At 52.8% G+C, this 67472-nt stretch overlaps 3 protein-coding genes across 6 annotated transcripts; all 3 read right to left on the reverse strand.

The window, feature by feature from the left end:
- Positions 1-8207: 8207 nt before the first annotated feature.
- DHX34 (DExH-box helicase 34) lies at positions 8208-26769 on the reverse strand. Of its 3 annotated transcripts, none has more exons than XM_081921924.1 (17): positions 26721-26769; positions 24731-25373; positions 22958-23269; positions 21445-21702; positions 21217-21319; positions 19311-19528; positions 17704-17878; positions 16978-17177; positions 16121-16222; positions 14901-15119; positions 13235-13408; positions 12982-13099; positions 11719-11825; positions 11250-11519; positions 10389-10568; positions 10043-10196; positions 8208-8747 (listed from the first exon to the last, which is right to left on the reverse strand). In XM_081921924.1, the coding sequence occupies exons 2-17, from the start codon at positions 25334-25336 to the stop codon at positions 8614-8616; spliced, it is 3330 nt and encodes a 1109-aa protein (XP_081778050.1). In that variant the 5' UTR covers positions 25337-25373; positions 26721-26769; the 3' UTR covers positions 8208-8613. The 3 variants fall into 3 exon arrangements, with proteins under 3 accessions (XP_081778050.1, XP_081778049.1, XP_081778048.1); XM_081921923.1 differs by lacking the exon at positions 26721-26769 and adding an exon at positions 26301-26321; XM_081921922.1 differs by lacking the exon at positions 26721-26769 and adding an exon at positions 26252-26290.
- Positions 26770-32400: 5631 nt separating this feature from the next.
- Positions 32401-36751, reverse strand: C5AR1 (complement C5a receptor 1). Its single transcript, XM_081921227.1, has 2 exons — positions 36542-36751; positions 32401-33634 (listed from the first exon to the last, which is right to left on the reverse strand). The coding sequence occupies exon 2, from the start codon at positions 33614-33616 to the stop codon at positions 32531-32533; it is 1086 nt and encodes a 361-aa protein (XP_081777353.1). The 5' UTR covers positions 33617-33634; positions 36542-36751; the 3' UTR covers positions 32401-32530.
- A 4734-nt stretch (positions 36752-41485) lies between these two features.
- On the reverse strand, positions 41486-58011 carry CCDC9 (coiled-coil domain containing 9). 2 transcript variants are annotated; one of them, XM_081922112.1, is made up of 14 exons: positions 57848-58011; positions 57577-57681; positions 55647-55805; positions 55284-55541; positions 55121-55204; positions 54833-55009; positions 53438-53637; positions 52908-52954; positions 50478-50619; positions 50268-50367; positions 48138-48504; positions 46923-47096; positions 46760-46824; positions 41486-42077 (listed from the first exon to the last, which is right to left on the reverse strand). In XM_081922112.1, the coding sequence occupies exons 1-14, from the start codon at positions 57848-57850 to the stop codon at positions 42057-42059; spliced, it is 1902 nt and encodes a 633-aa protein (XP_081778238.1). In that variant the 5' UTR covers positions 57851-58011; the 3' UTR covers positions 41486-42056. The 2 variants fall into 2 exon arrangements, with proteins under 2 accessions (XP_081778238.1, XP_081778237.1); XM_081922111.1 differs by having other exon boundaries at positions 54833-55012.
- Positions 58012-67472: the final 9461 nt, after the last annotated feature.

Consider the following 67472-nt stretch of genomic DNA (forward strand, 5'->3'; position numbering starts at 1 on the left):
ATTCACCAGCCTAACCTCCGGGGGCGAATTATCCTTTCTGATACTGAGCACCCCCTAATCTGTGCTGAGAGACCCACTTCTTTTATCCCCAGAGGTCCAGTGGTGCTTTCCTGCCTGGGTCCAATTTGCAGCCGTTGATCCCAGCCCCACCCCCACCCCACTGCTCCCCCCTTGGGAAGGCCAAAGAGCTCCCAAGGTGCCCCCTGGCCTGGCGGGCCCCTGGCGGGCCCTGGACGAGGAGGGGCTCTGTCTGGGGGACGATGCCTCCCCCCCACCATCGCAGGAAGCAGCGGCGCCTCCATTGGGAGAGCTGCGTCGCCCCCCCCCCCCGCTGCCTCCTCTAATGTCCCCCTAGGCAGCACTCGGGATAATTATCCTCCCCTACAAATAAGTTGTAAATGAGATGAACAGAGTAGCTTTTAATTATGTCAATTAAAATGCAGCCCATTACGGTGCCTGAAACGCAAGCTAGGATGACTTCGCACGGCTGCCGTCAGGAAGGGGGCGCCTCAGGAGGGGGCGCCCCTCTCTGCCCACCAGAGGGGCCCCCGGAGCCCAGCAGGCTGACTCTAAGGGCCCTTGGGGGCTGGGGGAAGGGGAGCCCCCTTGCTTGCAGCGGGACTTATTCCCAAGGAAGTGCAGGAATGGCCCCAACCCTCTCCTCCTCCTCCTCCTCCTCCTCCTCCTCCAGGGCCTCAGTATCCCTGGTGTGGAGATGTCAGCCTGAGGGTCCCCTGTATCTCCTTTAGCCATGGTTCCCACATGGAAGATGGCGCAAGCTGGTTTTCTCTTGCTCCAGAGGGCAGGACTCGAACCCATGGCCTCAAGTTACAAGAAAGCAGATTGGGACTACAGGAAGGACTTTCTGAGGGTAAGAGGCTGTTCAAAAGTGGTGGCAGAGTCTCCTTCCTTGGAGGTTTTTAAGCACAGATGGCCATCTGTCATGGACCCTTTAGCTGAGATTCCTGCATTGCAAGAGCGGGTTGGACTAGATGACCCTGGGGACCCCTTCCAATTCTAGTTCTCTGATTCTATTTTTGACAGACTGCGACACTTTGGGCTCCAGCCTTCTCACCCCAACCCCAACCCCATCACCTGCCAGGAGATTTTTGCCCTCCCAAGAATTTATTAATATAAAATCAATTGCTCTGAATTATTCACCAGGCATCCATTAAAGATGCATGAGTGTTACCTGAGTGTAAACTGCCATCCCATCGCTGCAGCGCATGAGGAACGTGACAAAGCCACTCTCAGGTCATGGGGAGGGAGCTGGGCTGGCCGGGGGGCTGAGAGGGGGACAGCCCCAGGATGAGGAGGGTCCTTGCAGGTGTGTTTTTTTGAGGGAGATGACAGGGTAGGGTGGGTCTCCGTCATCTTGCCCTCTGGCGAGGCTTGGGAAGAGGGTCTCTGGAGCTCCTTCCCCACAAAATGGGGGGAGCCAAAGAAAAACACACAAACACACACCCTGCAGCTGCCAAGGTGCAGAGGCCAAGTTGAAAAGTCTCAGTGACTTGATCGACAGGAATTTGGACGCTCAGGGACAAAAGGACCTTTAGCCAAGACACATGTGCCGTGTATTTCATTGGAAAATGTCGATCACTTCTCCTACCTGGGCAGTTGTCTTTCCACAAGGGCCGACGCTGATGCCAAAATCCAGCATCACCTGAGCTCTGCAAGTGCAGCTTTCTCCCGACTGAAGTGCAGAGTGTTTGAGGACTGGGACATTCACAGGGAAACCGAAATGCTCGTTTAAAAAGCTATTGCACTACCAACCTTGCTGTATGCTTGTGAAACATAGACCACTTATAAATGCCATCTCCAACTCCTCAAAAGATTCCATCAACGGTGTCTCCAAAATATTTTACACATCACTTGGGAAGACAGGAGAACTAATACCAGTATACTGGAAGAAGCAAAGATCACGAGTGTCAAAGCAATAATTCTTCAACAGCAACTTCGTTAGACTGGTCATGTTGTGCAGATGCCTGATGATCGTCTTCCAAAGCAACTACTCTATTCTGAACTTAAAAATGGAAAGCATAAAGCTGGTGGTCAACAAAAGAGGTTTAAAGATTCTCTCAAGGCAAATCTAAGAAAAAAATTACGGTAGTTTAAACAACGACAAGTGGGAAACACTGGCCTGTGAGCACTCCTGTTGGAGAACAGCCTTGACCAAAGGTGTCCTGGACTTTGAAGACACTCGAACTCAGGACACAAGGGAGAAATGTGCTAGGAGGAAGGCACGCTTGCCAAATCCACACCGTGATCAACTCCTGCCCAGAAACCACTGTGGAAGGATGTGTGGGTCCAGAACTGGCCTCTACAGTCAATTATGGACTCACTGTTAAGGCCGTGTTCATGGAAGACAATCTTGCTCAGCTACGAGGGATTGCCCAAGAAGAAGGATTTCATGGAGGGAAGCAGATGAGGCTGAAGGGGGCGCTGGGTGAAGCAGTGATTGAGCCACACTTTCCCAGGAGAGAGGCCTCTGAGAAGCACCAAAGGATTTTGCAGCACTTGTGGGCTCCCAACGAAGCAGAACCTTGGAAGGGCCAGGGTGGAAAGAAGAAGGGACTTCTCCCTGCTGTGCAGAGTTAACCTGTGGAACTGCCTCCCACAGGAGGCAGAAATGGCCACCAGCGGAAATGGCTTTAGGGGAGGATTTCAGAAATCCAGGCTGCAGCAAAAGCGCAACGCAGCTCTACTTTCGGTTTGGCCACAAGGCTTCCGGCTGATCCCTTTCTTTGGCTCTGACTTGCAGCTCCACGCAGCAGCGAGATTTAAGTATTTGCATCATCATCCGGGTCCCAGGAGAGTCTCTGCTGCACAGCCCCCCTGCTCCTGCAGCCTCCTCTGCCCCCTCCCCTGGGTTGGCATTGCTGCGGCAGGTTGCCCAAGACTCTCCTGAAGGAGAAGAGGGCGAGGAAACCCCCCACCCCCACCCCAGTGTTTCCACAGCTCTCCACTCACTCCGCTGGGCCAGGGTGAAGGAGATAATAATATCTCCTTCTCCTTTCTCCTTCTCCTCCTCCCTGGGGTGTCCTTCCTTTGCCACCCGGCCTTGGCACCCGGCCCAGCCCTCCCTCCCTCCCATCCCAGAGGTCTCAAGCATGCAGAGCGCCAGCTTGGCCCATAAACAGCACCAGCCGGGGAAGGTGCATTATGCCACATTTATGGGCCGGCCATAAAGCGTGAGCACTCCCTTCTTATGAGGTGAGCCTTTTGCCTCCACTCTTAATGGCAGGTGAGCTGAGGGGCTTTGACTGCTGTGATTAAGTCTCATGGGGGGGGAGTGGAGGGGGGGCTCCTTCTGTGGCTCTGATGGCTTCTCTCAAGAGCACCAGCCGAGCAGAGGGGAAGCAAAAGGGCAAGAAGCAAGGCGGACTTGAGTGGCCACGCTTGGCTCCTTGGGGTGCAGATTCATTGGGGCTACAAAGGGGTCTGGGTTCGGTGATCTGCAAGTCCTCCTGTATTTTTATCTTGTGAGCTGCCCTGAGACCCTTGGATGAAGGGCAGCACATAAAATTATTATTATTATTATTATTATTATTATTATTATTATTATTATTATTATTACCCCACCCATCTATGTTTAAAATTTAATAAGTAAACTTTGAAGCATAACCTCAGACAGCATGGCCCACACTGCAGGGTTGTTGGGAGGGAGAAAAAGGCGAGAGGAGCCTGCTGTTTGGGGCCAAAGGGGGCCTGTCCAGTTTGGGGCCCTGTTCTCCCAGTGGCCACCCAGAGGCTCCGCTGGGACTCTTCGCAGCAGTGATTCCCCAAAACTGGACGCCAGAGGCAGGCTGCGGAGACCACGGGGACTGGCAACCATTGGCAGAAGGATGGAGGAGAAGGCTTTGGGGAACAGGAACGCAAGAGCCTAAGGAGAGCCCTGCTCCTGGATCAGGCCAGGAAAGCATCTAGTCTAGCCTCCCGTCCTCGCGGGGGACAACCAGTTGCCTCTTTTCCGGAACCTGGGAGCAGAATTCGCACCCAAGAGCAGCCCTGTCCCTTTCTGTGGCTTCTAGCAACTGGCATTCCGAAGCATGGCTACTAGCCATCGATAGTCCTCTTCTCCTTGGTGGCCTCCTGTGGCAGGGAGTTCCACGGTTTAAGCCAATGGCAGCCCTCACTCCAGCCCCAGAGAGAATCCAGGCACCCTGGCACCCATGCCCACCCCATGGCACCTCCCCCCCCCACATGCCCCCTGGCTCCTCTCTTGGCTGCAGAACCAGGGACCTGTCCCAGCCTCCTTCCTGCCCCATTGATTCCTCTGCTGTGGCAGAGCTCTCCCTGCCAAAGATTTAACCCGGCTCATGTTTAAACCCGTCAGCCGCGGCACGGCTGGGCCCTGAGTTATGCGCCTGCCCTTAATCTCGGCCGCAATCCATTATGTTTTATGGGTCCTCCTGGCGCAGAGGGAGGGAGGGAGGGAGCCTCCCCAGGAACAAGCAGCTTCCTTGGGGGGGGTGAGGGAGCTGCCTTGATCAGGTCCAAAGCGACCCTCTAGTCCAGCCTCCTGTTCTCACATTATGGGAAAACCACAAGCAGGATCCGACCGCAAGAGCAACACTCTCTCCTCCTGAGACTCCCAGCCACTGGGGTTCAGAAGCACTGACTGCCTCGGCGGCCAGGAGCCATGAAAGCTCTCTACTCCTCCATAATTTGCCCAATTGTCTGTCAAATCCATCAGAGAGGACAGCCATCACTTCCACCATTCATCAGACACAGTAAAGGAGCCTGATTGGCAGCCAGGCCCTTCGTGTGGATTCCTATGGAAAGACACCAGTGGAAAATGGAAGGACAATGGTCTGGAGTCATAATGCTCTCGCTCCCTCCTCTCTCCTAGGCTTTTCCTTTCTTGCTTTGATTCACAGGTTGGAGTCATGGATACTTGAGCCGAGATTCCTGCACTGCAGGGGGTTGGACTAAATGACCCTCAGGGCCCCTGAATCCTCCTCCTTTGATGATCCCTCCTAGCCGAGTAAGATTGTCTTCCATGATCAGGGTCTTAAAAGTGAGTTCATAAGTGACTGTGGAGGCCAGTTCTGGATCCACACGTCCTTCCACCGTGGGGACATTGGTTTCCAGATGGGAGTTGACCCTATTGAGGGTTTGCCAAGCGTGCCTTCCTCTTAGCACGTTTCTCCCTTGTGTCCTGAGTTCAAGTGTCTTCAAAGCCCAGGACACCTTTGGTCAAGGCTGTTCTCCAACTGGAGCGCTCACAGGCCACTGTTTCCCAATTGTTGGTGTTTATACTACATTCTTTTAGATTTGCCTTGAGAGTCTTTAAACCTCTTTTGTTGACCACCAGCATTACGCTTTCCATTTTTAAGTTCGGAATAGAGTACAGTGGACGATCGGGTTGCGACTGTGATCCGTGCAGGAGGCACATTTGCAACCATCAGCGTTCGCAACCCGCAGTGCCGTGTCTGTGCATGCGCGAGTTGCAATTTAGCACTTCTGTGCATGCGCAAAGCGCAATTTAGTGTCTTTCCGCATGCACGAGCGCCGAAACCTGGAATTAACCCATTCCGGGTTCGGTGCGGTGCGAAAATGTGCAACCTGAAGTGTCTGTAAGCCGAGGTATGACTGTAGTTGCTTTGGAAGACGATCATCAGGCATCGCAAGACATGACCAGTCCAACAAAGTTGATGTTGAAGAATCATTGCTTCAACACTGGTGATCTTTGCTTCTTCCCGTACACTGGTATTAGTTTGCCCGTCTTCCCAAGTGATGTGTAGAATATTTTTGGAGACACCTCCCTGAATCCACAGCGCTCCTCCAGGGCCAATTTCGTAGCTCACCTTTGAGCCCGTGATGCTCAAAGTTTGGAGAGACATTGGGGGGGGAGGGTTAGTTTGCTTTAGCAGTGCAGCAGCAGCGCCACCTCCAGGACCAAAGTGGATTTGCAGTGCATGTCGGCAATGGAGAAATTCAGCAAAAGTTGCCAGCCACCGAAAATATTTCCCGGTGGGGCTCTGGAAGAAACGCTGAAACGGACGCAGTTTCTTTCTGCTGAACGGGTCAGTGGGGGCGGGGGGAGCGCATTGCAATCTGGCAAATGGAGAGACGCTCAAGGGGGGGCGCCTTCCCTGCACGCAAGATCACATTCTGACATGCTCTGCTCCCACCAACATCCCACCCTCCCTTGAGGAACGGCTTCAGTTGTGGCTGCAGGAGAGGCAAGGGCCCCAGAGAAACTCAAAGAAAGGGCAGTTCAAAAGGTGTGGAACTCCCTCCCACTAGAGGCAGTGTTGCAGGAATTTATGTATAGGTTTTTTGGGGGGTTGCCCCTCCAGCAGATATCCTGCACATGCAGCCCACTACAAAAACAGCACAATCACTTTTGTGACTTTTGTGCTTTGTCCCCACAAAACACTTCATCACATTTTCTTCCTATCTATTCAAAGGGCCTCTGCTGCACGATACCAAGTGTAAGAATTCAGTGATAAATGTATCTACAGGGAAAACTTCAGAAATACATCTAGACCTGTGAGCTCAGCTCCTCAGCAGCCCCTCTGCTTGAGGGATAATTCCTGGCCTCCTGATACCTGAGTGCCAGACAGGTAGCCATTCCAGAAATAACAAACCCAGATAAGGCCAAAAGGATGGGATGATCTTGGCTGGGAAACAGGGAAATGTAAAGATCTCTTTTCTTATACTTGATGGGTGGAGGGCAAGGGGAACCATGGGGCAGGGTCCAGGATGCTCAGATTCTGGCCACCAGAACTCCCCTTTCATGATATAACCATGATGTATGAGTGATGTAGTTTGTGGGGTGTAACATAGGGATTAGCAGCTAATAAAAGTTTGGGTTCTCTCTTTTTCGGGGCTTCCATCTTGTTCCACCTGGTGGCAGGTGGGAGTCCTGTGGCGACAGTCTTCAATCAAGACCAAGCCGACTGGCTGCTGTTTTGCTCTGGTATTCCTGGCTGGGGTCCTTGTTTCTTGTCCAAGGGAGCGCTCAGATTTCTCACTTAACAGCAGGGACGGCCCCAAACCTGGGTGGCTTTAGAAGAGGCCTGGAGAAATCCATGCAGGAGGGAAGTCCTGTGCTATGGGGGGCTACCGGCCACGATGGCTGGGCTCTGCACTCCACAGGGGAGACGCAGCAATGCTTCTGAATGCCAGGAGGGGAGAGTGTATCTCTTGCTGGTTTCTCACAGGCAACTGTTCAGCCGCTGTGAGAACAGGATGCCAGGCTAGATGGTGTTACGGAATTTATGTAGACATCACACACACCAAACTCAACACAATCACTCCTGCAAATGTTCCCACAAAACACTTCATCACACAATTTTCTCCTATCTCTATTCAAAGGGCCTCTGCTGCACATTAACAAATGCAACAATTCACTAGGAACTCAGCAGTGCCAGACTGGCAGCCACCCTACAGACAATAGCAGACCCTCCAGGATGGATTAGGTCCTCGGTCAGGACAAAGGAGTGTGGTTACCTTGACCAGGAAAAACAGGAACTTGTACAAATTTCTTCTGCATCTCTTGATGGGTGTCTGGGGGTGGGCAAGGGAGAGTTGGGGGCAAACCTGCCTGAAAACCCCTCCCTGTTTGTGACCTGTGTGTGATGTGTCTGTGATGCATGCATGATGCTTCACCAAAGGTGTTCACAATGGGCCGCAGGCCAGATCCAGGAGGCTACTCTTAAGAAAGACCCAACTGTCGGGGGGGGGGGTGAAATCCCCAAAAAGGATGTTACTTTTTTCTGTATGCCACAACAGCTGCAAGAAAATTACTAGCGAAGAATTGGAAGAAACAAGATTTAGCAACTATTGAAGAATGGCAGATGAAAATGATGGACTATATGGAACTTGCCGAACTGACCGGGAGACTCCGAGACCAGAAAGAAGAGGCGGTGGAAGAAGATTGGAAGAAGTTTAAAGAATATTCGGGGAAAAAATGTTAATATTTAAATCTTAGAATAGCTTTGGAAGTGGATACAGGCTGTAGGGTTAGAAGTAGAAGCTAGTGTATTTTAAAACAGTATTATTTATAAAGGATAAAATGTGAAGATTATTATGGTAAAAGTAAGGGTGATTAAAAAAATGGTTTAAAATATGATATATTTAAACTGCTAAAGATGAGGTAAAATGAAAATCAGATAGAGGGGTACTTGGGGAAGCTCACCTAACAATGTTTAGGAAAAATAAGGACAAGACAAGAATTTGTCTGTTTTTCTGTTTGTGTTGTTTATTTGTGTTATAAAATGAATAAAAAAATTTGGAAAAAAATAGTAAGAAAGACCCAAGCGTCTCTCCACTGGTGAAGAGTATTGCTCTTCAGAATTGCTCCTGAACCCAGACGGACTCTTGGATTTGGGGGAATCGAGGGGCCCTTTGCTCCAGGGTGGCCCCCCCACTAGACGCCACAAGGCAGAGCCCAGCTCTTTAATCAAAGCCACACCTTGTTATTTACAGTCTTCCAGGTGTAAAGAGACCCCCCCAAAGTCCAGGCTCAGAGCAGCTCAAGTAGGAAGGAGAGGGGCAGGGGGTCAGTCCGTGAGGCTGAGGGAAAGCACCAGGGGGAGGAGGAAGGCGACCCCCATGCCAGGCTCCCCCGACCTCGAGAGGCCCCCGCCAGGGCCGCACTTCTCAGGGGGGCGCCTGGTGCTGCTTCCGGTGGCGCAGGATCTCGGTGGGCGTGAGGAGGAGGCTCTGCTGGCAGGTGGGGCAGTGGTACGGGCGCTGCAGGGCAGAGGTGCCCGATGGGGTCTCCGTTTCCTCTTCTGGGGAGGAGCAAGAAACTTGTAAATACTCACACAAAACACAGCGCCCCAAAAATGTGCAGCCTGGGGCTCCCCTTGCTCCTGGTCTGGAGGCCGCAGCTGGTACAGAATGCTGCAGCGCGATTGCTGACAGGAGAGAGGCCTTGCCAGCACTTCAGGGATCTGTGCTGGTTGCCCCTTTGCCACCCGGCCCAGGTTCAAGGTGTCGCTGTTGGCATATAAAGCCCTTCACAACCCGGGACCAGTTTATCTGCGAGGTCGCCTCCCCCCAGATATTTATCCCCCCTCCACCGCTTCGATCCGCGGAATTGGCCCAGCGACTGGTGCCTCACGATCCCTGCTCTGCATTTGTAAAAGCGCCATCATTGAGCGTGGCAGCGTCTGCACCGCGGAACTCTCTGCCACTTGAAATCAGGAAAGGCATTTCGCAGCACTGCCCCAAACCTCCTTTCTTAGACGAGGCTCCGCAGGCGTGTCAAGTGTGGCTGCGCATCCTGATCTGTTTTCGGTTTATTTTTTATTTTGAATGTTTCCAAGAGTCGTCTCTGGCAGTCCTTTCACCCTCTCTGCAAACCGCACTGTGAAAAATCTCGCGGGACGAAGAACCGGGGCTCTTCCCTCGCAGAGAACCTGATCTTTTATTTCCCTTTCCTTCCCTCACCCGCTCTGAGAGCCCACATCTAATTCTCCCCTGGCCTCCTCGCTGGCCCAAGCAGGACCAATGCAGCCAGCTAGCCCTGGGAATTATCTAAGGATTATTTCCCCTAAACTGATTTTTGAATTTTGAATTTTATTGTTATTCATGTTTTTATACTGTATTTTATGCTGCTTTCATAATCACCATATTTTTTCTCCCTATGAGACGCACCAGACCACAAGACGCACCTAGTTTTTGGAGGAGGAAAACGAGGAAAAAAATATTCTGAATCTCAGAAGCCAGAACAGCAAGAGGAATTGCTACGCAGTGAAAGCAGCAATCCCTCTTGCTGTTCTGGCTTCTGGGAGAGCTGTGCAGCCTGCATTCACCCCATAAGACACACGCACATTTCCCCATACTTTTTAGGAGGGAAAAAGTGAGTCTTATAGAGCAAAAAATACAGTAAGTGTTTTAAATTTGTTGTTAGCCGCCCTGAGCCTGGTTTATGAACTGGGAAGGGCGGGGTATAAATAAAAATTATTATTATTATTATTATTATTGAACAAAGTCCCTCCCAGCCCCCCTGCAAGCCCCCAAACTGCAAAGCCTTTGGGAGAATGCCCCAGCGCCCGCCCCCTGCTCTCCCCGCGGGGCTCACCTTCCTGGCTGGGCTGCTCCCCCTCTTGGCCCGGGGCCTGGCAGGTCTCCTCGTGAGCCAGGCGCTCCATGGGGGTGAAGGGCATGTAGAGGCCGCAGCGAGGGCAGGTCCAGAAGCTGCGCAGACAGTCGCTGTACAGGTCGCCCTCTGTGCCCTGCGGGAGACGGAGGGACCCAGAGGGGTTGGCACCCACCCCCAGGCAAGGGAGAGGCAGGCTCCGTGCCCCACAACCAGCCTCCAGCCTGCCCCCTCGCCTGCCCCCCTCCCCCTCAGAGGACAAAGAGCGCTCCTGAGCCACAGAGGACGGGGCTACAGGGCCTCTGGGTGCCCACTCCCCTGAACTCACCGCCAGGCAGTTGAATGTCAAGAAGCTGCCCACTCTGCAGCCGCCCTTCTCCTCGTCGGGGGTCACCTCCACCCCCTGGAAGAGGCCGGGGGGCATCTCCCCTCCCGCAGAAGCCGCCTGAGGACCCACGTAGAGGTTCTGCTGCTCCAGGGGCATCAGGCGCCGCAGGCCGTAGGGCACCTGCAGGGGGGGGGCAGCAGAGGAATCATCATCATCATCATTATTAGTTAGTTAGTTAGTTAGTTAGTTAGTTATTTCCCACCCATCCGGCTGGGTTTCCCTAGCCACTCTGGGCAACTCCCAACAAAATAATAAAAATACAATAAAGCATCAAACGATGGCAGGGTTAAACTTCCAGTGCTGTCTCCTCCAAAGGAGACCAAATCCACGTTCCATTGCCCTGCCCCTGGAACTTCTCGCTGGCCAGGGAATCAGAGAACGGGGGACATCGTCATCATCATCCGCATCATTTCATTATTTATACCCCGCCCATTGGGCTACACAATATTAAAAACACAACAAAGCATCAAACCTTAAAAACTTCCCTAAACAGGGCTACCTTCAGATGTCTTCTAAAAGTCAGATTTATTTCCTTGGCATCTGGTGGGAGGCTGTTCCACAGGGCGGGGGCCACCACCGAGAAGGCCCTCCCCTTCTGGATATGGAGGCTCAGTAAGAACAGCCCAGCTGCTGCACCTGGTGTCTCTAGGGAGATGCCCGGAAGCAGGATCCGACCTCCCCATCTGCGTTCTCCAGCCTCTTGGGGCCTCCTGCATGGAAGCCAGGAGCCACAGACCCCCCCAACCTGGCCCAGCCGCCCCCCACCCTCTTCTGCCTGCCCCGCAGGGCTGGGAAACACACCTCGGCCTTCAGGAAGTCCAGCAGCTCCTGGGTGAGTTGGCGCACCTGCCGGGCGCTGGGCCGCCCCTCCTCAGCCTCCTCCCCCCGAGCCCCTCGGCTCTCCAGCTGCTGGTCCAGGACCTTCTCCCAGGAAGCCCGGAGGCGGAGGGCCGCACGCAGCAGGCGGAGGGCCGCTTCCGGGGAGGGAACCCGCAGCTCCAGCCAGGAGTCGGCCACGAGGCGGGTGCAGTCGCCGTTCGTGTCCAGGGAGCGGGCCAAGAGCAGCAGCGCCTGTGAGGCAGGGGGAGAGAGACAGGATTGCAGGGGACACCCAGGGGTCATCCAGCCCCACCCCCTGCGAGGCAGGAGTCACAGCTGTGGCATCCTCAGCAGACAGCCACCAGAGCTCTGCCAAAGAGGTGCCCGGGTGTTTGAGGGGAGGGGAGAGGGCCAGGACGCCTGGGTCCCCTCACTCAGGGGGGACGTTCACCTGAAGAGCTGGCAGGCGGAGGCAGTTGACCAGGTAGGGCTTGTTTGTCTCCAGCAGCGAGACGAAGGCCAGGATCTGGTGGTGGCTGCTCAGGCCCTCCTTGGCATCTGGAAAGAGGGAAGGAGAGGTTCACAGGCTGCCCCACACTCTGCCCCAGAAAGCTCCTTTCACGTTCTCATGGAGCTTCCATGTCCAGAGGAAGTCTGTCTCACTTCCTAGGTTCGTGTGGGTACTTGACCACAAGGTGAGAACAGGGTGCTGGACTAGATGGGCTGTAAGACCCCATAACAGGGCTGGTCATGCAGCCACCTTCCCTTCTTCTTCACTTTATTCCACCTAGATGTCTCTCAGCCAGCCGCACATGGCTCCGTCCCCATATGGGATGAACTCTCTTCTGTAACTACAAGCTAAAGTCTTCCTCCAGGGAACCAACTGTGAACTGAATGTGAGTAAACTTCTTATCATTACTATTAAAGAAGATTGTTGTGTGTTTATTCTTGTTAGGAGGGATAAAAAGGAAATTTACCAGGAACAAAACCCAATCTGGACAAAGCCAGACTAGAATGCTTAACTCCAGGCATAGGCAAACTCATCCCTCCAGCTGTTTTGGGACTACACCTCCCATCATCCCTGACCACTGGTCCTGTTAGCTAGGGATGATGGGAGTTGTAGTCCCAAAACAGCTGGAGGGCTGAGTTTGCCTATGCCTGGCATAACTCAAGAGATTCCAACGAATCTACCACCTAGTTTCCTGCTATATACTGGGGGGTGTACTCTGCTACTGACTCACCAGCCTGAGTGAAGGATAATATTTCATCAATATATCCTCTCCTCCTATCCACAACATTCCCCCAGACTGGAGGCTGAGCTAGATGGGTCCGACAGAGCAGGCGCTCAGAACAGCATCGCCGTGGGGCTGGAAGGGACCCCAAGGGGGCAGCCAGCTCAACCCCCTGTTTTGCATCCATGGCAGGTGGGCCCCCTGCCTCTGCTTAAAAACTGCAGAGCTGGAAGGGACACAGACCTCCTTAAAAACCTCCAGGAATCGGCCACCCACTTCAATTCCCGCTTCAATCAAACTCGCACTCGCAGTCCTGGCTCCAACTTTTCCCCACGGCTGAGTTTGCTCATTCCCACCCAGTACAGGATCATGCCCCGCCCCACTCTGCCCTCCAAGTGTCTCCCCTGGCCCAGGGTGCAGGAGCCCAAGACGCTGAGAGCCCCCTGATGCCTGGATGGGGGCGGCAGGGGGATCCCTCTTACCTCTCTGCCCCCCACGTTCCAGACCCCTTTCCTGTGCTGGTTGCAGCAGCTCTGGGGAGGCAGAAAAGACGCTGGTGGGGTGGAGAACGACCCCCACCTTCTCCCTGGTGTGGAAGATCTGGGGAGCAAAAAGGAGGGGGGCTCAGCGTGGGGGCGGGGGGCGCAGACAGAGGGTGGGGGGCTGCTTCCTGAGGCCCCTCCTGGCCCAGCACCCTCCCAGCTCCCCCCACCCACTGGGGGCCCTGGCACTTGCCTGGTCAGAGTCCTTGCGGGTCTGGTTGAAGGGGTCGGGCACGGCCAGCTGCGGGTAGAGGCCGCGCCCCAAGACCAGCTGCAGGAGGGCCAGCCGGCCGGGCGACAGGGCCTGCCCCACAGAAGAGGCCGCACGCAGCTCAGCCACGTCGTGGCGCAGCTGGAACTTGACGTCCTGTTGGGGGGGGGAACACAAGGATCAGGGGGGCCGAGGTGCGAGAAGAGATCCCCACGGACCAAGGTAGGCTGCCTCTGGACTGGGATGTAGTGATCAGATGGGATTACTATGAGGAATTATACCGTATTTTTCGCTCCATAAGACACACTCTTTTCTTCCTAGAAAGTAAGGGGAAATGTCTGTGCATCTTACGGAGCAAGTGTGTGGTCCCTGGAGCCAAATTGCCCAGGGGCAAAAAGCAGATCATGCTTTTTATTTTTAAAGAGGGAAGTGGGTGTTGAAACAAAGCCGCTGATCGTTTGCCGATCGGGAGAGAGATAAGGGACGCTAGAGATAAAGGAGGCTGCCTGGGAGGGGGGAGGTAAAGACAGCAAACTTGCAAAGGGGGGAAACAGGAAGACTAAAGCAATAAGGAGAGAAGTTGGAAGAAAAGGAGGAGCAAAAAACTGCTCCAGTTAAGGAAAAGACACTAAGGCAAACAAGAGGGAAGGGAGTGTTGAAAGGAAGCAGCTGATCGGTAATGGATCGGGAAGGAGATCAGGGACACTAGACATAAAGGAGGCTGCCTGGGAGGGGGGGAGGTAAAAGCCCATGGATCCTCAGGATTTTTGCATTGGGCTACCCCAAACCCACCGTCAAATCACATGTCTGTGGCCACAGCATGAACCACAAAAATCATACATCCACTGTTTCTTTCAGAATATTTTTTTTCCTTGTTTTCCTCCTCTAAAAACTAGGTGCGTCTTATGGAGCGAAAAATAAAATACGGTGAGCTATGCCTCAAGCCGTTGTTTCGGCGATGAAAGCCTGGCATTGACTGGGTTTGATTCATTGGCAATAATTTCTGATCAAACCCCACAAGCCTCTCCATCTCTGCCATTTTCCTCTGCTGGCCATTTCTCTGTTTCTGACAAGCACATATAAGCATTCTAGGACACAGACCGGTTGCCGGTTGCTGCCCCAGGCCTCCCAGGCCATAACGTGAATAGGTTACTTTGATGTAGTTTGTTAATCTTTAGATAGATCTTAGGGCCAGGAAGAGAGTTCACAAAGAGAAGGTAAATTCTACCCATCCTCCCTCTCTTGTTTATTGCTGTTTATGACCTCTGGGTTTGCTGAATGCATCCCTCTAGTCCTGTTTTATTCTCTCTCAGCTATGGCTGCACGCTCAGAGTAGTCTTTGTAGTTAACAGGATTTCTCCTGATCTGACTTTGTCCCATGTGAGGTTTTTGCAATGCTCATAGGATATCGGATTGGTTCTTACGAACAGTGTGTCAAAAGTTCTTTTGTGAGTAAAACGACCTGGGTTGAGGGGTGGAGAGGAATTATTATTATTGACACTCCTCCCAGAATCTTGCTGGTCAAGCCTGGTGTGTATTCTGTTAATCAGAGTCCAATCCTTCCTTGCTTTGGGAGGCTTCATGGGAACAGAGGAAGAGCCCGGCAGCCGGGCCCCCGAGGGAAAGGGCCCCCTCCGAACCCCCTCACCTGGATGTCAACGCCACGCTGGGGGTCCCCTTCCCCTCCCGAGGAAGAGCTGCCCCCCTCCTCCTCCAGACGCAGCACCTTCCTCCGCCGACCCTCCCCCCGATCGTGCTCCCTCTTGATCCGCTGCAGCTCCCGGCGCTTGCGGTGGCGGCTCTGGCGGGCGTGGGTGTCGCTGGGCCGGGAGGGGGGCTCCAGCAGCTGGTGGTCCCGCAGCAGCTCCTGGCAGAGAATAACAAAAATTATTATTATTATTACTATTACTATTATTATTATTTAGTAAAGGTAAAGGGACCCCTGACTGTTAGGTCCAGTCGTGGCCAACTCTGGGGTTGCGGCGCTCATCTTTCGCTTTACTGGCCGAGGGAGCCAGCATACAGCTTCCGGGTCATGTGACCAGCATGACTAAGCCACTTCTGGCGAACCAGAGCAGCGCACGGAAACGCCATTTACCTTCCCGCCGGAGTGGTACCTATTGATCTACTTGCACTTTGATATGCTTTCAAACTGCTAGGTTGGCAGGAGCTAGGACCGAGCAACGGGAGCTCACCCCGTCACGGGGATTCGAACCGCCGACCTTCTGATCGGCAAGCCCTAGGCTCTGTGGTTTAACCCACAGCGCCACCCACGTTGTTTATTATTTAGGGGCTTCTAAAGTCATATTTATTTCCTTGACATCTGGTGGGAGGGCGTTCCACACGGCGGGTGCCACTACCGAGAAGGCCCTCTGCCTGGTTCCCTGTAACTTGGCTTCTCGCAGGGAGGGAACCGCCAGAAGGTCCTCGGAGCTGGACCTCAGTGTCCGAGCAGAACATTGGGGGTGGAGACGCTCCTTCAGGTATACTGCACTAAGGCCATTTAGTGCCATGGACCCCTGCCACCTGCTCGGTCGCAGAGCGGGGACCGCCTTCCATGACACTGGCCGGCGCACGCCTCCTCTGCACCAGAAATAGCATTTGCGCATGCATGTGCACACTCCAGCCCACCGCAGCATCTGTGGGACTGTGAATCGGCCCAAGCCACAAAAACTTTGCTGACTCCTGGTGCAGAGCATGCACCACTCTGGCGAGACAGTCTGCGGGCAGGGAGGGTCTTATCCTGCGCACCAGATGAAGCTGGCAGGCAGCTGCCCTGGACACAGAGGGATTGTGCGCTCAGAAGGGGCACCCCAGGGGCCATCTAGACCAACCCCTTGTCCTCCCCTCCCCCAGATTCACACCCACCTGGAACTGGCGCCGCAAGTTGGCCGCTTCGTAGAGCCGGTGCTCCTCCAGGCCCCGTCGGCGGCACCAACGGCGGGATCCGCTCCGATTCTCCGATTTCTCCTAATGGACAACAAGGAGATTCGACTCCGTCAGGCCGGACCGAGACAGACGAACGCAGGGACAAAGGCCAGAAGGCAGAAACTCAGGAAGAGTCCTGGTCCTTTTCATTGGGGAGAATTCAGACTGAAATTCCCAGGTGTCAAAAAAGGTTATTTATGTATGCCGCTACTGCGGTCCATGTTTCGTTAGCCGAAAAAATGGAAAACAAGCGAGGTCCCGACTAAAGAGGATTGGTAACTTAAGTGGACAGAATATGCAGAACTTTCAGATTTGACATATAGAATAAGAGAGCAAGAAGAAGATAAGTTTAAAGAAGACTGGAAAATGTTTGTTGACTATATGGGGGGGAATTATGTATGTTTGCAAACATGGACGGCATTAAGATAAATTCAACAGCATAAATAAGTTTTGATGCATGTAATAATGGAATACTGAATGGTTTTAGTTTACGTAAAATACGCAGGGATTTAGGAATGAACCGTGAAAAGTGAAGAAGGGAAGTTATTGATATTTTATGGTTGTTTAAATGAATATTCTGAAAAGCAAAACAGAAAATTTAGTAAAAATTATACAACCCAGGAAGAGACCCTCTGGATCAGGCCCAAGGGGCCCATCCAGTCCAGAATCCTCTTCTCCCCTTGGCCAAATGCCCCCCCCAAACCCAGGACTCCAGATAGACTGCCCCTGGAGCTGGAGGCTCCACCAGAAGAAAAGGTCTTCCCAGATCAGGCGGAGACAGAGCGTTCCTCACCCACCTGCACCCAGGCGTCAAAGACGTTGAGCAGCGTCAGGGGGTCTCCCAGGGGGCTCTCCAGGGGCCGGCGGGCCGTGGCGCAGTCCGGGTCGCTGCGCCCGCTGCTGCTGCGCAGGAAGGGGGAGGGGACGCTGAGCGCAGCCGCGACCGAGAGGGTGGGAGCCGCCAGGCCAAAGAGGGTCCCCAGAACCAGCATCTTCCCTGCAGACAAATGGGGAGGGGGGCAGCCTCAGCCAGAGAGCAAGAGCCCCTTCGCCCCCCCAGGCAGCGCCTCCTCCAACACACATTGCGAAGAGTGGGAAGTCAAATGTGTAAGGTGTGTCTACGTTAGGTGTGTATTAGTGTAATGTATATAATGTATGTTTTCTATAGATTGTATTGTTTAAGCGTATCTTAAATGTTGTATAATAAATAAAATAAAATGGGAAGTTCATGGCTGAGTGGGAGGAATCGAACTCTGGTCTCCCCTGATTTTGGCCTAACCCTCTAACCACACCACCGGCTCTCACCCAGAATAGGATTCCTGGCATGGGGAGGGGGAGAGATGCCCCCGCTCTCAGCCCTCCCCCCCCCCGGCAGTCTCCCCGTGGCACTCTGCACATGCTCACAACACAAGACATAAACCCAAAGCCAAATCAAAAGAGCTGGGCATCCGGCCGAGGCTCCCGTGGGTGACTGGCACAGACGCCCCCCCCCAGTCCCCGCGGCCCCCCCTTCCCGGACTCACCAATCACCACGTCGACCGGCAGCTGGGCCAGGAGGCTCCCGATGGGGGTGAGGTTCTCCTCTGGGTCCAGGGCCCCCTGCTGCTTCAGGTAGCGGATGGCCGTCTCCAGGCTGGCTGGCGGGGGGGGCTCCAGGAAGGGGAAGGCGCGGGGGTCGCCCAGCCCCATGCTCTTCATCTGGGGGGGAACAGAGCCCAGGAGGGAGGCTTCCTCCATTGTCCCCCAATGCCAAATCCCTCCCCCCCCCAGTGGCAGGACGCAGCCCCTCCTTTCGGACAAGGAATCACAGAATTGTTGAGCTGGGGGCCCCCCAAGGGTCATCCAGCCCAACCCGCTGCAATCTGCCACCTGACGGGAGACTCGAACCCATGACCCTAAGATGAAGTCTCATGCTCTACCAGCTATGGGGAACGCCGTCTGTCTTCCCACTCACTGTGTGTCAGAACCACGGCTGGATTTAGGTATCAGCTAAATAAGCTCTAGCTTAGGGCCCCACTCTCTTGGGGGCCCCAGAAAAATTTAAGGGGAAAAAACTGGATGTACATTTCCAAAATATAAGATATATTTATTATATAAATATAATATGCGATTTCGGTTTTAAACGCAGTGTAAGGTAGTCTCTATGGGAGTATATTGTATTTAATTATGGGGGTATTAGAGTTTTTAGGGGGCTAACCAGGCTGGGATAGCAGGTGTGTTGGTTTTTGAATGTCTGGTGTAGATTTTTTCCAATTTCGTTGTTCTGTGTGGGACAATGACAATAAAGATTATCGTATAAAAAACAAATAAAATGAAACTAACCTACAGCAACTGTGTTTTGTGTTGTGTCGGCTCTACTCGCCTGCTCCCTCAAATATCACTGCTTTGCTCCTTTCTATATATGGGGTGCCCACATTCCGCATGGACTGGTTGCAGGGCAACATGGGCAAAGGGCTTGAGATACCCATGAGGTCCATCAATGACCATCTAGCATATATTCAACACCAAAACCAGCGACCATTTGTTGTTGACAAAGGACAGCTGGACATTTAAAGGGCCCCATTGCCTTCAGGAGCTGAGGGCCGCATCAAACCTCAATCCGGCCCCGGTCAGAACAGCCATTTCACCCCCAAAAACCCACAAATGCCACCCCTGAAATCACAGAATTGTAGAGATGGCAGGGACCCCTGAAGGTCTTCTAGTCCAACCCCAAAATACTGCAGGAATCTCAGCTAAAGAATTGATGGCCCCCCGACGTTTGCTCAAAAACCCTCCAGGGAAGGAGTCCCTCTTTTGAGGTGGCAGAATTGTAGAGGCAGGAGGGACCCCTGAGAGTCCTCTAGTCCACCCCTCGCAGCTGAGGAGTCCCTGACAGGCAGCTGCCCATTTAGAACTGAGTCCCAGCACTGGAAACTTGGGCAGGATTTGAGTAACACTTGCAATGCGCTAAAAATCAAGGTAAAAATGGAGAATGGTAAGCACGGAAGGGTGGAGGGGAGTAGAATCCTAACTGATGTTGTTAATTTAAATCTGTAACATGAAACTTAATTTAAAAAAAGATTTTAACCAAAAGTGGGTCCCAGCCCCCCCCCCCGGAGCGAAGGGGTTGGTGCCCCCTGCCTCTGCCCACCTGCAGAACGAGGGCATCGAGCGCCACCCGCTGGATCTCTGGCACGGGGTAGGGGGCGAAGGCGTCGTAGTCAGACTCAGCGTAGAGGCGGAAGCAGACGCCCGGCCCTGTCCGGCCCGCCCGGCCCTTGCGCTGCTCAGCGCTGGCGCGGCTGATCCAGAACTCCTGCAGGCGCTGCAGCTTGGCCTTGGGGTCGTAGCTCAGCTCCTTCACCTTCCCTGCCAGAGAGAGACCAGGAAGAGGGGGGGCCCTTGCCCCATAAGTCGCATTGACTGTGGCAGTTGACCTGCCATCCTCTTTAATATGCTAATAGGAAGCTGATGTGAATTTTAACCCGTTCCAGTACTTTCTGCATGCTCTAAAATAATGTGAATTTCCCCTGATTTTTATCTTTTTTGCAAACAGCTTTGCTACAATCAAGGGGTGCACAGATTTTGATTCTGGGAGGCTTCCGGGGGCTCCTAGCCAGGCCAGATCTCCTCTGTCTCCAGAAGTCAGAGGCAGCGATGCTTCTGAATGTCAGTGGCTGGGAATTGCAGGAGAGCTGTGTTTGAATCCTGCCTGCCGGCTTCCCATAACAGGACCTGGTTGGCCACTGGGGGGAAAGGAGGCTGAGCTGGATGGGTCCCCTCTGGCCTGATCCTGCAGGCGACGCTTGGGTTCCCACGTTCAGAAATACCAGGGAGATACTGTTACTAGGGAAAGCAAAATGCCACAGAATCCTGGTGGGCAAACGTTCGAGTTCCTCCGAAGAGGAATATCTTGCTGCATGGCACCCGCTAACATTCTGGCTGGCCTAATAAAGCTCTTCCTGGAGGCCCTGGGCCCCAGACAATCCTCCTGCACCCGAGTCGAAGTTCAGGTGGTTCACCTGGTTGGGCCCACAATCTCTCCACCTTAAGGGCTAGAAAGTGGCTTGGAAGAGAGAGGGGGGTTGAGGTTCAAGGGTGCCAGGATGCCAACTTCCAAATTCATGCTGACAAGCTCAGTGAGGGTCTCCACAAAGGACTGGCTGCCCCCATGATATCGAGCATCAGAACAGCTTGGCCACAATCAGGAAATTCTGCTCATGGTGGGGCTATTTTCCACCTTCCCATTTCGACTCTCTGGCACCCTGTCTGCATAGTCAAGCAAGCCTAAAATATAAACATGCTTTTACTCTCAGAAGATTGAATGTCTGGCCCTCGGCTGGACGATTCCAACAGATTCCACACGAAAAACGCTTACCGCATATACTTGGGTATAAGCCGACCCGAATATAAGCTGAGGCACCTAATTTTAGCACAAAAAACTGGGAAAACCTATTGACTCGAGTATAAGCCAGTTCACCACACCACAAACCTGGTGGTGGCGGCAGCAACAGCGGAGGAAGAACAAGCAGCCCAAAATGGCTCCTTTCTGGCCACTCGAGTATAAGCCACTGCCGCCTGTCTCACTCGAGTATAAGCCAAGGGGGGCTTTTTCAGCATTAAAAATGTGCTGGAAAAAATCGGCTTATACTCGAGTATATATGGTATGTCCCTGTGGAGATGGCAGTCCCGAATCTGTGGCACATGCCCTTCTGGCTTGCACTCTTGATAAAGACTTGAGGAATGAGATTACCACCCCTCTTTTATTGCCCATTCCGGGTCGCCCAGCCACTGCCCCAGGGCCCTTTCTCTTGGCAGATCAAGATGGGCAGCTGACAGCAAAGGCTGCCAGGTTTTTAGCTGGGGCAATCAGAATAAGATCCACACTTTGACTACGGACTCACTCAAAACCCCAAAGTGTACTTTATATAATTGACTTTATATTTCCATTCTTTGTATACAGTATTGTTGCTTTATTGCTGATGCAAATAAAGATTCATTCGTTCATTCAAACCGGCTGCCCCCCAGAGCCCGGGGCAGAAGCGGCCGCCCCTTACCCGAGTCCACGACGAACCGGACGCCGTCGATGGTCACCGAGGTCTCGGCGATGTTGGTGGAAACGATGCACTTCCGGACTCCCGGGGGGGGCAAGTCGAATACCTGCAAGGCAAGAGGGCATTTTGCACTTCCAGGGCCCACGGGGAACGACCCACATGCCCCAAGGGAGCCTCTTTCCGGGAGGCTGGGAGGGGCAGCCCCCCAAAAGAAGCCCCGGCCCCACCCACCTTGTCCTGCTCAGCCACGGACAGGGTGCTGTGGAGAGGGAGAACCACCCAGCGCTGGGTGTGGGTGGCGTAGGTCTGTGCCGCCTCCACGACAGCCCCGATCTCGGCCACCCCACTGAGGAAGACCAGAAGGTCGCCCCTCTCCTCGGGGGGGTACTTGTGGTCGATGGCCTGCAGCACCCGCAGGAAGGGGCGGGGGTCCAGCCTCTCCTTGCGCCCGCTAGCGCCCTCCTCGGGGCGGAGAGGCTCGTACAGGACCTGTGCAAGGGGGAGGAGAGAGGAGGCAAGCCGTGAGATGCTGCCGGCCCGGGATGGGCCTACCTGGCCCTTCCCCAGCCAGGCAGCCGTTCCTTCCCTTCGCAGCCAATCTCCAGGGAGCTCAAGGGGGGGCACGCTCCCCTCCTCGTGGAATCCCCACAACAACAACAACCCTGTCAGGTAGGTCACGCCCAGAGAGGCAGCATGCCCAAATGGGTGGATCTGAGCCCAGGCCTCCGGCGCCCTTAATCATGACACAACCACTGCCACACACCTCAGGTTTCTAGCCCTCAACGTTACAAAAGTGAAGCTGGGGAAACACAGGGGAGGTTTCCAGAGATAGGGCACAAATTAGGAAGTTGTGGAAGGGGCAGTCAAAGGGCGAGGAGAGAGCAAAACCTCCCCCCACACACACACACACATGAATAACTGAGAAATGTGCAATTGGAAGGGAACCAAAGGTCATCTAGCCCGACCCCTGGCAAATGGGCCTTATAAGAAACCGGAGTGAAAAAGGCCCATGCAGTCTCCTTGCACGGCCTTTTCCTGCCTTCCTTTGCTGCCCCATCACTCCCCGAGTTCCAGAGTCTCCTGCAAGGGAAGCCCCCAAAAGAGGTTTACATCCAATGGGGGGGCAGGGCAGAGGTCAGCCTGTTCAGAGCCCCTGGTCCCCAGGCATAACAACAACAACAACAACACAGTGGACACTCGGGTTGCGAACGTGATCCATGCGGAAGGCACATTCGCAACCTGCAGAGTTCGCAACCCACAGCACCACATCTGCGCACACGCAGGTCACGATTTGGTCTTCTGCACATGCGCAAAGTGCAATTTAGTCCTTCTGCGCATGCGCGAGCGCCAAAACCCGAAGTAACCCATTCCGGTACTTCCGGGTTCGGCACGCTGTGTAACCCAAAGAGGTATGACTGTAATAATAATAATATTTATACCCTGACCATCTGGCTGGGTTTCCCCAGCCACTCTGGGCAGCTCCCAATAGAATATTAGAAACATGAGAAATACATCGAACTTTGAAAACTTCCCGATACAGGGCTGCCTTCAGATGTCTTCTAAAAGTCAGATAGTTGCTTATTTCCTTGACATCTAATGGGAGGGTGCCACCACCGAGAAGGCCCTCGGAGCTGGACCCCGGTGCCCTTCAGGGATACTGAGGCAAATGAGCCACAGATCCGCCCCCCCCCCCGAAGCAGCCGCAACCTCCCCACCCCCCACTCCCATCCGGGCTCCCCCTCACCGTGATGGGGAAGAGCCGGCCGGGGACCTGCACCACCGGGGCCCCCCCAAAGTAGTCCGCAAAGAGGCGGATGTTGATGGTGGCCGACATGAGCACCAGCTTGAGGTCGGGGCGGGCGGGCAGGATCCTGCGCAGGACGCCCAGGAGGAAGTCGCTGTGCAGGTGGCGCTCGTGGACCTCGTCCGCAATCAGCACCCGGTAGCCGGGCAGGGAGGGGTCGCGCTGGGCCTGGCGCAGGAGGAGCCCCTCCGTCAGGAAGACGATCCGCGTGGCTGGCGAGCGAGTGCTCTCAAAGCGGATCTGGTAGCCAACCTGCGGGGGGGGGAGGGGGTCAGCACCCAGGAAGGCCAGAGGGAGGGAGAGAGGGGCTTGTCTAGGGGCACACAAGACCCCCAGGGATTCACCAGCTCCACAGGCAAAGCGGGTTTCAACAACCTCGTCAGTCCATGAGCAGGGCTGGATCAGGCCAATGCCCACCTCACCCAGCCCCCTGTCCTCACCACTCTGGAAGCATTGGTGCCTCTGACAGCAGGCACTCTGCACATGCTCCTGGGTCCACATGCTCCCCAGCTCCAGCCCTCTTCCTTTTTTTTTTATTAACTTTTCCATTTTAACAATCCAATCCAATCACGTTAAATATTCCAAATTATACATATGCATATCAAATAATCCAAATATTCTGCCGAATTATAATTTTTTTATTGGGACTTCCCATGCTTCAAGTTCGGGGGGGGGGCTGATCATCTCATATCTCTGCTGCTTTTGAGAGTCATTTCTTATAGTTCCTTAAAATCTTCCTGTTAACCTCCAGCCCTCTTCCAAGAGCCCACCTGAAACCCCCTGGACGCCATGCAGGAGAGGAGAGGGCACTCTGCCTATGCTCAGGGTAAGAGAAGATAAACTTTATTCTCATTAGCCAACAACCACAGCAACATAAAACAAGCAATGTATACAATTAAAAAGACAGCAATGGGTAAAAAGGGCAGTCAAATGACCAAGGTTATCGTTCATTGAGTGGCCCTTAATCTCACTGCACCCTCGATAAACCCAGCACCCTTTGCTGTTGTCTGATCATTTTGATCTGAGAAAACAAAGACCAATGTGGCCTCAGATGGGCGGCCTGGGGTGGTAAGCAGGAGTGGGGTGACGATCTCATTCCTCAGATCTTTATAAAGGGGGCAGGACAGGAGAACATGAGCCCGTTTCCAGATTGCCATCCCCACAGGGACAGAGTCGTTTCTCAGTTGGAATCTTTTGGGATCTGCCCTCAAGTACGGCAGAGGGCATCACATCCAGTCTGGCCAGTATGAAGGCACATCTGTATTTTGGGATAGTTAATTTATACAAATATGGTGCCAGGGAATCAAACTGAGAAGGGGGGGATGGCATACCGAGGGCAGAATTTCTTTAGTATGGCCAGATTGTTCTGTTGCTCTAAGTCCTTCAGACGCTGTCCAATTAGCCTTTTTGCTTCAGTAAAGCCCGTCATGAGAAGCTGATGTGGGTGCAGTCACATTTCTAGATCATAACCTGGTGAATTTTATTTTTAGAGAAAGAAATCTATTCAAAAATGAAAGGATAGAGCTACTAAGATTTTTTGAAAACGGAGCACCGATAGCTAAACTCGTGGCCCCCAGGGGTGATAGGAGGCTAGGAAGGGAGGATCAAAACGGAAAAACACCTAAACAAGAAAACAGATCCCAAATGAGCCAGCCGGGCCATCACAAACAAGATGCATCCATTTTAAATATGAAAGATACCTCCTAGGCTCACCTGATCTCCGTACTGCTGGAGGCTCTCGTAGGCCACCCTCTGGGCCAGCGCCACGCAGGCCAGGCGGCGGGGCTGGGTGCAGGCCACGTGGCTGTAGCCGGCGCCCAGCAGGTACTGGGGCACCTGGGTGGACTTGCCGCAGCCCGTGTCGCCGGCCACCACCACCACCTGCCCGCTCGCCACGGCCGCCAGCAGCCGCTCCCGGTAGCGCGCAATGGGCAGGGCGGCACGCTCCCGCTGCAGCCGCGCCAGCCGGGAGAAGCTCTGCTTCTGGCCAAAGTCCCAGAAGTGCGCCAGGGCCGCACGGAACTCCCGCAGGCGCTCGGGGGCCACGCCAGACACCTCCCGACGCGGAGCCCGCAGGTTGGCGCGTAGCCGGGGGTCGTAGGGCCGCGGGACCCCCGTCATTGTCACCCCGGGGCCAGGCTCAGCCAGGGGGGCTCCTTCCCGAGGCTCCTTTGCACCAGGGAAGCGCCGCCGCAGCCGCTCAAAGAAGGTCCAGAACTGGGCGCGCTCATCGGCACTCGCGCAGGGCAGGTATCGCTCCTCCAAGCGGGCGCGGAGGGCCGGGCAGCCCCAGGGCCCCTCGGGGGGCTCCGACGACATCCTGGATCTCTTTTTGCAGGCGCCTGGGAGGATGAACCTAGAATAATAATAATGATAAAAATTTAATAATAATATTAATAATAATATTAATAATAACAATAATAATTTATGCCCGCCCATCTGGCTGGGTTTCCCCAGCTACTCTGAGCAGCTCCCAATCAAGTATTAAAAACAATACAGCATTAAATCTAAAAAATTTCCCTAAACAGGGCTGCCTTCAGGTGTCTTTTAAAGAGAAGATAGCTGCTTGTTTCCTTGACATCTGAAGGGAGGGCGTTCCACAGGGCGGGCGCCACCACCAAGAAGGCCCTCTGCCTGGTTCCCTGTAGCTTTGCTTCTCACAGTGAGGGAACCGCCAGAAGGCCCTCGGAGCTGGACCTCAGTGTCCGGGCAGAACGATGGGGGTGGAGACGCTCCTTCAGGTATACTGGACCGAGGCCGTTTAGGGCTTTAAAGGTCAGCACCAACACTTTGAATTGTGCTCGGAAACGTACTGGGAGCCAATGTAGGTCTTTGAGGACCGGTGTTATGTGGTCTCGGCGGCCGCTCCCAGTCACCAGTCTAGCTGCCGTGTTCTGGATTAGTTGTGGTTTCCGGGTCACCTTCAAAGGTAGCCCCACGTAGAGCGCATTGCAGTAGTCCAAGCGGGAGATAACCAGAGCATGTACCACTCTGGCGAGACAGTCCGCAGGCAGGTAGGGTCTCAGCCTGCGTACCAGATGGAGCTGGTGGACAGCTGCCCTGGACACAGAATGGACCTGCGCCTCCATGGACAGCAGTGAGTCCAGAATGACTCCCAGGCTGCGCACCTGTTCCTTCGGGGGCACAGTTGCCCCACTCAGGACCAGGGAATCCTCCACACCTGCCTGCCTCCTGTCCCCCCAAAACAGTAATTCTGTCTTGTCAGGATTCAACCTCAATCTGTTAGCCGCCATCCATCCTCCAACTGCCTCCAGACACTCACACAGGACCTTCACCGCCTTCACTGGTTCTGATTTGAAACAGAGGTAAACCTGCTCAGGTAGGTAGCCGTGTTGGTCTGATGCAGTCGAAATATATTTTTAAAAAATGCCCAGTAGCACCTTAGAGGCCAACAAACTTAGTTTCATATTTTATATATATTATTATTTATGGGTTTCCCCAGCCACTCTGGGCGGCTTCCAGCAACATATTAAAATACAATAATTCACCAGAGATTAAAAGCTTCCCTAAACAGGGCTGCCTGGAAGCGGCGGGCTCGTGAGAACGGGCGGACACGCAGCCGGGAAAACCCGCGACGCCTCCAGCTCCCCCCCCCGGCCACCCCACGGCTGGAGACTCTTCCCCGGACGCTCCTCTCCCCCCCCGTCCTGCCCGCATCCCCGCATTCCCACGTTCTCTTGACACGCGTCTCCCTTGCCTCGGCGAGTCGAGGAGGGCAGGCTGGCGGCGGAGCATGCGCAGTCGCTCGTGATGGGCGAGCATGCGCGACACGGATCGGCGATGCTCCTGGCGCGCGTCCTGCCCGCTTCCCGTAGCCTATAGATCTAGAAGCCGGGTAGAGGGAGCCGCGCACGGGCACCTGCCGGGCTCCTTGGGAGACTCCTTGGAGGCTTTGCTCGCGGGCTCTGCTCGGTCCAGACGGGCGCTGTGCACGTGAAGCCCCGCGGCTAGACTGGGGCTGGGGGCGCGTGCAGGGGGGGGCTTCTGCCCAACGGAGCCCCCTTTGACCGCGCCTGAGGCTCAAACCTGGGGGGGGGGCGGAGAAGAGACGGGGCGGGCAAGGAGCCTGGCAGGCAGCCCGGACAACCCGAAGCCTGTCTTCGGGCGCCCAAAAGGCCAGCTGGGGAGAATCGCCTGCATTTCCCTTTGGGGGAATCCGCGGACCGCCCTGCTGCAGGAGTGTCCTCAAAGACCGTCCCCAGATGGCAGTGACAAACCTAGACAGCATCTTCAAAAGCAGAGACATCACCTTGCCAACAAAGGTCCGTATAGTAGGGATGTATGGAAGTGAGAGCTGGACCATAAAGAAGGCTGATCGCCGAAGAATGGATGCTTTTGAATTCTGGTGCTGGAGGAGACTCTTGAGAGTCCCATGGACTGCAAGAAGATCAAACCTCTCCTGAAGGAAATCAGCCCTGAGGGCTCACTGGAAGGACAGATCCTGAGGCTGAGGCTCCAAGACTTTGGCCACCTCATGAGAAGAGAAGACTCCCTGGAAAAGACCCTGATGCTGGGAAAGATGGAGGGCACAAGGAGACGGGGACGACAGAGGATGAGATGGTTGGACATTGTTCTCGAAGCTACCAGCATGAGTTTGACCAAACTGCGGCAGGCAGTGGAAGACAACAGTGCCTGGTGTGCTCTGGTCCAGGGGGTCACAAAGAGGCAGACATGACTAAACGACTAAACAACAACAAAACTATCCACAACATTCCCACGGAAAGGGTGACCCCTGGCTCTTTTTGACCAAGGGGACGCCAGAGCCTGTTGCCCAGGTCCCTCACCTTTCTCAGGTGTGCACCTGCAGCCCTTTTTTTGCATGTGAAGAGGACGGCTGGACCCTCTCCACCTGTGGGGGGGGGGTGACAGGCTTCCTAAGAACTGCTGCTGCTGCTGCCCAGCAAGGACTGGGGTATTTGGGGGGAAGTTTTGTAAGGGGGGGTGCTTTTCTTGATATTAATTTTTTTATCTTTATTTTTATGTGGAAATTGTTTGGTTTGGTTATGTAGTCTTTGATGTGTTTTATTTATTTTTATGACTACAGCCATACCTCATGTTACATTTAGTGTATCTTTCATCTTGGTTGGAAGCCGCCCAGAATAATATTATTATTATTACATTTGTTTCATGTTACGTTCTTTCAGGATACATCCCACGGAGACTCGGAAGTACCAGAAAGGGTTACTTCCGGGTTTCACCGCTCACAAATGCGCAGACGCACAAAATGATGTCATGCGCAGAAGCAGCAAATCGCAACCCACACATGTGCAGACGCATCGCTGCGGGTTGTGCTCTTTTCATATTGTGAACGGGCCTCTGGAAAGGATCCCGTTCGCAACCAGAGGTGCCACTGTACTTTGCTATGTTTGTAACTATGTCAATCTTGTCATGGAGCATTGTTTAAACTGTGGAAAGGCAGCATACAAGTAAAATGGTGGTGGTGATGATGACGATGGCATCTGGACCAGGGGGGCTGGTGGGGGGAGGTCAGGGCTTTTCTCCCCTGGGGAAGGCAGTTTGGGTGACTTCATGTGCGTGGATAGAGTGAAGCCTCCATTTCCTGCCAGAACAGCAAAAGAAGAAAATAGATTCTCCTGTCTCATCAAAACAAGCCTCTGAAAAAGAGGAAATGTTCTGTGGTGACGTGACTCTCAGCTGAACTTCTCCACACCAGATACGACACCACACACCCAGAGCGGCACCCAGAGCGACCACACCAGTTGCACTCCCCTATCCAGGGCAGCTGTCTCCAAGCTCCATCTGGTACGCAGGATGAGACCCTCCCTGCCTGCAGACTGTCTTATCAGAGTGGCGCATGCTCTGGTTATCTCCCTCTTGGACTACTGCAATGCGTTCTACGTGGGGCTCCCTTTGAAGGTGACCTGGAAACTGCAATTAAGCCAGAATGTGGCAGCCAGACTGGTGACTGAAAGTGGCCGCCGAGACCACATAACACCGGTCCTGAAAGACCTACATTGGCTCCCAGGATGTTTCTGAGCATGGGGCTGACCCTTAAAGCCCTAAACAGCCTCAAAGGCCCAGTAGACCCAAAGGAGCGTCTCCACCCCCATTGTTCAGACACTGAGGTCCAGCTCCGAGGGCCTTCTGGCAGTTCCCTGATTGCAAGAAGCAAAGTTACAGGGAACCAGGCAGAGGGCCTTCTCAGTGGTGGCGCCTGCCCTGTGGAACGTCCTCCTAGCAAATGTCAAGGAAATAAAGAACTATCTGACTTTTAGAAGACACCTGAAGGCAGCCTTTTTAGGGAAGTTTCTAATGACTGATGTTCTAATGTAGTTTTGATCTTTGCTGGAAGCCACCCAGAGTGGCAGGGGAAGCCCAGCCAGATGGGCAGGGTACAAATAAATTATTTTGAGCCCCAATTGCTGTTGAAACTACAGGAGGGGTCAGATCCTGCTTGCAGCTTTCCCTCGAGGGGCCTCTGGTCAGCCACTATGAGACCAGGAGGTGGACTAGAGGGTCCCAGTCCTGACCCTGCATGCTCTCTTCCTGTTCTTCTGCAGAGCGAGGGGCATCAGGATCCTGCCTTTGTCACGGGAACCGTGGTCCATCTCAGGGGGTGTGGGCCCCACGAGGCCCCTAGAGACATCTTGCCTGCCCCACTCTGACCCTCTTGCTACCCAACAGGACCCCAGGCATCCTGGCTTGGACTGGAGGAGAAGAAGAGTGAGGCAAGAATGCCCGGCCAACTGCAGGGAAATCTCCTCAAAAGAGAGACAGATTGTCTTCCATGAACACGACCTTAACAGGGAGTCCGTAAGGGACTGTGGAGGCCAGTTCTGGATCCCCACGTCCTTCCACAGTGGGGACATCGGTTCCCAGGGGGAAGTTGATGATGGTGTGGATTTGCCAAGCATTCCTTCTTCCTAGCACATTTCTCCCTTGCGCCCTGAGTTCGAGTGTCTTCAAAGCCCAGGACACCTTTGGTCAAGGCTGTTCTCCAACTGGAGCACTTGCAGGCCAGTGTTTCCCAGTTGTCGATATTTATACTACATTTTTTAAGATTTGCCTTGAGACTGTCTTTAAACCTCTTTTGTTGACCACCAGCATTACACTTTCTATTTGTAAATTCGGAATAGAGTACAGAGGTACCTCGAGTTACAGATGCTTCGGGTTACAGATGCTTCGGGTTACAAACTCCGCTAACCAGGAAGTGGTTGCTCCAGGTTAAGAACTTTGCCCCAGGATAAGACCAGAAATCTCATGCCAGCAGCGCAGCGGCAGCAGGAGGCCCCATTAATGAAAACATGCCTCAGGTTAAGAACCGTTTCAGGTTAAGAACAGACCTGAACCCGAGGTACCACTGTAGTTGCTCTGATTTTGTTTGTATGTTTCATTTAGGCCTATCCGTGTATTGTTTTACAAGTGAATTACAAAAACAACAACAAGTCAACTCACATAAAATTGTCATTTTCTTTGCTGAAACCTTTTATTAATAAATAATAAATATTGGATTTTCTGTGAAAGAATTCATTACAAGGTGAAGTGCATGAGGAATTGAATGGGGGGGTTGAAGAGAGGTGGAAAGAAGAGCCAATTTGTGCGTGGCTGGGGGCGCAATCTGGGTGGTTCTGCCAAGGGCGCAAGATCACCTCGCTACAGCTCCGCTTTGTGGCTTTAAAGAAACTCTGTGCATCCTGAGTGTGAGCCAAGTGCTGGATCTCTTGAGCTTCTTTGATCCACCCGGTGTTCTTTAGTTCTCTTGTTCTTCTTTGAGCCTCAGCCTTAGCGTTGACATTGGTTTTTTCCTTAGTGGCCCCACTCTGACCCTCTTGCTACCTGACATGACCCCAGGCATCCTGGCCTGGACTGGAGGAGAAGAAGAGTGAGGCAGGAATGCCTGGCCAATTCCGGGGTAAGAGACTCAAAGAGAGGCAGCGGTGGTGCAGTGGTTAGAGGGTCGGACTGGGATCTGGGAGAGACGAGGGTTCAAACCCACCAACTCGGCCCTGAAGCTCCCACTGGCTGACCTGGGTGCCAGTCCATGTCTTCTCCTTGCAAGGTTGTTGTGGGGATTAAACAAGGAGAGGGTGGAACCATGTGGGCCACCTTGAGCTCATGAACAGAAATAAACAAGAAGAGCTCTCACCTGAGCCTCGTGAACAAAGCTCATTGTCTGTCATGAGGTGAATTTCTCCCAGTTATATATCCGCAGGGATGGTCAGTGGGCAAGGGATGCACACACAGGCACGGGGGGGGGGGAGAGATGGGACAGGGGGAGGGACACACAGTAGAGAAAACTGTGGGATGTAACATAAACAGTAAAGTACAACACTTCCTGTTTGCCCAGAGTGGACACGTAGGGGGTGTTACTCCAGCCAGGAGGACTTCCTGCCCCACCTGCTCTGGAGCATCCTCCCCCTGCGTGTGACCCTGGCTGACCCCATAACAGGGCTGGTCACGCAGCCATCTTCCTTTCTTCTTCGCTTTATTCCATCTTGATATCTTTTGCTGTCTGCTGGCTCTCAGCCAGCAGCACATGGCTCCGTCCCCATATGGGATAAACTCTCTTCTGTAACTAAGCTAAAGTCTTCCTTCAGGGAACCAACTGTGAACTGAATGTGAGTAAACCTCTTATCATTACTTTTAAAGAAGACTGTTGTGTCATTATTCTTTTTAAGAGGGAACAAAGGAACAAACCCAATCTGCAGAAGCCAGATTAGATTGCTTAAGTAAAGAGATTCAAGCGTTTCTACCAACTAGCTCCCTGCAGTATACAGGGAATATACTCTGCTACTGACTCACTAGCGTGAGAGAGGGGAAGCATACTACTAAATCAGTATATCCTCTCCTACTATCCACAACATTCCCACAAAATAAAGTTTCCTCTGGGCATCACTAGGCAAACTGGGGAGGCACCAAAGGGGTTGCGCCTCCCATCCCTTGGACTCACCCAGTCTGAACACACACACACACACACACACACACACACTTGTCTTGAAAGCTTTTTGTGTATCACTTATTATGGCTCCTTTGGTTCCCTCCTTTTGTAATTGTGTCTGTTTCTTCATGCATAGGTGAGCAAGGTTTGAACTGCGGAAAGAGAGCGCACAAACAAAGGAGGAGGATGGGTTGGTAAGTCTATTGCAGTTATTTTATTTCATAATGTGCATGCATGGCATGATTGTTTTTCTAAAAAAAAACACGCCTCAAAGCAGCTTACAAAAAGGTAAGAACTGAGAAAAATGTACAACAGTACTTTAAAGCACACAAAAGTTAAAATACTCCAACAGGTTAAAATCCACCTCGACTCTCTAGGCTTCTGGGTCGGCTTGTCTGAGCAGAATGTTTTTCGCAGGCGCCGAAAGGAGCACAGGAAAGGCCGCCTGCTTGATGTCAATGGTCTCCGGGGTCGAGGAGCCTGCAGAGACTTCTGGAGTGGGGCTGGCCCCCTCCCAGAGCTAAGCGAGTAAGAGGAGCGGCGTCGCGCAGACAGAGCTGCCCAGCAGGGTCTCCTCTGTGGTGGCCCCCTCCTCACACGACGGTGCTGGCGCTGCGGTCGCTGCGGTCCTCCGTGGTGGCGGCGCACGTGTCTTGCGTCCTCGCGTGGCCATCGGCCAAGGAGTGTCCGAGCGCGGACTCCTCGCTGAAGACGTTGCGCAGGAGCGCCTTGACGGAGCGGCGCATCTTGCTCTGGAAGTCGTGGCCGGCGAGGACGTAGATGACCGGGTTGATGCAGCTGTTGACGTAGGCCAAGCAGACGATCAGGGGGTCCGCCTGGTTCACTGAGTCGCTGAGCCAGCTTTTGGGGGGCTGGGAGGCCTGGATGAGGCCGGCCACGTGGTAGGGCCCCCAGCAGACGAAGAAGCCCACCACCACCACCAGGACCACCTTGAGAGTCTTCTGCGAGCGCTGCCCGAAACGCGAGCTGCGCACCCGGCGCAGGAGCAGCCCGTAGCACGCGCAGATGACCACCAGCGGGAGCGCGAAGGCCAGCGCGAAGCGCGTGGAAGCCACGGAGACCTCGGCCACGCGGGGACCCCCGGGGAAAGCGGCGTAGTTGGTGCTGCACAGGCTCTTCTTGAATTGCGTGACGATGCTGCGGGAGAAGAAGGTGGGCGCCGTGAGCGCCAGCGCCAGCAGCCAGGCCAGGGCGCAAGAGCCCCAGGCCAGGCGCACCGAGCGGTGGTTCTGGCACCAGACGGGCCTCAGCACCAGGCAGCAGCGGTCGATGCTGATGAGGACCAGCAGGTTGACGCTGGCGAACATGTTGAGGATGATGAGCGACGGGAAGAGCTTGCAGGCGAAGTCGCCCAGCGCCCAGTGGTGGTCGGAGACGAGCGGCGCGGCCAGGAAGGGCAGCGCCAGGCAGCAGAGCAGGTCGGCCACGGCCAGGTTGAGGAACCAGGTGGTGTTGACGGTGCGCCGCATCTGGAAGCCCACCACCCAGACCACGGCGCCGTTGCCCAGCACGCCCACCACGAACACCAGCACGTAGACGGTCAGCGCCACCCACAGGAGGGGACTCAGGCCCGACTCCTCAAACTCCAGGGGGCCCGCGTCGGAGGGGTCCGGGTCGGAATCATTGTACTCCGAGTAGAAGTCGCTGAGGTCGTCCATCCCTGAGCCGCGGGAGTCCTGCGGGGGGCAGACAGGCGGGAGAGAGGAGTCAGGGCCACAGGCGGGAGGGTCTCTAGCCTAGGCAAGGCCCGGCCTCTGGGAAATCGTGGAACTGTAGAAATGAAAGGGACCCCCAGCGGCCATCCAGTCCAACCCCCTTCAATGCAGGAATCGCAGCTGAAGAACCGCAGAATCCTAGATTGGGGGATCCCAGGGTCATCTAGTCCGTCCCGTCCCCCCGCAATGCACCAGCCTGGTCCCCAAAGGGTTACCTTTGCGCACACGAACATCTACAGAGCGAGAGAACATTTGCCCAAAGCTCTGATTATGCAAGTAGCCCTAAAACTTGTTTGTTTGTTTCCCCCAGGCCGGGACTCAAGGCCGTTCACACAAGTGAAAACAAACACGGATTAATAGACCACGTTGCTTTCCTAGGAAGGGAGTTCCAACGTTTGGGAACAGCTCCTTGGCTGTAGCCGCCAAGGAGTTTTTAAACAATCAGTTTGTATTAGTTGTCATTGCAGAGTTAATTACACAACACATTTGTTCTTTATGATGAAGGTCGTGGCGTCATTGTTAAGGTCCTGTTCTGTACAGCGCTGGGCTATTTTAGGTGCTGGGTAAGAAACTTACATTTATTTATTTTTTGCAATAAAAGCAAAGAGAGCCATTCTACCCCCAAACAGAATGGGGGGGGGGAATCTTGCAAATTTTACTCGTGAAGCTTCTGGACGCAATGATAAAATACAACATAAACTGAAGAGACTAGAAGGCAGCAGAGGTCAGATGACCATCTTTTGGGGGTTCTGCGAGTCAAGCTCTGGGCAGAGGGTCGGACCACATGACCCTTTGGGAGCGGGGAACGGATGGACAAAAACTACACCCTGGAGGAGCCCCAACCCGTTTGGACTCGGCGGTCTTATTCTCCGGCAAATTCTGATACGAAGTCTATTTAAGCTGCTTCAGGGGGCACCGCATCTAAGGCTGGCTTCTTCCGGGACCGCCGGGCGGGGCTCCTATAACTCAAGAATTGCTTCCAGTCTGTCTGTCCGGGTGTGAACAGCAAGAGAGATCCCACCCGCGTTGCCTTTTTGCCCGCAAACCAGACATGCGTGTTCTCTTAAATTAAACCTTGTTCTCTTCCCCGCCAAGGCAACGCCCGGAGCTGCCTCCTTCCTCCTGTATCTGAAGAAGTGTGCATGCACACGAAAGCTCATACCAAGAACTAACTTAGTTGGTCTTTAAGGTGTTACTGGAAGGATTTTTTTTTTGTTTTGACTATGGCAGACCAACACGGCTACCTATCTGTAACTCCTTCCTCCCAGTCCAAGCCCCCCATCCTCGCCCTCCAGCCCCGCTTCGCCCCCAAGGTCCCAGAGCCACCAGCTGGACGGGGGCGGCTCAGGAAAATCCTCGCGCTTAGGAAAGAAGGAGGGAAGAGGGATTTTGCTCCCGTCTGGAGGCGCCTCCCCAGAAACGTCAAGTGCAGAGGGAAGGAAGCACTAGCAGGGGGGGAGGGAGGGAGGGGGGCTGCCATTGAGGGCTCCTGGGATTTCACAGACACCGTCCCCGGCTGGAGAAGCCTCGCGGCTGTATAGAGAAAAATGGGCAGCCCAAGTTCCTGGAGCGAGGCGCGGCTGGTTTGGAAAGCTGTGAGCGGAGCTGCTGGAGACCAGGAGAGGTCGCCCAGGAGGGGGGGCGGGGCGGAGAGGGCGGGGGTCCGGAGTGTGCCAAGGATGCCAAGCGCAGGCTGGGGAGGTGCCAGTGTGCCCTCGAATCCCTCTCGCATTCTCTCCTCAAGGAGCTCCAGGGGGCAGGCGCGTTAATCCCCACGACAACCCCGCGAGGCCGGCCAGGCTGAGAATTAGAGACCCAGGGTGTAGATTTTTTTGATTTAAAAAATATTCCAATATTAGTCGTATTGCACCTTTGGCTAGAGGGTATTGGGCTTGATTTTGCGTGGCTGCATTCTATGCCTCCTTCCGCAGAAGCCAGATGGGACCCTTTGGCAGGTGCCAATAAGCTGCGCTGCGAGGAATGGAGCCTCAGTGTCACAACCTCCACTCTTCCTCCGAGCTTCCTTCCTCCGCCCTTTCTCTCCCTTCCCGGCTTCTTCCCCTTTTGCCCCCCCCCTCCCTCCCTCTTCTGCCAGCCCCCAACCCAGCCGGGCCCCCCTGTTCCCATGCGCCCTAGAGCCTGCGAGACGCTCCCATTACCGAAGGGCAGGTGGGGAGGGGGCAGAGAAGCGGGGCGCGGGGCGAAGTCGCCTTTGCCGGGGCTGCATTGCTCAATGTTCTTGCAGCAGAAGCAGAATCGTGTGACCCGGAGGCAGGCGGGCAGGAGGAGAGAGCAGGGTCTTCTCGGGGGCTTTGGCAGCCTACTAGATTTTTGGAGGGGCAACCCGGGACCCTGCAATTGTGGCACGCAGGCAGCTCCTTTCCTCTTCATCTTCATCATCATCATCATCCCCTGCAGGACCCCATTCCTCCCAAGAAACGCCCAAAGGCATCAGACATAAAGGGGTGAGAAGACCCAAACCCAGCTGGGGAGGGAGGGAGAGGCAGCGGCACCCCCCCCCAGCATTGCGATGCAACCTGTTTTGGGGGGTCACTAGGGTAGGGGGGCAGCAGCTCCTGGCCTGACAAGGGAGCGCGTCACGAACTATCCGGAGCCAAATCACTCCCAATAGGTCCTTCTTTTGGGGGGGGGGAATAGCACTAGGTGCAAAAATGGATCGGGGTGCAGCAGCGGGAGCCCCTCCGCTAAACTCGCCTCTCCCAGCTCCCCCCCCCCACGGCAGACTGCCACCTCTGCCCTCTGCTTGCGCGCAGGAGCCCTTCGCCGGCCCCGCTCAGATCCCAGGCAGCTCTGCCCGCTTCCCTTTGGGGTGGCCGGGTTTGGGGGGGCGATCTCCCACACACTCACCCTGCGGAGCAAGAACCAGGCAGCCGCTCCCTCTCTCCTGCTTCTGGGGCGGCTGCTGACCGGCTCCCTCCCCGTTTATACCGCCCGAAAGAGGAAGTCGGGGTTTGGTTTAGGAAATTTGCTAAATTTCTCTCGATGCCTCCCTTTCTCTCCCCGACGAGCCTTCAGACGACGCCCCGGCGCTGCGCCTCCATCTGCTGTCCCGGCGCCAGTCCTGCTCGGATCTTTATAGGGACTTCCAGGGCGGCGGCGAGGGGGGGCAGATAGCGGTTCCCTTGGGGGGGCGCTAAGAGGAGCGCGGGCGCCACGGGGCGCAGGAAGCGGCAGCAATTCTCCGAAAAGAGTGGATTCGAAAAGCCGCTCTCACAAGCTTATCTCTTCCGTTACGCGATTTCCATCAAAGTTTCAATTGATGGCGAATGGTCTGCAAGCCAAGCCTTATGAGGAAAGGCTGAGGCAGTCGGGGATGTTTAGCTTGGAAAAATGATAGCCATCTTCAAATATCCCAAGGCTGGAAGAGGGAGCAAGCTCGCTTTCTCCTGCTCCAGAGGGTAGGACTCAAACCCATGGCATCAAGCTACAAGGAAGGAGATTCCGACTCAACACCAGGAAGAACTTTCTGATGGGTCAGCAGTGGCCTCTCCTTCCTTGGAAGCTTTTAAGCAGAGGTTGGGTGGCCAATCTGTCTGGGATGCTTTAGCTGAGATTCCTGGAAGAGAGGGTTGGACTAGATGGCCCTTGGGGTCCCTTCCGACTCTACGGGTCTATGAATTAATGGTTGCTATTAGCCTTCTAATGGTTGCTATAACCCAGTGTTTCCCAACCTTTTTTGGGCAAAGGCACACTTGTTTGATGAAAAAAATATTGAGGCACACCACCATTACAGCCCCGTGACGTCAGCGCGCAGCGTCACGCCGGGAGGGACGCACGAAAGTGTAACTTTCAATTTTTTTCCCTCCCCCTTGCCGGGGAACCTCCAAGCTTTGGGGGGTGGGGGGGGAGGAGGCAGCAAAGCGAGGGACTGAGGGACCCTAACCCTAACCCTCACCGATCACCCGGGAAAGCATGCGAACGAGGAGCCCCCGTGTCCTGCTCCCGGCAGAGGACGGCACAAAGCGAGGAGGCCTGGACAAGGCAGCACGCTCCCTGCTCTCGCTGCATCGGGGCTTTTCTCCTCCAGGCCGCTTTCGAAGTCCCCTTCTCCGCTCCCAAGAGCCGGAGCCGCTGCTTCCAGGCCCTGTCCGAGCCCCGACTTGTGGCCTCACTTCGAGGAGCGCCTGTTGCTGGGGACGGGGCTGCATCCCCCTCAGCCGCCGCCTCGCTTCCTTCCAGGAGACCCGACGGCTCCCCCTCTCCCGCTCGCCCTCCTGCGCCCGCAGCAGACCAAGACCTCCCCGCTCCCGCCCGGCTCGGCCCTACCTGGGCGCCTCCAAGCCCGGCCGGCTCCGCGTCGCGCTCCACGCCGGGCAGCTGCAGCAGGGGCTGCGCGGGGGTGCGCAGGGGCCCGGCTGAGCGCGCCCCGGAGCCGCCGCGCCGTCGCTCGCGAGTCCCTCCGAGAGCCCGCGGGACTGACTCCGGAGTCGCGAGGCGGCGCGTCGCCCAGGGAAGGGGCGGCTTTCCACAAGCACGACGACCGAAAAGAGCCCAGCAGAGCGCGCGCCCCGGAGGACTTGGGGGGGTCTGTAGGGCATCAGTGGCCCCCAGAATTCTGCCCGCCCCTCGCCCCATTTGATCCAGATTTACCCTCTGGGGAGAGCGAGCCCCGGCCCAGCAGGGGGCGCCCTCGCTCCGTCCTCCGGGAAGCAAACGCCCTCGCCCGCCTCCCTCCAGGCAACATCTCGCGGCACACTAGTGTGCCGCGGAACACCGGTTGGGAAACACTGCTATAACCCCTTCGTGGATCACTGCCTTGCCGTGGCGAAGGGGCTTGAAGAACTCAGAGAAGCTATGAACTATGCCGAGCAGGGCACCCAAGATGAACAGGTCATAGTGGAGAGTTTTGACCAAACGTGATCCACCTGGAGGAGGAACCGGCAAGCCACTCCAGTATCCCTGCCAAGAAAACTCCATGGACAAAGACAAGAGGCATATAAAAGTTATGACGCTGGAAGATGAGCCCCTCAGGTCGGAAGGCGTCCAACATGCTACTGGGAGGACAAGTACAAGTAGATCCAGAGCTGATGAAGCGGCTGGGCCAAAGCCGAAAGGACGCTCAGTTGCGGATATGCCTGGAAGGAAAAGGAAAGTCCAATGCTGTAAAGAAAAATATTGCATAGGAACCTGGAATGTAAGAACCATGAACCTGGGTAAGTTGGAGGTGGTCAAAAATGAGATGGCAAGAATAAATATTGACATCCTGGGCATCAGTGAACTAAAATGGACGGGAATGGGTGAATTCAGTTCAGATGACCATCATATCTACTACTGTGGGCAAGAAACCCGTAAAAGAAATGGAGTGGCCCTCATAGTCAACAAAAGAGTGGCGAAGGCTGTACTGGGATGCAATCTCAAAAATGATAGAATGATCTCGATACGAATCCAAGGCAGACCTTTTAACATCACAGTAATCCAAGTTTATGCACCAACTACTTGTGCTGAAGAAACTGAAATTGACCAATTCTATGAAGCCTTACAAGACCTTATAGAAGTGACACCAAAGAAGGATGTTCTTCTCATTATAGGGGATTGGAATGCTAAAGTAGGGAGTCAAGAGATAAAAGGAACAACTGGCAAGTTTGGCCTTGGAGATCAAAACGAAACAGGGCAAAGGCTAATAGAGTTTTGTCAAGAGAACAAGCTGGTCATCACAAACACGCTTTTCCAACAACACAAGAGACGACTCTACAGATGGACATCACCAGATGGGCAGCATCGAAATCAGATTGATTATATTCTCTGCAGCCAAAGATGGAGAAGCTCTATACAGTCAGCAAAAACAAGACCTGGATGTCTCGTACACCCCAGGTAGTGTGGTTGCTGACCTTGAGCCAGACATCCTGGAGAGTGAAGTCAAATGGGCCTTAGAAAGCATTGCAAATAACAAGGCCAGTGGAAGTGATGGTATTCCAGCTGAACTTTTAAAAATTTTAAAAGATGATGCTGTTAAGGTGCTACACTCAATATGCCAGCAAGTTTGGAAAACTCAGCAGTGGCCAGAGGATTGGAGAAGATCAGTCTACATCCCAAACCCAAAGAAGGGAGTGCCAAAGAATGCTCCAACTACCGCACAATTGCACTCATTTCACACGCTAGCAAGGTTATGCTTAAAATTCTACAAGGAAGGCTCAAGCAGTACGTGGACCGAGAACTCCCAGAAGTGCAAGCTGGATTTAGAAGAGGCAGAGGAACCAGAGACCAAATTGCAAACATGCGCTGGATTATGGAGAAAGCTAGAGAGTTCCAGAAAGACATCTACTTCTGCTTCATTGACTATGCAAAAGCCTTTGACTGTGTCGACCAAGGCAAACTATGGCAAGTTCTTAAAGAAATGGGAGTGCCAGATCACCTCTTCTGTCTCCTGAGAAATCTCTATGTGGGACAAGAAGCTACAGTTAGAACTGGATATGGAACAACTGATTGGTTCAAAATTGGGAAAGGAGTACGACAAGGCTGTATATTGTCTCCCTGCTTATTTAACTTATATGCAGAATTCATCATGCGAAAGGCTGGGCTGGATGAATCCCTAGATGGAATTAAGATTGCCGGAAGAAATATCAACAACCTCAGATATGCAGATGACACAACCTTGATGGCAGAAAGTGAGGAGGAATTAAAGAACCTTTTAATGAGGGTGAAAGAGGAGAGCGCAAAATATGGTCTGAAGCTCAACATCAAAAAAACGAAGATCATGGCCACTGGTCCCATCACCTCCTGGCAAACAGAAGGGGAAGAAATGGAGGTAGTGAGAGATTTTACTTTCTTGGGCTCAATGATCACTGCAGATGGTGACAGCAGCCACAAAATTAAAAGACGCTTCTTCTTGGGAGAAGGGCAATGACAGGCCTAGACAGCATCTTGAGAAGTAGAGACATCACCTTGCCAACAAAGGTTCGTATAGTTAAAGCTATGGTTTTCCCAGTAGTGATGTATGGAAGTGAGAGCTGGACCATAAAGAAGGCTGATCGCCGAAGAATTGATGCTTTTGAATTCTGGTGCTGGAGGAGACTCTGGAGAGTCCCATGGACTGCAAGAAGATCAAACCTCTCCATACTGAAGGAAATCAACCCTGAGTGCTCACTGGAAGGACAGATTGTGAAGCTGAGGCTCCAGTACTTTGGCCACCTCATGAGAAGAGAAGACTCCCTGGAGAAGACCCTGATGTTGGGAAAGATGGAGGGCAGACGGAGAAGGGGACGGCAGAGGACGAGATGGTGGGACAGTGTTCTCAAAGCTACCAGCATGAGCCTGACCAAACTGCAGGAGGCAGTGGAAGACAGGAGTGCCTGGCGTGCTCCAGTCCAGGGGGTCACGAAGAGTCGGACACGGCTAAACGACTAAACAACAACAACAACAACATTAGCCTTCTACTGTGCTATTATCTCCCTTGGTGGGTCCGGAGGGGGGGGGCTTGGAGGGGTCGCCCACCTGCAGCAAGAACCTCCATGCTCAGATCCACTCTACCACTGGGGGGGGCAAGGGCAAGTTGCCTCCAGACCCACAGGTGGGTGGGCTTCCTTCAGGCACCTCCCAGCCCCTCTCAAGGGGAAAATAGGGGGCTGGACCTTGCAGAGTGGCCAGCGAGCCCATAGCCATACTTGGGGAGATTTTCACCCTACCTTTTCCTGCCCAAGAGATCCAGGCCCAGCTATTTACCAAGAGGGCACGCTGAATCTGCCCAAGGCATCCCATGACACCCCCCCCCCACCCCCTGGAGAGGAAGATCCCTCCTCCTGAGGGAAACCCCCCCCCCCAATTCACTCTAGCAAGGGAGGACAAGGCAGAAAGTCGCGGGAAAGGCTTTATTGACAGGAAACCCTTTCATTTGCACATGATATGGGGCAGCCCCACAGACAGCCCTCACCCCAGCAGAGGGGGCAGCCCCTCCCAACACAAGGAGCTGCCGTCGCTCCCCCCTAACAGACTGGGGGCCTTGCTCTCCCCACCCTCAGAGCCCCCCAATCCTGGAAACGGCATAAAAGAGTGATGCACAGAAGGGGGACGATGACGACAGGGACTGCAAGGGGCGCAAAGCAAAGTCCCCCCCCCTGAAAAATGTGCCTCATCTGGCAGGGGTCAGCAACAGCCTCACATGCAGCTGGGGGGGGCACTTTCCCCACCTGCCAGGTGACTTGCGTGAACAGCAGCAAAAGGCATTGGGGCGGGGAAGGGCGGGGGCTGGCGTCCCCCCACTCATTGTATTGGAGGCTGTGCAAAGGAGTGGTCCAAGCAGGCAGATTACAGGGGGGGGGCTGCAGATCCCACCCCCTCCATGGAGGAAGCTGCTCTGGCTCCGAACTCTCAGGACTTGCCCCACAACCCGGGGTGAACAGAGTGACTGGGAATGTCCTCCTGGACTTCAGGCCTCCTCCATCTGCTCCTGGGGGGCGGGAGGGAAAGAGAGTCAGTCACAAGCAGGGGGGGGAGGACAGGTCCCACCTGAGACCCCCCCCAACATGCACACACACACACCTGGGCGCAGGTGAGCCAGGCAGAGAAGGGATGAGCCAGTGGAGAGGAAGCAATCCATTAAAAAAAAAATAACCAGCCCCCCATTTGTTGTTTCTTAACTCTTGCCTTGAAATTCAACACACATTTCAGTCTCACTGGGAGTTTGGGCTTTGCTTTGATCTGGGGCGGGCCCAAAACAAGCAAGCCCCCACCAAAAGTGAATAATGAAATAATCACGGTATGAGAGCCTTCTTCAAATACTGTATCTGAAAGGCTGAAAATGGAGCGAGCTGCTCCAGAAGGGAGAACTCAAACCCGTGGCTTCCGAGGGCAAGGAGGGGGATTCCGACTAAATATCAGGAAGGGACCATTCCGAGAGTCAGAGGCATCCCAGAGGAGAAGGGGCTCCCCGGGAAGGCGGTGGGCTCTCCTTCGATAGAGGTTTTTAAGCAGGGCTCGGACACCAACCTGCCAGGGATTATTTCTCTGCGACTGGGGTTGGGCAAGATGGACTTTGGGCGCCTTCCAAGGCTGCAATTCTGCGAACCGGGGGCAAAAACTCCAAAAGAATGATCAAGAGCCATTGAAGGCTCTCCATCCCCTGTGGGAGGAGAAGGTCTTTGCGGGAAATTTTCTGAAGAGCAAGCCCTGCCCTCTGCTCTTGCCAAAGCCAAAGGCTCTTGAAATCCAGGTAGAAGGAAGGCGGGGGAGGGAGAGACAAAGGCCACTTCCACTTCCAGGTATTATCATTAATTCTGTTGGGAGCCACCCAGAGTGGCTGGCGAAACCCAGTCAGGTGGGTGGGGTATAAATAATTTATTATTATTATTATTATTATTATTATTATTATTATTATTAGCATTATCCTCCTGCAGGCTAATAAAGATGCCCTGAATGGGCTTGTCCTGCAGTGCCCTGCTTTCCCAGCAGAGGGCAGCATCCCCCTTTCAACTGCACAGCTGAAGAAACATGGAACTGCAGGGCTGGGAGGGACACCGGGGGGTCATCCAGCCCAACCCCCACAATGCAGGAATTGCAACGTCCCGTCAGGCCCAAGGCAACTGCCTGCCCCTTCCCAAACATGCAGCAGCATCCCTTTGCTCTCTCCCCCCCCCCCCCATGAATCAAGCCAGCCGGCAATTCCTGAGACAGAGAACCTGGGCGGGGGGGGAGGGGGGTCATGCACAGAAGAGAAGAAAAGCCCAGAGAGAAAGAGAAAAGGTTTAATGCGGCAAACGGAAGCAGAGAAACAGACAAGGACTAGATGTGGCTCCTGCCCCCCGAAGAACAGCCTGCAGGATCAGGCCCTTGGCCCAGCTGGCCCAACAGGCAGCCCCTCGCAGTGGCTAATTCCCCACAGAGATAGACTTCCCCTGGAGCTGGAGGTTCCATTAGCACATCAGAAGAGCCCGGCTGCCGGATCTGGGCCAGCCTCCGGTTCTCACAGTGGCCCACCAGGTGCCCCAATGGGAAACCTGCGGGCAGGATCCGACCACGAGAGCAACACTCGCCCTTCCTGCGGCTTCCAGCAACGGGTCTTCAGAAGCATCACTCAGGGTGGATTTGATTTAAATCAAATTGATTTAAATCACAATATAAATCACTAGTCAGTAAGACTTGATTTAAATCATTTTTTTTAACAGAAAGACTCGTTCTTGCTGGTATAATCTTAATATTTACAACCAGATTTCACTTTTGGAATAATAAATTTCCAGAGTGGTTTTACAGTTATATCAAAAATTCCTGATTTGGTTCTACTATTAGAAATACGTAGACAGATAATTATGAAATTCTGGTGAGGTTTCATTAATTTAACTGTTGATATTTGGACAACTTTTCTGCTCTACTTGATTGGAAGGAGAAAAAATAATCATTTCCTTAATAACAATTTATTTAACTAAAACAATAACATTATAGCATGTTTATCCATGTTTGTTAACCAATGTGGCTAATTTGTTTTTTTTTAAAAACAACAACTTAGACTGAGTTTTAGCACCCATGAAAAACTTAAAACAAATCCTTATTTCCTGATGAATCTTTGGACTATAATGTAACTTAAATAGAAAACTACCTTTAGAAAGATTTTCCCTCCCAAAGCATTTTATTTTAAAAATCTGATTTATATTTTTAAAAATCCTATTTTTTTTTAAAAAAATCTTTTTTTAACGAAATTATTTCATTTTTATCCACCCTGACATTGCTCCTTCTGACTGTGGGGAGCAGAGCATAAGAACCACGGGGGCCGGCAGCCAGCAATACCCGTCGTCCCCCCACTTCCCACAATGCCAAGGCCGCCCTGCTTCCATGCCAACACTAAAAGGTTGGCGGAGATCTGAATTTGGAAGGGGGAAGGGCTAGATGACCCCTGGGTATCCCTGCCAACTCTACAATTCTGTGATTCTATGAAGCTGCTCAGAGCCCTTGGGACGCACCAAGCCCCCCCAAAAAAAATGGGCTTCTGGCCAGACCCCCCTTTTTCCAAGTGTCAGGGTAGGATCTGGAAAACGAAAGGCAAGGAATAAGTTAATAGAAATAAATGTGATCCCTGAATGTGGTTTCCTATTTGTGTGTCTGAAGAATCTACTCCCTGCCTCTCCCTGCTTTGAATAATTGCACAACTTTTCCGTGGGGGGAAGTGGCCAGGATTCCACCAGGGAAGGGCTGGGGGAATTCCTACAGAGACTCTCCAGCCTCCTTCCGTTCCGCCCTTCCTTCCCAGAATTGCAGCCCCTCCTCGCTTTGGACCCCAACTCACTCCCACCTGTGGGCTGGAGCGGGGGAATGAATGAATAAATAAATATATTATTGTTGTTGTTATTATTATTATTATTATTATTACTATTATTATTATTATTATTATTATTTCTACCCCGCCCATCTGGCTGGGTTTCCCCAGCCACTCTGGGTGGCTTCCAACAAAATATGAAAATACAGTAGTCTGTCAAACATTAAAAGTTCTCTAAATAGGGCTGCCTTCAGATGTCTTCTAAAGGGGAAAACTCTCCTCTCCTGCCCCGATCCCTGCATTCCTGGCCCAGCAGAAAGGCAGCTGCGCCCATTTCCCAGGCCGCTTGAATGTTGCCAGGGAGGAGGAGCAAAATCCTCGTTTGGAGGGGAACTGCTTATGATAACATTATGCTGTTTTAAATGTGCATTTTATATCTGACTTCACTTAGCAATGTTTTTTTTTAAAAAAAAAGGTTGAAGAATTTTTTTTGTTAACTTTGTTTGCGTCAAATATGTATTCTGTCACTGACCTCCTTTGCAATGTTTTATTTTGAAATCTTTAAAGGTAATATTTTACTTTTCTGTTAGTTACGTTGCTTTGACTGTATACTCTAGATTTGACTTTCTTTAGAAATGTTTGATTCTGGATTGTTTTCACTGATGTTTCAATATGCTGCAAACTGCTTTGAGATTTTTCTTAACAACATAAAGCAGTATAGAAATGAAAAAAATAAATAATGCACAAGAAAAGCCCCTTCAGGAACGCCCCCCCCCCCCGAGCTGCTCAATTTTGCCCATGGGGGACCTTGCCCTGGGTGGCCCAAAGAGGAGGGTGATGCAGACCCCTAAAACAACCCCTTCCTTCCCTCCCCCTCCCCTTTCTGTGAAGATTCCCCGCTCTGGGATCCCACAGCTGGTTCTCCCCTGGTCTCCTCGCTGGCCCAAGTGGGACTAATTTAGCCAGCTAGCCCTGCGGATCATCTAGTGTTTATTGGATGGATTTCCCCCTAAATTGATTTTTGAATTTATTGTTATTTACGCTTTATACCATATTTTATGGGGACGTGGGTGGCGATGTATGTTAAACCACAGAGCCTAGGGCTTGCCAATCAGAAGGTCGGCGGCTCGAATCCCCATGACGGGGTGAGCTCCCGTTGCTCAGTCCCTGCTCCTGCCCACCTAGCAGTTCAAAAGCACGTCAAAGTGCAAGTAGATAAACAGGTACCACTCCGGCGGGAAGGTAAATGGCGTTTCCGTGCGCTGCTCTGGTTTGCCAGAAGCGGCTTAGTCATGCTGACCACGTGACCCGGAAGCTGGACGCCGGCTCCCTCAGCCAGTAAAGCGAGATGAGCGCTGCAACCCCAGAGTCGGCCACGACTGGACCTAATGGTCAGGGGTCCCTTTACCTTTACCATATTTTATGCTGGGTTTTTTGTAGCATCAATTAAGTGTTTTAAATTTGTTGTTAGCTGCCCTGAGCCCGGCTTCCTGAACCGGGAAGCGCAGGGTATAAATAATAATAATAATAATTAATATTATTATTATTACCACCACCACCATTCGGGGCAGAGCTGCTTCCCCGCAGGCAGATAGTCTATAGTTCGACCCTCAACAACAGCATTTCTGGGTGGGGCTGGGAGAGACCCACCCCCCCACCTGAAACCCCAGAGAGCCGCTGCTGCCAGGAAGTGGGGCAGAGGGGTCAGGCCGGCCATGCAGAGAGGAGAACAGGCGCATGCAAGGGGCGAGAAGAGGAAGCAGCCAGGAGGTGGCGCCGCAAAGCCAGTGCAGGGAGACAGAGAGGTCCTCGTGCCCCATGCCAGGGCCGCCCCGCAGGGAGGGCGCCCGCTAGAGCCCGCTGGGGGGCAGCTTACAGAAACGCACCCGCTGGAAACTGGTGATCTCCACCGCGCCGGATGCAGCCGCCGGGTCCTGCTCCATGGCAGCGCCTGGGGGGGGAGAGAAGAAAGGGGGCTTCAGTCCCCGAGGGAGAGCCAGGTCTGGCAGAGGGGGGGCTGGGGGGGTCCTCCCTTGCCCCTCGCAGCACCTGGCTCTTCAGGCTCCTGGGCAGCCTCCCCTCCTCCGGGGGACACGACCTCCGGGTCCTCCTCTTCTTTTTCCTCTTTCGCCACAGCCGGGGGGGCCACTATGGGGCCAGGAGGGGCCGCCCCTTCCGCTTGAGGGGAGCCCTGCTCAGCTGGAGGGTCTGGGGGCTTCGTCCCTGCAGAAAGAGAAGGAAGATGGTATAGCTGCACCAGGTGGGGGGGGGAGAGACAGAGGATTTCCCACCCCCCTCAGTTACTTTATGCGCTGGGAGGACCCAAACAGAGTTCTGACCAGGGTGGATAAAAATCAATGATATAAAAACAAAACAAAAAATTCTGATTTTTTAAATTTAATTTTGATTTTTAAAAATGTAAATTGGATTTTTTAAAATAAAATGCTTCTGGAGGAAAAATCTTTCTAAAGATAATTTTCTTTTTAAGTTCCATTTAAGTCCAAAGGGTATTCAATAGGATATAAGGATTTGCTTTAATTTCTCATATGTGCTAAAACTCGGCTAAGTTGTTTTTAAACCACATCAGTTAACAAAGCTGCTATAATGTTATTGCTTCAATTGTTTCAATTGTTATTAAGGAAATTATTATCTTTCTCCCTCCAATCAAGTACAGTCATACCTCGGGTTACAGGCGCTTTGGGTTGCGCCTTTTCGGATTGCGCGCAGCGCTGAACCCTGGAGTACCAGAATAGGTTATTTCTGGGTTTTGGCGCTTTGCAAACACACAGAAGTGTCGAATCGCAGCCCATGCGTGCGCAGATGCAGTGCTGCGGGTTGAAAACGTGCCTCCCGCACAGATCACATTCGCAACCCAAGCGTCTACTGTACAGTAGAAAAGCTGTCCAGATATAAACATTTAACTTATTAAACCTCACAATTTCATAATTATCTATCAAGGTATTTCTAATAGTAGAACCAAATCAGTCATCTCTGATATAACCATAAAAACCACTCTGAAAATTTTTTATTCCAAAAGTGAAAACTTCCTCTGGTTGTAAATGTTAAAATTAAACAAGCAAGAATGAGTCTTTCTGTTGAAAAAAATGATTTAAATCAAGTCGTGCTGACTAGAGATTTGAATTTGTGATTTAAGTCGATTTGGTTGAAATCAAATCCACCCTGGTTCTGACCCGTGTGAACAGCAGCGCTTGGGACCCAGGACCCCTGAGCCGGACCCCCATGCCACCCCGCTTGGCTCCTCACCTGCCGTGGGGGGCGGCCCCTCCCCAGGGGCGGCCAGGGGGTTCTTGGGGGGGGTTGCCCGGGGCGAGCTGAGCTCCATCTCCTCTCCCCAGTCAGAGACGGGGCAGTAGCCCTCGGCCGGCGAGAAGGGGGTGAGCGGCTTCCCCTCTGCGCTGGGGGTCTCTGCCTGGGGGGCAGGCATGGTCAGAGAGAGCTGCCCGTTTCGCCCCGGGGGCCGGGGGGCCAAGCCAGGCCCTTCCTCCTCCTCCGGCTGGCTGCCGCTGCCTTCGGCCTCCTCTTCTTCTCCCTCGCTGACGTCCTCCCACTGATCTTCCTCCTCCTCCTCTTCCTCCTTCTCCCCGGCGCTGGGGGAGGCGGGGGCCCCCGCCTGCAGAAGAAGGACAAGGCCAGGGGTCAGCGGGCAAAGGCCGGGTGCTTCAAAGAACCACACTAGAGGGGCACGGAAGGCAGGCCCCAAACCCATGGCTTCCAATTCATAAAGCACTGAATTCTAGAGCTGGAAAGGGACCCCCAGAGGCCATCCATTCCAACCCTCTACAATGCAGGAAGCTTCACTAAAGCATTCAGGGCAGAAATGGCAAGATTCTGATTCAACATTAGAAAGAACCTTCTGAGGATAAACAGCTGATGGCGGTGGAAGGGGAAACCCAGTCAGGTGGGCAGGTACAAATAGTAAATTATTATTATTTTATTATTACTATTGGACTCTTTCCTTTCTCGAAGGCTTTTAAGTGGAGGTTGGACGGCCATCAGCCACGGATGCTTCAGCTGAGACTCCTGCCTTGCGGGGGGTGGACTAGACGGCACCTTGGGGTCCCTCCCAGCCCCTACAGCCTATCATTCCCTGGTCCTGTGCTGCTTAGTGGCAGCGACTACAATCGAGAGATGTCCTTCTTGCTTTAGGACAGTGGTTCTCCAAGTACGCAGCAGGAAGAGTCGAGGGCAAGCAGAGAAACATTTAAGCATTTCAGTGCAGTGTAGTCTGCAGAATTCGTTCTGGAAGTCCATTCCACTTCCAAAACGTTCAGAGACCAAAGCGTGGCTTCTGATTGGCTGCATGAAGCTCCTGCAGCCAATCAGGAGGCCAGTCAGACGTTCGGCTTCCAAAAAGAGTTTGCAAACTGGAAGAGTCACTTCTGGGTTTTTGCGGCGCTCGGGAGCCAAAATGTACGGGAACTAAGCTGTTCGGAAACCAAAGTATGGCTATATACTATAAAAACAATTTTTTGTATTTGCAAGACATGGATAGCCATTTTTTCAAAATGCATCAAGTGATATTATTATTATTATTATTATTATTATTATTATTATTATTATTATTAATCTGAGAACAATTCTAGTTGTCTTTCCTGATGTATTTCTTATTAAAAGGTTGGTGTGGCACAATCATGGAAGATTGCGTTCAGCGCCAACCTGTGGATATGAGCACTGCAAGTGTATTGTGGGGGTCAGACTGTTAGAATTCCTGCTCTGTGATTGCAGTCATGGGATTGTTGTCTGTCACATGACGGTGTATGTTTTGACTCCACCAAGTGGGAAGTGATGGAGACAGGATGTTTGTGTTACTGTGTTCTGTGAAGTGGGACTATTGTCCTTTGTTCTTTCTCTCTTTGCTGTCTGATGCTAGAGAGAGAGGGAGCCGTGTTGCAGTGCTCTGTGTGTGTTTATATGTAAATAAAGTAGATTAGCCAAAATGCTGAGTTGCTGAGAGTCTGTCATGCATGCTGCGCAAACTCTGCAGATCCCTAAGTGTGCCAATATCTGTTGGCATCAGTCACTGTGATGTTTGGACTGAAGAAAGCTTATGAAGCTCCCAAACGAACGACTAGGGGGGAGAGAACATGCCAGTCGGGCATGCCAGGGTCCTACTCGAGTGTAGGACGAGTTCCTGAAACAGACTAGATGGCACTTGGAACCCCAAATCTAGAATTCTATGGTTCTTCAGCTGTGATTCTTGCTGGGGGGGCTGGACTAAATGACACCCTGGGTGCCCCTCCCAACTCTTAAGATTCCAGCGGATTCTTATTCTGAAAGGGGGGCCCAGAGAAAAGAGTTTGAGACCCACTCTTTAGGGGAAGCCGATGGAAGACCAAGACCCCCCCCAAAAAAACCCCTCCCCTCCCGTCTGACCTGCTGGGTGGCAGCCCTGTCTGCCTCCTCCTGCTCAGGGGCTCGATCCGCTGCAGGCGCTGGCTGCTCCTCCTGCTCCTCCCAGCGATCATCATGCATGCTGGCAGGAGAGAGACCCGCAGTTAAGACTCGGCCCGACGGAGGTGCCAGCCCCCACCCCCCAGAGGGTCGGGGGTCTGCCCCACTGATCTCCGCAGAGGCCAGCCTCACCTGTAGGGCTTGGGGGGTCCCGCTCCCCCTCCTCCTCGCCTGCCTCCTCCTCCGCGGCCGCGGCCCTTCCTGCGTCGCTCTGGCTGCGGCTCGGCCAGGAACTGCCCAAAAGTGGGGGGCTTGGGGGGCCGCCTGGGCTCATCTGTGGGGAAGAGAAAGGGAGGAAGGAATCAGGCAGGCAGGAGGGCAGAGGGCTGCCTCTGAAAAGCTGGTTACTTTTTTCTCCTGCCAGCAAATGGTTAAAGAACGGCAGCCTCTGATTGGCCGTGGTTCCTGTCCCGAAGCAGAGCACTGTCCAGGGGGTCCTTGAGGAGGAAGAGGGGGAAAGGGGGCCCAGAGTGGAGCTCTGACAAGGGTCCAACCACTATAAATCGGGCTTAATTTAGGCACATTTTTCCTATTGAGTTCCTGTTGCCCCTGTACACCGTATTTTTCGCTCCATAAGACACACCTGACCATAAGACACACCTAGTTTTTAAAGGAAGAAAACAAATATTCTGAATGAAACAGTGGATGTATTTGTGGTTCAAGCTGTGGCCACAGACATGTGATATGACGGTGAGTTTGTGGTAGCCCAATGCAAAAATCCTGAGGATCCCTGGGGATCCGTGCTTTGTAACCACGTTTTTGCGCCATTGCGGCCCCACAAAACAGTGGGTGCGTGGCTTTTTTGGTGCAGGCTGTAGCCATGGACATGCTATGTGATCTTGATGGTGAATTTGGGGTGACCCAATGTAAAAATCCTGAGGATCCATGGGCTTTTACCTCCCCCTCCCAGGCAGCCTCCTTTATCACTAGCGTCCCCTATCTCCCTCCCGATCGCTTGTGATCAGCTGCTTCCCACTTGTTTGCCTGAGAGTCTTTTCCTTAACTGGAGCAGTTTTTTGTGCTTCCTTTTCTCCTAATTTCTCTCCTCATTGCTTTAGTCTTCCTGTCTCCTCTCCTTGCAAGCTTGCTGTCTTTACCTCCCCCCTCCCAGGCAGCCTCCTTTATCTCTACTGTCCCTTATCTCCCTCCTGACACTCAGCTGCTTCCTTTCAACACCCCCTTCCCTCTTTAAAAAAAAGCATGACCTGCTTTTTGCCCCAGGGACCACACATTTGCTCCATAAGACGCACAGACATGTCCCCTTACTTTTTAGGAAGAAGACAGTGCATCTTATGGAGCAAAAAATACGGTAGGTTGTAAAACCTTGTTTTGAGCAAGTCCAGCTATGAAATAAATAGGCAACTGTTAAAACTCCAAAGTCTCTGAGCACTTTCTGAAGTCCTTTCGCATGCTGCTAGGACCGGTCTCTTCACCACTGAACTTCTTCAAAGATGCACAACTTAGCAGAGCAGTGCAGCTTTTCCTAAGCAACAATCGAGACGTCTCAGTCAGGACGACCATCAGGAACAAAGCTGATGACTAGTAACTTGATTTTGTAGTTCATTATATACGGCTGTAAACTCACAAGCTATATACAAGTTACTATATACAGACATGAACTTCATCACTCTCCACACACTCGTGACACAACTAATAATGCTGGGGGGGGGAGCGATGCTACAGAAAATGAGCTGCTTGGCGTGAACGCAACTCCCCCAACGCTGTTGCATCCGTGGCACGCTCCCACCCGCAGTGGCATTGGGGGAGCAGCTGCTCACTCTGACAACCCCCAAGAATGGAACTGCTGGGCCGATGGTGAGCATGCCAAGAGAGAGGGCTCTGGGTGCCCACTCTGGCGCACGTGCCATGGGTTCACCACCATTGCCATAGACTAGTACCGAAAGCACCTCAGGAGTGGGGGGTAACTGAAGGAAGGTTTTCCCAGTAGTGATGTATGGAAGTGAGAGCTGGACCATAAAGAAGGCTGATCGCCGAAGAATGGATGCTTTTGAATTCTGGTGCTAGAGGAGACTCTTGAGAGTCCCATGGACTGCAAGAAGAACAAACCCCTCCATTCTGAAGGAAATCAGCCCTGAGTGCTCACTGGAAGGACAGATCCAGGAGCTGAGGCTCCAAGACTTTGGCCACCTCATGAGAAGAGAAGACTCCCTGGAAAAGACCCTGATGTTGGGAAAGATGGAGGGCACAAGGAGAAGGGGACGACAGAGGACGAGATGGTGGGACAGTGTTCTCAAAGCGACCAGCATGAGTTTGACCAAACTGCGGGAGGCAGTGGAAGACAGGAGGGCCTGGCGTGCTCTGGTCCAGGGGGTCACCAAGAGGCGGACACGACTAAACGACTAAACAAACTGAAGGAAAGTGCCGCCTGAGAAAGGAACCAAACTAGAAAGCCAAAACCTCTGAAAACGACTTGAAGTGAACTAGTGTATTATTAAATATTGAAGGGAGAGTGGGCAGGTCAGCTTGAGCTCATCGCAGGGATCTGCGCCCAGGAGCCCACCCAGAGGGTCTCCCCAAAGCCCCTTCAAAATTCCTCCTTACCATGCCTGCCGCCGCTTGGACCGCTGGGCTTGGCACCCTCTTTAAACCTGGGAAAGGGAAAGGAGAACGGTGAGGAGGATGAGCCGGGGTTGGGCTGGATGACCCTTGGGGGTCCCAATTCTACGATTCTGTGTTTCCAGGAGGCTGCTCAGAGCCCCTGGAAGACACAAAAGCCCTCCAAAAAGGGGCTTCTGCCCAGCCCAGCCCCCCACTCCCAAGTGGAGATGGCCAGGACTCCCCTTTGCCTTCTGCAATGTTTCATCGCTGATTTTTTCTTAGGGATGATTTTATTGCTTTGTACACTGTTTTGAAATTTTGTTTTCTAAATACAATTTTATGAAGCAGGTAAATAAAGGGCCCCCCCTCCCCCTGCATTCCCTGCTCTGCAAGTGAGTGGGGCCCAGGGTCACCCAGTCCCACCCCCCACTGAAAGCATGAGTACGATCTGCTCCCCCCCACCAGACCAGGATTCCCCCCCCCAGGAAAGCCCCAAGGCCCCCCGCCTCCTCCTCCCGCACCCTCCGACTTACGCGGCCTCCATCTTCTGGGCGTCCCACTCACGGCGCCACTCCCCGGTGGGCTGGCGGTGCCTGGCCAGGCGCTCCTGGTCAATCTGCTCCCGCTCCTGCTTCCACCGGACGTACTCTGCGCGCTCCCGGCCCGTCATGGAGAGCGTCATGTCCAAGGGGGACGCAACCGGAACCCCCCGGCGCCGGGCACCACCGCGACCCTGCCATGGAGAGCCAGTTCTCAAGCAGAGGTCGGACCCCTGCACTGCCCGGGGTGGGCTGGATGACCACTGGGGGCCCCACTCTAAAGAGCTATGATTCTAGACGGAGGGAGGGAGGTCAGGTGCCAAGGGCAAAGAGGAGCCGACAGGTGGAGGGAACCTCTTGCTGCAAGGATGCAGCCCCCGAAACCAGGAGAGCTGCAAAGGGGGGGTCCGGGGCACTGAGCCAGGCCCCTTTATTTATTCCAGGGCAGGGAACCTTTCACAGGAGAGGACCACATTTTCTGGGGGCCGCCTCTCCCAAGAGCCACATGCCACGGGTGGGGTCAAAGGCGGGCACAGCATCGATGCCCATTTGAGCTTCAGGCATCTCTCCTCACCCCCAGCTGACCAGCAAACGCTCCAGCTGAGAGTGGGGCCAATGAAGGGAGGGGCCCCACAGAGGGCCAGGGGGCCCCACGGCACACCCACATCCCTGGGGCAGAAACACATCCTCTCCACCTGCCGGCAGCTCCTTCCCTTCTGGGATGATGTTCCGTATAGTGGAACCTTGGTTCTCAAAATTAATCCGTTCCAGGAGTCTGTTTGACTCCAAAATCATTTGAAAACCAAGGCGCGGCTTCCGATTGGCTGCAAGAGCTTCAAGCAGAAGCTGCGCCGGACGTTCGACCTCCAAAAAACATTCGAAAACCGGAACACTTACCGTATTTTTCCATGTATAACACGCCTCCATGTATAAGACGCCCCCTATTTGGGGGGACTCCAAATTGAGAAAATGGTGGGAGACTGTATCTGTGTATAAGATGACCCACAATTTTGAATGCATTCTTTCAATAAAAAAACCTAGTCTTATACACAGAAAAGTATGGCACATCCAGGTTTTCGGCATTTGGGAGCCAAAGCATACAAGTACCAAGGCGTTTGATAACCAAGTGTCAGGGGTTCCAAGTTACAACTGTACATAGTACACTTAGCATTAAGACTTATTACGTATAAGTTACTGTAAGTTTAAGTTAAGTCTGCTGAAAGTGGATTTCTTACGGACAGGCCCAATCCTGAATGTATGGGATTTGTGCTGGATGAAACGCAATGGCCTCTGGTCTATTTTGGGGGAATCCTGCAACGTGTTTAAGGTGTTACTCTGCCAACTCCACTGGACTCTAGGCTGGATCAAGGGCAGAATTTGGCCACGTACCGGGGGTGACCACTGCTTGCCCTGCTCCATGCCCGTCTTGACCTTCTCGAAGTCGGCGCCCCCCCAGTTGCGGACGTGGCGCCGGCTGCCCTCCCGCCGGTCGGTCTCGGCAAAGGGGCCGCTGCGCCGTGGGTCGTCCAGGAAGTTCCGGATGGGATTCTTCTCCTGGGCACCGTCCTGCTGGGAGAGAGAGGGGGGAGACCCCCAGGTCCAGGCCAGACCAGAGACTCTTGCCCCATACGGACCCCCCCTCTCGGCAGCACAAGCCCACCCCCACCCCAGACTCACCCGCTGGCTGCGCTCGTACTCCGCAATCTTCTCCATCTCCTCATTCATCTTCTCAATGTTTTGCCGGCGACGCTCTTCCCATTCCTGCCCAAGGAAGTGGGGCTCAGAGAGGGGGTCCGGTCTCCCCACATCCCACCCCCTCCCTCGGCCCGAGACCCCTCACCTTGGACCTCCGGTCAGGCCCGGCGTCGCCAGCGGGGCCCCCCCGGCCCCTTGCCCTCTGTCCACGGGCCCCTCGCCCTCCCCCCCGCCTGCTGGCCCCTGGGCCATCCGGGCCGGCCCCTTCCCATCGGGGCTGCTCCGGGGGTCCCTCAGCTCGGGGGGAGCGGGGGCCTGGGTAGGGGGCACCTCGGACGGAGCCCCGGGGGGCAGCTGGGCCGGGACGGAAGGGCTTCCTCTCGCTGCTGACCAGGCGCTTCTCCTGCGGGGAGACAGAAGTGGAAAAGGGATGAGGGGTGACCCCCCGTTGCCCCCTCCCCAGCCACACCCCCACCCTTCTGCCTCTCCCCCCCCCCACAGCACCCACCTCTGGGGACAGCAAGACCTGCACCGTCAGGGTGGGGGCGTCCAGCTCTCCCCGCCGGCGTTCTGGCCCCTCCCCCTCGGCAGAGCGGAGGTGGCGATGATGGACCCCCGTCACGGCAATGCCCTCCTGCTCAGCCTTCTTGCGGTCTTCTTCTATCTCCTGGGGGGGGAGGAGAGAAGAGTGCATCAGGTGGGGAGGCAGGCAGCACACCCCCCAAGAAATCACAGGCCTCTCGGGGGACCCCCCCCCCGATGCATCTTTGGAGCAATTAATTCCAAGGGCAGAGTAGGAGAGTCTATGGGGAAGGGGCTGCCCCGGAAGGCAGTGGCCTCTCCTTCCTGCCAGGGGGTCCTGAACTGTGTTCCCTGCACTACATGAACTTTGAAGGTGGTGGACGCCCTTCTCAGGAAGCCTTGGAGCATTGGGGCCCTGGACCACATCCCCAGGGATTCATGAGGCGCCACTGCTGTGCAATGGGAGAGATTTGACTTTCTTGGGCTCCATGATCACTGCAGATGGTGACAGCAGCCACAAAATTAAAAGACGCCTGCTCCTTGGGAGAAAGGCGATGGCAAACCTAGACAGCATCTTAAAAAGCAGAGACATCACCTTGCCACCAAAATCCGTATAGTTAAAAGCCATGGTTTTCCCAGTACAGTACAGTGGTACCTCGGGTTAAGAACTTACCGTATTTTTTGCTCTATAAGACTCACTTTTCCCCTCCTAAAAAGTAAGGGGAAATGTGTGCATGTCTTATGGGGCGAATGCAGGCTGCGCAGCTATCCCAGAAGCCAGAACAGCAAGAGGGATCGTTGCTTTCGCTGCGCAGAGATCCCTCCTGATGTTCTGGCATTTGAGAGTCAGAATATTTTTTTCTTGTTTTCCTCCTCCAAAAACTAGGTGCGTCTTGTGGTCTGGTGCATCTTATAGAGCAAAAAATATGTTAAGTGCTGCCAAGCCTGGGACAGAACCATGTGTCACTCCATCATGTCACTTCTTTTCAGGGTGGTGAGATGTTGATTAGTGGTCTTTCGGGACAGTCCATTAGGATTGCCATATCTTGAAGAGCAAAAAAGAGGCTGAACCAGTACAGTGGTACCTCGGGTTAAGGACTTAAATCGTTCTGGAGGTCCGTTCTTAACCTGAATCTGTTCTTAACCTGCAGCACCACTTTAGCTAATGGGGCCTCCTGCACCGCGGGAGCATGATTTCTGTTCTCATCCTGAAACAAAGTTCTTAACCCGAGGTACTATTTCTGGGTGAGCGGAGTCTGTAACCTGAAGCGTATGTAACCCAAGGTACCACTGCAGTGATGTATGGAAGTTTGAGCTGGACCATCAAGAAGGCTGATCGCTTTTGAATTCTGCTGCTGGAGGAGACTCTTGAGAGTCCCATGGACTGCAAGAAGAACAAACCCCTCCATTCTGAAGGAAATCAGCCCTGAGTGCTCACAGGAAGGACGGATCCTGAAGCTGAGACTTCAAGACTTTGGCCACCTCAGGAGAAGAGAAGACTCCCTGGAACAGACCCTGATGTTGGGAAAGATGGAGGGCGCAAGGAGAAGGGGACGACAGAGGGCGAGATGGTGGGACAGTGTTCTCGAAGCGACCAGCATGAGGGAGGCAGTGGAAGACAGGAGGGCCTGGTGTGCTCTGGTCCAGGGGGTCACGAAGAGGCGGGCACCACTAAACGATAGCAGCTGTGCCATGGCAGGGGGTTCGGCTAGAGGACCCCTGGGTGCCCCTTCCAGCTCTGCCCTGCCTGGCCGCCCCGGCAAGGTCACGCGAAGCAAAGGCGCCCGGGCCTCGCTAAGCCGCTTAGCCGGACGACGCCTCTTCCTCCGCCCGGATTAGCCGCCCGAGGGACTCTGCGCACGTGCAGAGCGCCAGGCTCCCCCGCCCTTAATCCGGATCCCGCGGCCTCGTCTCACCTGGTAGCGCTTGATGAGCGCCTGGTTCTTGCGCCGCAGGGCCTCGATCCGCTTGTCCAGCTCGGCGTCTTTCTCCTCCTTCGACTTCAGGTCCAAGGAAGCGGACTGGGGGGAGAGAGAGAGATCAGGGGCGCCTCCTGCGCTGCTGCGCCCCCGGACCCGGAGCGGGCGCCCCGTCGGGCAGGACCAGCAACGCCGAGGCGCCCCCGGCCCGGGACAGGCTCCGGCCCGGCCCGCAGGAGCCCCCCCCCACCGCCCTTCCTCCCCTTACCATCGCGCCCGAAGGGGCGTCCGGAGACGCCGCGTCCGGAGAAGGGACCCAGGCGTCCGGGCGCTGCCTCCCTCGCCGCCCTCCCCCACCGGGAGACGCGGAACCTCGGCCGCTCCGCCCTCCCCGCCCCCACGTGGGTCCCTCTTCCGCTTCCTTCCCACGGGCGGGGGGAGGGGCTGGTCACGTGGCTCCCGCCCCACCCCCACTCCCGGGACAGGCGGCTGCGCAGAAGGGCGCGGAGGCTGCGCCGCGCATCTTCCTGCGCGCGATCCTCCGCGTCCCTTGCGCCCAGGCTCGGAGCGGCTGGTGGGGTGCGGAGAGGGGAGCCCCGCGGCGAGGTTGGGGGGCGGCAGGCGCTGGGGCCGGGCCAGGAGCTTCTCCCTCGGAGCCGCGATCCGGGGACCGGCGCCCGTCCCTCCATCGTGGGCGGATCGGGCGCAGAACAGTGGCCCGGGGTGGCCTCGCAACCTTAGATTTGGAGAGTCGGAGTGGGACCCCGAGGCTCATCCATGCCAACCCTCAGGCTGGTGCGCATCCGAAACCTCCGCGGATGGAGAGTCCGAGGGAGTCGGGGGGGGGAGCATCAGGGCTCCTCCACTGCACCAGTTTCACACCAGAACTGGGCAAACTGGTCATTGTGGGGACAGCCCTTTCGCAATTTCTGCCAGAGTTTTTGTTTGGATTCATTGTAATTGTTCGTGTATTTATTACATTTAAATACCGCCCGCCATCCGAAGGTCACAAGGTGGTTGGCAACATAATAACATAATAACAAGAAACAAATGAACCAGTCACATTTAAGAGGCCCTAGATGGTTTAATCCAGTGGTGGCCAAACTCAGCCCTCCAGCTGTTTTGAGACTAAAACTCCCATCATCCCCAGCTAACAGGACCAGTAGTCAGGGATGATGGGAATTGTAGTCCCCAAACAGCTAGAGGGCCGAGTTTGGCCACCACTGGTTAATCAGATTTTCCTCTTCCCTCCCAGTCCCTTTTTCCTTGTATGCCGTTGTTTCTTTGTGTGGTTGCGCTTTAGATTGTAAGCCCACAATGCAGGGACCTTCTTGTTTTGGCTGCATTTTTAACTGCCCTGGAAGCTTTTTCGGCTGAAAAGAAGCAGGGAACAAATGCTCTCAACAATAAGCATGAGAATAACTTAATTCACCCGAAGTTTGGGGAGGAGCATGGGGACAAATAAAGGAGCCAGTGGCTCTCAGAGGAGAATCCCAGGACAGAGAAACATTGAGAGATTTCAGTGCTGTACAGTCCAGCATCAAAATATTTTCCTTTATTTGCAAAATATGGCCAGATGCCTTTTCAAAAGGGGAGCAGAAGCACCACGTGAGACTGAGGGTGACCCAAGTTGTGACCCAGATTCAAACCCAGCGCTGGGGGAGATCCCTTTATCCTTATATTTGGGGGATGAATCACGTTCTTGGGTAGCTGCAATATTCTATAATTTCTGAATGTCCCAGGGATAGTGTCATCAAGCAGTTGTTCCTTTTCGTTTTCTTATTAATAAAAAAGTTGTTGTGGCACGAGCAAATTTTTATTCTGACAGTGTGGCCCAGAGAAGAACCACAATATCCTAAACCCCAAATTATATATATTTTAGAATCACAATGTCCTAACCAAAAAATATATATACATTTTTAGGCGCCAGGCAAAAACATTCTTCTTTGACCAGGCCTTGGGCTGATTAATATTCCCCAGCCTTTTAAATGTATTTGTGGGAAGGGGGGGGTGTTGTTGTTTTCATTTTAACTGTTTCCTTGTGTTTCTACCTTGTATTTTATCCCGTCAGCCGCCCTGAGTGTGTGATAAAGGTTGGCATTTAGGGAAGTTTTTTATGTTGTTTTTTCGTGCTTTTAATATTCTGTTGGGAGCTGCCCAGAGTGGCTGGGGAATAAATAAAATAATAAATAACATATTATTAATAATATTATTATTAAAATGAAATAATATTGGCAACACTTCCTGGTGAGTCTTGCCTTGCGCTGCCATTTCAGACCACAAGATGGCAGCATCCGCCAGCAACGATTCCCTCTGTGCCAGGGCAAGGCGGCTGGCAGAGAGGCTGGCGCAGGCCGCCTTCCTTGGCGGCCCCCTGAGCTGCTCCCCCACCAAGAAAGTGCGCCTGAGATTTGCCCTCCCCCATATTCCATGGAGTTCTGGGAAGCAGGAGGGGGCACCTGTGGCACATCAGGAATCAACATCATTATACAAGAGGCAATGTGATGCAGTGGTTAGAGCAGTGATGGCCAAACTCGGCCCGCCAGCTGTTTTGGGACTACAATTCCCATCATCCCTGAGCACTGGTCCTGCTAGCTAGGGATGATGGGAGTTGTAGGCCCAAAACAGCTGGATGAGGACCTGGGAGACCAGGGTTCGAATCCCTGCTTGGCACTCACTGGCTCCAAGAATTTGGGCCTCTCTGCCTGACCTACCTCACAGGGTTGCTTTTTCCTTGGAGAGAAAAGTGGGGTGTGGATTGAGTAGATAAATGTACAGGCAGGATTTGATTTTTGGTGGACTATTGTTCCAACCTTGATGGCAGAAAGTGAAGAGGAATTAAAGAACCTTTTAATGAGGGTGAAAGAAAAGAGCACAAAATATGGTCTGAAGCTCAACATAAAAAAAAACCGAAGATCATGGCCACTGGTCCCATCACCTCCTGGCAAATAGAAGGGGAAGAAATGGAGGCAGTGAGAGATTTTACTTTTTTATAAAAAAAAGATATTTATTAGAATTTTCAATATTAATATTAATACAATAAAAATCAAAAAGAAAAAATAGCAAAAATACAAAAATAAAAATAATTTGAAACACACAATTTTTCCATAACTTATTTTCCTTTAACTTACTTCCCAGACCTCCTCATACCTCCCTTTTTTCTATTCCAATTCAAATTGTTAGTTCAGCCAATCCTTATCAATAAGCTTTAACCTACTTCTAAACTTTTTCCCCATATTCTCTTAAAACATTACAGCTGGAAACCACTTAATTTCTATCCGACATCGTTTTAACATTCATTGATTTTGCAATATTTCTGTAAATAGTCTTTGAATTTCTTCCAATCTTCTTCCGCCGACTCTTCTCCCTGGTCTCGGATTCTGCCAGTCATTTCTGCCAATCCCATATGGTCCATCACCTTCATCTGCCATTCTTCCAGAGTGGGTAGATCCTGTGTCTTTCAGTACTTTGCAATGAGTATTCTTGCTGCTGTTGTAGCATACATAAAGAAAGTTCTATCCTTCTTTGGCACCAATTGGCCACAATGCCCAGAAGGAAGGCCTCAGGTTTCTTCAGAAAGGTATATTTAAATACCTTTTTCATTTCATTATATATCATTTCCCAGAAAGCCTTAATCCTTGGGCACGTCCACCAAAGGTGAAAGAATGTACCTTCATTTTCTTTACATTTCCAACATTTGTTATCGGGCAAATGATAAATTTTTGCAAGCTTGACTGGGGTCATGTACCACCTGTAAATCATTTTCATAATATTCTCTAAAATTTGCAGCTTTCTTGAAACAAATATAGTTCTTTAAAGTCCCCCAACTCCCTTGAAAAACAACAGTTTCAATGTAATTCAATGTTACTTTAAAATCAGGAGAAGTCCAGAAACACTGTATCCCTTTCGCAGAGTCTTAAAAGTTTCAAAGTTTCCGCTTTACAGTCTCTTTGCTTTGATCTATTTACAAGTCGGGAAGGCAGACTTCCTGTTTATGCCTTCCCGTTTCGGCATCCAATTTAATCAAAATTTCTCTGATTTTCTCCAATTAGTTCAATAAGCCTACTCACGGGTAGTTACTTTTTAAGTCGGAATGTCCCAGGAAAAAGTCAGCGCTCTCCGATAACGGCTGTGCAGCTTCGCTCCGCGGAAGAAGCAGTTGACTCTCAACACCGCGCCTCAACCCCCTTCCTGCTCCGGAGCCCTTAAGTGGGTTCCTTTGCAACTTGGGGGGGGCGCAAATGGTGCCGGCCGAGTCCCCACGCTCGCAGGCTTCCTCCGCCTGCGATTTTTAAAGGGTTCCCGCTTTGCCGCAGCGGCAAGACCCGATCCCACGGAGCTGGTCCCTCCGAGCTCAGAGGGAATCTGCCATTAATCGTTGGCGCTGACCCGGAAGTCCAAGATTTGACTTTCTTGGGCTCCATGATCACTGCAGATGGTGACAGCAGCCACAAAATTAAAAGACGCCTGCTTCTTGGGAGAAAGGCGATGGCAAACCTAGTCAGCATCTTAAAAAGCAGAGACATCACCTTGCCAACAAAGGTCCGTATAGTTCAAGCCATGGTTTTCCCAGTAGTGATGTATGGAAGTGAGAGCTGGACCATCAAGAAGGCTGATCGCCGAAGAATGGATGCTTTTGAATTCTGGTGCAGGAGGAGACTCTGGAGAGTCCCATGGACTGCAAGAAGATCAAACCTCTCCATTCTGAAGGAAGTCAGCCCTGAGTGCTCCCTGGAAGGACAGATCCTGAAGCTGAGGCTCCAAGACTTTGGCCACCTCATGAGAAGAGAAGACTCCCTGGAAAAGACCCTGATGTTGGGAAAGATGGAGGGCGCAAGGAGAAGGGACAACAGAGGACGAGATGGTGGGACAGTGTTCTCAAAGCTACCAGCATGAGTTTGACCAAACTGCAGGAGGCAGTGGAAGACAGGAGGGCCTGGCGTGCTCTGGTCCAGGGGGTCACCAAGAGGCGGACACGACTAAACGACTAAACAACAACAACAAATTGTTCCAAGCTGGGTCTCTGCAAGTTTCCCTCCCCCTGTGACTTTAAGGCAGCTGTGCTGCTCCCCAGTCCTCCAGATAACAAGTCCCGCACCCCCTGCAGCTGCCGTGGGTCCCTCTCCCCCCAGGGACCGGGGCTTGGGTTCTGATTCCTCGCCACGGTCTCCCCACGGTGGTCTTTGCAGCAGGCCAGTCTCTGCCTCAGTTTCCCATGTGAGGAATTGCAGGGAAGGAATTGCAGGGTTGTGGGCACACGAAACAGGAGAGGCCAGGCAGTGGGGTTTGATGCCCCAGGCTGTGAATGGGCACCCCCACGCCAAGGGCACCCAGAGAGACTCACAGCAGCCAGAGGGGCACAAGGACCCCTCTTCCCTGGCACCTTGTCTCTCCTGGGGACCAGGCAGGTGCCTCCCCCCCCCCCAGAAGCCCCAGGCAGGGCTGGGTGCCAGCCTCCCCTCTCCTCTGAACTGCGTCTAGCCAGGCTCCTGGGAGGGCAGGGCGGCCTCTGCCAGAAACATGGTTGTTGTATAGCTCTACTTTTGCTTCGTCTTTATGTACTTGGGCCTAAGATTGGGGATTGGGGGGGGGCTTTGTTTTGTCATGTATAATTCATTCTGTGTTTGCCAAATTGTCATATTTGAATTTATTGACATGCTCTGTGTCTTATATATATGTATTTCCAATGCTCTGTATTTAGTTGTTTTCAATGATTGCTGTAAGCAGTTTTGTGTGCAGCTTGGGGTGGGAAAGCGGCATCTAAGTATTAGTATTTGTGTTATTATTATTATTTATTAAACTCAATCAATCAAACTTATGAGCAACGGTTGAAGGATCTAGGTATGTTTATCCTGGAAAAGAGAAGACAGAGAGGAAACATGATAGCTATCCTCAAATATCTCAGGGGTTACCACATGGAAGGGGGGCAAGTTTGTTTTCTCCTGCTGTGGAGAACAGGACTTGAACACGTGGCTTCAAGTTAATAATAATATTATTATTATTATTTACCTGTTTCATAAATTATTATTATTTACCTGTTTCATAAATTATTGATAATAATAATAATAATAATAATAATAATAATAATAATAATAATAATAATTTATTGCGTATACCCCACCCATCTGACTGAGTTTCCCCTGCCACTCTGGGTGGCTCCCAACAGAATTAAAAGCACGATAAAAAGATCAAACCTTAAAAACTTCCCTAAACAGGGCTGCCTTCAGATGTCTTCTAAAGGTCAGATTTATTTCCTTGGCATCTGATGGGAGGGCGTTCCTGCCTGGTTACAAAGAAGGAAATTCCAACTCAGCACCAGGAAGTATATAAATATGTAAAAACTTTCTGCTGGTAAGAGCTGTTCCGCCGTGGGTCGGCAGGTGGCGCCCTCCCCTTCCTTGGAGGGTTCTCGGCAGAGCTTGGCTGCCTTGGAGGCTGAAACTGAGATTCCTGCACTGCAGGGAGATGGACTGGAAGACCTTCCGCAGCCCCTCCACTTCCAGGATTCTACCATTCTGTGAAACTCTTGTCAGAATTGTTCTTCTTGTGAATATGCCGCCCATCTGATTGGTTGCCCCAGCCAGTCCGGGTGGCTTGCAGCAAAATATAAAAAGACAATGAAACATTGAACATGTGAAACTTCCCTGTCCAGGGCTGCCTTCAGATGGTATCCCTTGAGGGATACAGGGGTACCTCGGTTCTCAAACATCATCTGTTCTGGAATACTGTTCGACTTCCAAAACGTTCCAAAAACAAAGCGCACATTTCTGGAAGCATTTACGTCCGGAAAACTCCATACGGAAGCCGCGTGGCGCATTCGGCTTCCAAAAAGCATTCGAAAACCTAAGCAGTTACTTCTGGGTTTTTGGCATTCAAAAGCCGAAATGTTCGACTTCTGAGACATTCGGAAACTGAGGTCCCACTGTACACGGACGAGGCCATTTAGGAGGAGAAGTCCGGCAGCACCTTTGCACCCTGGGGGGCAACGAGGGGGCTGGGCAAGAGGCCGCTTTGGGCTGGCCCACCCACGTGGCAAAGCGAGGCAAGCGCCTCAGGCGGCAGAATGCACAGAGACAGCAGATGCCATGCAGACCTTTATTACCCCCTTGTTCCTGATGTAGGCCTACACTCTCCCCTGGTGAGGAAGGGAGGCATGATTCTGTGTTTGCTTCCCAGAATTATAGTATTGTAGAGTTGGAAGGGGCCCCAAGGGTCATCTAGTCCAACCCCACCCCGCAACGCAGGAATCTCAGGTGGCCGTCCAAGCTCTGCTTAAAAACCTCCAAGGAAGGAGAGGCCACAGCCTCTTGAGGGAGTCCATTCTGCCATCAAACAGGTCTTACTTTCAGAAGGTTCTTCCTGATGTTGAGTCGGAATCTCCTTCCTTGTAACTTGAAGCCACGGGTTCGAGTCCTACCCTCCAGAGCAAGAGAAAACAAGCTTGTTCCCTCTTCTATGTGATGGCCCTCTAGATATTTGAAGATGGCTCTCATATCTCCTTCTCAGTCTCTTCTTTACAAGGCCAAATATACCTACCTGCTTCAACCGTTCCTCATCAGGCTTGGTTTCCTGACCCTTGATCATCCTGGTCGCCCTCCTCTGCCCACCTTCCAACTTGTCAACGTCCTTCTTAAATTGTGGTGCCCAGAATTGGACACAGTATTCCAAGTGTGGTCTGACTAAGGCAGAATAGAGTGGGACTATTACTTCCCTCCCCTTCATGGATCACTGCCTTGCCGTGGCGAAGGGGCTTGAAGAACTCAGAGAAGCTATGAACTATGCCGAGCAGGGCACCCAAGATGAACAGGTCATAGTGGAGAGTTTTGACCAAACGTGATCCACCTGGAGGAGGAACCGGCAAGCCACTCCAGTATCCCTGCCAAGAAAACTCCATGGACAAAGACAACAGGCATATAAAAGTTATGACGCTGGAAGATGAGCCCCTCAGGTCGGAAGGCATCCAACATGCTACTGGGGAAGAGCGGAGGGCAAGTACAAGTAGATCCAGAGCTGATGAAGCGGCTGGGCCAAAGCCGAAAGGACGCTCAGTTGCGGATATGCCTGGAAGCGAAAGGAAAGTCCAATGCTGTAAAGAAAAATATTGCATAGGAACCTGGAATGTAAGAACCATGAACCTGGGTAAGTTGGAGGTGGTCAAAAATGAGATGGCAAGAATAAATATTGACATCCTGGGCATCAGTGAACTAAAATGGACGGGAATGGGTGAATTCAGTTCGGATGACCATCATATCTACTACTGTGGGCAAGAAACCCGTAAAAGAAATGGAGTGGCCCTCATAGTCAATAAAAGAGTGGCGAAGGCTGTACTGGGATGCAATCTCAAAAATTATAGAATGATCTCGATACGAATCCAAGGCAGACCTTTTAATATCACAGTAATCCAAGTTTATGCACCAACTACTGGTGCTGAAGAAACTGAAATTGACCACTTCTATGAAGACTTACAACACCTTATAGAAGTGACACCAAAGAAGGATGTTCTTCTCATCATAGGGGATTGGAATGCTAAAGTAGGGAGTCAAGAGATAAAAGGAACAACTGGCAAGTTTGGCCTTGGAGATCAAAACGAAGCAGGGCAAAGGCTAATAGAGTTCTGTCAAGAGAACAAGCTGGTCATCACAAACACGCTTTTCCAACAACACAAGAGACGACTCTACACATGGACATCACCAGATGGGCAGCATCGAAATCAGATTGATTATATTCTCTGCAGCCAAAGATGGAGAAGCTCTATACAGTCAGCAAAAACAAGACCTGGAGCTGACTGTGGCTCAGATCATCAGCTTCTTATAGCAAAATTCAAGCTTAAACTGAAGAAAGTAGGAAAAACCACTGGGCCGGTAAGATACAATCTAAGTCAAATCCCTTATGAATACACAGTGGAAGTGAGGAACAGGTTTAAGGATTTAGATTTGGTGGACAGAGTGCCTGAAGAACTATGGATGGAGGCTCGTAACATTATACAGGAGGCAGCAACGAAAACCATCCCAATGAAAAGGAAATGCAAGAAAGCAAAGTGGCTGTCCAATGAGGCCTTACAAATAGCGGGGGAGAGAAGGCAAGCAAAATGCGAGGGAGATGGTGAAAGATACAGGATATTGAATGCAGATTTCCAAAGAATAGCAAGGAGAGACAAGAAGACCTTCTTAAACGAGCAATGCAAAGAAATAGAGGAAAGCAATAGAATGGGAAGAACCAGAGATCTGTTCAAGAAAATTGGAGATATGAAAGGAACATTTCGTACAAAGATTTCCATAATAAAGGACAAAAGTGGAAAGGACCTAACAGAAGCAGAAGACATCAAGAAGAGGTGGCAAGAATACACAGAGGAATTATACCAGAAAGAAATGGATGTCCCGTATACCCCAGGTAGTGTGGTTGCTGACCTTGAGCCAGACATCCTGGAGAGTGAAGTCAAATGGGCCTTAGAAAGCACTGCAAATAACAAGGCCAGTGGAAGTGACGGTATTCCAGCTGAACTATTTAAAATTTTAAAAGATGATGCTGTTAAGGTGCTACACTCAATATGCCAGCAAGTTTGGAAAACTCAGCAGTGGCCAGAAGATTGGAGAAGATCAGTCTACATCCCAATCCCAAAGAAGGGCAGTGCCAAAGAATGCTCCAACTACCGCACAATTGCACTCATTTCACACGCTAGCAAGGTTATGCTTAAAATTCTACAAGGAAGGCTCAAGCAGTATGTGGACCGAGAACTCCCAGAACTGCAAGCTGGATTTACAAGAGGCAGAGGAACCAGAGACCAAATTGCAAACATGCGCTGGATTATGGAGAAAGCTAGAGAGTTCCAGAAAGACATCTACTTCTGCTTCATTGACTATGCAAAAGCCTTTGACTGTGTCGACCACGGCAAA

Source organism: Podarcis melisellensis (assembly GCF_964234715.1).
Source record: "Podarcis melisellensis genome assembly, chromosome: 8".
Classification (NCBI taxonomy): Eukaryota; Metazoa; Chordata; class Lepidosauria; order Squamata; family Lacertidae; genus Podarcis; species Podarcis melisellensis.

Excerpts from the sequence above, each read along its gene's own strand:
- DHX34 (XM_081921922.1), bottom strand. The coding sequence starts at position 26,271 with ATGGCGGCTAACAGATTGAG. Across the intron at positions 19,529-21,216 it reads CCGGTTCGTCGTGGACTCGG|GGAAGGTGAAGGAGCTGAGC; the intron begins GTAAGGGGCGGC and ends TCTCTCTGGCAG. Across the intron at positions 10,197-10,388 it reads TGACATTCAACTGCCTGGCG|GGCACAGAGGGCGACCTGTA; the intron begins GTGAGTTCAGGG and ends CGTCTCCCGCAG.
- C5AR1 (XM_081921227.1), bottom strand. The coding sequence starts at position 33,616 with ATGGACGACCTCAGCGACTTCTACTCGGAGTACAATGATTCCGACCCG.
- CCDC9 (XM_081922111.1), bottom strand. Across the intron at positions 55,806-57,576 it reads CGCTCATCAAGCGCTACCAG|GAGATAGAAGAAGACCGCAA; the intron begins GTGAGACGAGGC and ends CTCCCCCCCCAG. Across the intron at positions 47,097-48,137 it reads GGGGCCGCCCCCCACGGCAG|GGACGAAGCCCCCAGACCCT; the intron begins GTGAGGAGCCAA and ends CTCTTTCTGCAG.